Source organism: Arachis ipaensis, chromosome B1 (assembly GCF_059453495.1).
Source record: "Arachis ipaensis isolate K30076 ecotype BB chromosome B1, ASM5945349v1, whole genome shotgun sequence".
Lineage (NCBI taxonomy): Eukaryota > Viridiplantae > Streptophyta > Magnoliopsida > Fabales > Fabaceae > Arachis > Arachis ipaensis.
This window is the reverse complement of record NC_142436.1, coordinates 120191434-120263522: the sequence shown is the minus strand read 5'-3', so window position 1 is coordinate 120263522 and position 72089 is coordinate 120191434. Positions and strand designations below refer to the sequence as shown.

General features: G+C 34.6%; 3 protein-coding genes and 2 non-coding genes across 6 annotated transcripts; 3 read left to right on the top strand and 2 right to left on the bottom strand.

Annotated features, from left to right (window-relative positions):
• Nucleotides 1-24007: 24007 nt before the first annotated feature.
• Nucleotides 24008-38623, top strand: MOS14 (ARM repeat superfamily protein). Of its 2 annotated transcripts, XM_088501650.1 has the most exons (27): nt 24008-24394; nt 24779-24856; nt 24968-25030; nt 25195-25242; nt 25367-25513; nt 25784-25915; nt 26051-26091; nt 26620-26711; nt 27625-27752; nt 30324-30399; nt 30557-30677; nt 30763-30862; nt 31132-31213; nt 32017-32099; nt 32702-32821; nt 33639-33690; nt 33840-33995; nt 34693-34816; nt 34907-34988; nt 35067-35155; nt 35260-35334; nt 35472-35526; nt 35989-36108; nt 36563-36655; nt 36733-36878; nt 37671-37848; nt 37963-38623. In XM_088501650.1, exons 1-27 carry the CDS (start codon nt 24272-24274, stop codon nt 38239-38241), a joined length of 2883 nt encoding a protein of 960 aa, XP_088357776.1. In that variant the 5' UTR covers nt 24008-24271; the 3' UTR covers nt 38242-38623. The 2 variants fall into 2 exon arrangements, with proteins under 2 accessions (XP_088357776.1, XP_088357775.1); XM_088501649.1 differs by having other exon boundaries at nt 34907-35155.
• A 670-nt stretch (nt 38624-39293) lies between these two features.
• LOC107633858 (serine/threonine-protein kinase AtPK2/AtPK19) lies at nt 39294-42591 on the top strand. The gene is made up of 6 exons (XM_016337458.3): nt 39294-40035; nt 40471-40553; nt 40634-40754; nt 40960-41133; nt 41635-41742; nt 42099-42591. The coding sequence occupies exons 1-6, from the start codon at nt 39433-39435 to the stop codon at nt 42381-42383; spliced, it is 1374 nt and encodes a 457-aa protein (XP_016192944.1). The 5' UTR covers nt 39294-39432; the 3' UTR covers nt 42384-42591.
• A 1987-nt stretch (nt 42592-44578) lies between these two features.
• LOC107633850 (Pentatricopeptide repeat (PPR) superfamily protein) lies at nt 44579-46431 on the top strand. The gene has a single exon (XM_088501651.1). The coding sequence runs from the start codon at nt 44749-44751 to the stop codon at nt 46285-46287; it is 1539 nt and encodes a 512-aa protein (XP_088357777.1). The 5' UTR covers nt 44579-44748; the 3' UTR covers nt 46288-46431.
• A 13965-nt stretch (nt 46432-60396) lies between these two features.
• On the bottom strand, nt 60397-60504 carry LOC148578137 (small nucleolar RNA R71). The gene has a single exon (XR_015902968.1). It is a non-coding gene; the product is annotated as a small nucleolar RNA R71 (small nucleolar RNA).
• Nucleotides 60505-71409: 10905 nt separating this feature from the next.
• On the bottom strand, nt 71410-71513 carry LOC148578136 (small nucleolar RNA R71). The gene has a single exon (XR_015903729.1). It is a non-coding gene; the product is annotated as a small nucleolar RNA R71 (small nucleolar RNA).
• Between the last annotated feature and the right edge of the window lie 576 nt (nt 71514-72089).

Genomic DNA, 72089 nt, shown 5'->3' with positions numbered 1-72089 from the left:
AAGTAGAGGACGTATTAGTAAAGGTTGAAGGCCTTTACATCCCTGCTGATTTCATAGTCTTGGATACTGGAAAGGAAGAGGATGAATCCATCATCCTAGGAAGACCTTTCCTAGCCACAGCAAGAGCTGTGATTGATGTGGATAGAGGAGAATTGATCCTTCAATTGAATGAGGACAACCTTGTGTTTACAACTCAAGGATCTCTCTCTGCATCCATGGAGAGGAAGCAGAAGAAGCTTCTCTCAAAGCAGAGTCAAACAAAGCCCCCACAGTCAAACTCTAAGTTTGGTGTTGGGAGGCCACAACCAAACTCTAAGTTTGGTGTTGAACTCCTATATCCAAACCCTAAGTTTGGTGTTGGAGAGTCTCAACAATACTCTGAACATCTGTGAGGCTCCATGAGAGCCCACTGTCAAGCTATTGACATTAAAGAAGCACTTGTTGGGAGGCAACCCAATTTTTATTTATCTAACTATATTTTTCTTAGTTATATGTCTTTGTAGGTTCATGATCATGAGGAGTCACAAAATAAATATAAAAATTAAAAACGGAATAAAAAAAAAAGCAGAAGAAAAATCACACCCTGGAGGAAGCATCTGCCTGGCGTTCAACGCCAGAACAGAGCATGGTTCTGGTGCTGAACGCCCAGAACAAGCATGGTTCTGGCGTTCAACGCCAAAAATGGCAACAAATGGGCGTTGAACGCCCAAAATGGGCACCAACCTGGCGCTGAACGCCCAGAGTTGTGTGCAAAGGCATTTTACATGCCTAATTGGTGCAGGGATGCAAATCCTTGACACCTCAGGATCTGTGGATCCCACAGGATCACCTCAGGATCTGTGGACCCCACAGGATTCCCACCTACCTCCACTCACTTCTTCTCACCACTCTCTTTCACACAACCCCATAAACACTCTTCCCCAAAAACCCTTCACCAATCACCTCAATCTCTCTTCCCCATCACCTCTTCACCACTCACATCCATCCACTCTCCCCCATAAACCTACCTTATAAACTCCACCTACCTTCAAAATTCAAAACCAATTTCCCACCCAAACCCACCAATATGGCCGAAACCTTCCCCCCTCTCTTCCCTATATAAAGCCCTCCATTCTTCATCAAATTCACACAACACACCCCTCTACACCCTTCTTGGCCGAAACACTTCCCACCCTCCCTCTCCTATATTTCTTCTTCTTCATCTTCTATTCTTTCTTTTATTGCTCGAGGGCGAGCAAAATTCTAAGTTTGGTGTGGTAAAAGCATAAGCTTTTTGTTTTTCCATTACCATTGATGGCACCTAAGACCGGAGAATCTTCTAGAAAGGGGAAAGGGAAGATAAAAGCTTCCACATCCGAGTCATGGGAGATGGAAAGATTCATCTCCAAAGCCCATCAAGACCACTTCTAAGATGTTGTGGCCAAGAAGAAGGTGATCCCTGAGGTCCCTTTCAAACTCAAAAGAAATGAGTATCCGGAGATCCGACATGAAATTCAAAGAAAAGGTTGGGAAGTTCTAACAAATCCCATCCAACAAGTCGGCATCCTAATGGTTCAAGAGTTCTATGCTAATGCATGGATCACCAAGAACCATGATCAAAGTAAGAACCCGGATCCAAAGAACTATGTTACAATGGTTCAGGGGAAATACTTGGATTTTAGTCCGGAAAATGTGAGGTTGGCGTTCAACTTGCCAAACATGGAAGAGAACGCACGCCCCTACACAAGGAGAGTCAACTTTGATCAAAGGTTGGACCAAGTCCTTATGGACATATGTGTAGAAGGAGCTCAATGGAAGATTGACTCCAAAGGCAAGCCGGTTCAACTAAGAAGATTGGACCTCAAGCCTGTAGCTAAAGGATGGTTGGAGTTCATTCAATGCTCAATCATTCCCACTAGCAACCGGTCTGAAGTCACTATAGACCGGGCCATCATGATCCATAGCATCATGATTGGAGAAGAGGTGGAAGTTCATGAGATTATACCTCAAGAACTCTACAAGGTGGCTGACAAGTCCTCCACTATGGCAAGGTTAGCCTTTCCTCACCTCATTTGCCACCTATGCAATTCGGCTGGGATTGACATAGAGGGAGATATCCTCATTAAAGAGGACAAGCCCATCACTAAGAAGAAGATGGAGCAAGCAAGAGAGCCCATTCATGGAGCTCAAGAGGCGCAAGAAGCTCATTACCATGAGATCCCGGAGATACCTCAAATGCACTTTCTTCCACAAAATTATTGGGAGCAAATCAACACCTCCCTAGGAGAATTGAGTTCCAATATGGGACAACTAAGGGTGGAACATCAAGAGCACTCCATCATGCTTCATGAAGTAAGAGAAGATCAAAAAGCAATGAGGGAGGAGCAACAAAGACAAGGAAGAGACATAGAAGAGCTCAAGGACATCATTGGTTCCTCAAGAAGGAAACGCCACCATCACTAAGGTGGATTCATTCCTTGTTCTTAATTCTTCTGTTTTTTCGTTTTCTATGTTATGTGCCTATCTATGTTTGTGTCTTCATTACATGATCATTAGTAGTTAGTAACTTTGTCTTAAAGTTATGAATGTCCTATGAATCCATCACCTCTCTTAAATAAAAACTGTTTTAATTCAAAAGAACAAGAAGTACATGAGTTTTGAATTTATCCTTGAACTTAGTTTAATTATATTGATGTGGTGACAATGCTTCTTGTTTTCTGAATGTATGCTTGAACAGTGCATATGTCTTTTGAAGTTGTTGTTTAAGAATGTTAAATATGTTGGCTCTTGAAAGAATGATGACTAGGAGACATGTTATTTGATAATCTGAAAAATTATAAAAATGATTCTTGAAGCAAGAAAAAGCAGCAAAAAAAAAAGCTTGCAGAAAAAAAATAGGCGAAAAAAAAAGAAAAAAAATTAAGAAAAAGAAAAAGCAAGCAGAAAAAGCCAATAACCCTTAAAACCAAAAGGCAAGGGCAAATAAAAAGGATCCCAAGGCTTTGAGCATCAGTGGATAGGAGGGCCTAAAGGAATAAAATCCTGGTCTAAGCGGCTAAACCAGGCTGTCCCTAACCATGTGCTTGTGGCGTGTAGGTGTCAAGTGAAAACTTGAGACTGAGCGGTTAAAGTCAAGGTCCAAAGCAAAAAAAAAGAGTGTGCTTAAGAACCCTGGACACCTCTAATTGGGGACTTTAGCAAAGCTGAGTCACAATCTGAAAAGGTTCACCCAATTATGTGTCTGTGGCATTTATGTATCCGGTGGTAATATTGGAAAACAAAGTGCTTAGGGCCACGGCCAAGACTCATAAAATAGCTATGTTCAAGAATCATCGTACTGAACTAGGAGAGTCAATAACACTATCTGAACTCTGAGTTCCTATAGATGCCAATCATTCTGAACCTCAATGGATAGAGTGAGATGCCAAAACTATTCAAGAGGCAAAAAGCTATAAGTCCCGCTCATTTGATTGGAGCTATGTTTCATTGATAGTTTGGAATTTATAGTATATTCTCTTCTTTTTATCCTATTCGATTTTCAGTTGCTTGGGGACAAGCAACAATTTAAGTTTGGTGTTGTGATGAGCGGATAATTTATACGCTTTTTGGCATTGTTTTTAGTATGTTTTTAGTAGGATCTAGTTACTTTTAGGGATGTTTTCATTAGTTTTTATGCTAAATTCACATTTCTAGACTTTACTATGAGTTTGTGTGTTTTTCTGTGATTTTAGGTATTTTCTGGCTGAAATTGAGGGACTTGAGCAGAAATCAGATTCAGAGGTTGAAGAAGGACTGCTGATGCTGTTGGATTCTGACCTCCCTGCATTCAAAGTGGATTTTCTGGAGCTACAGAACTCGAAATGGCGCGCTTCCAATTGCGTTGGAAAGTATACGTCCAGGGCTTTCCAGAAATATATAATAGTCCATACTTTGGCCAAGAATAGATGACGTAAACTGGTGTTCAACGCCAGCTTTCTGCCTAAATCTGGCGTCCAGCGCCAAAAAAGGAGCCAAAACCAGAGTTGAACGCCCAAACTGGCACAAAAACTGGCGTTCAACTCCAAGAAGGACCTCTACACGTGCAACACTCAAGCTCAGCCCAAGCACACACCAAGTGAGCCCCGGAAGTGGATTTATGCATCAATTACTTACTTCTGTAAACCCTAGTAGCTAGTTTATTATAAATAGGACCTTTTACTATTGTATTAGGCATCTTTGATCAGTTGTATGCTATCTTAGATCACGTTTGAGGGCTGGCCTCTCGGCCATGCCTGGACTTTCACTTATATATTTTTAACGGTAGAGTTTCTGCACTCCATAGATTAAGGTGTGGAGCTCTGCTGTTCCTCAAAGATTAATGCAAAGTACTTCTGTCTTCTATTCAATTCATCTTGTTTCGCTTCTAAGATATTCATTCGTACTTCAATCTGAATGTGATGAACGTGACAATCATCATCATTCCCTATGAACGCGTGCCTGACAACCACTTCCGTTCTACCTTCGACTGAATGAGTATCTCTTAGATCTCTTAATCGGAATCTTCGTGGCATAAGCTAGAATGATGGCGGCATTCAAGAGAATCCGGAAGGTCTAAACCTTGTCTGTGGTATTCCGAGTAGGATTCAATGACTGAATGACTGTGACGAGCTCCAAACTCGCGATTGTCGGGCGTAGTGACAGACGCAAAAGGATAGTAAATCCTATTCCAGCATGATCGAGAACCGACAGATGAATAGCCGTGCCGTGACAGGGTGCGTTGACCATTTTCACTGAGAGGATAAGATGAAGCCATTGACAAGGGTGATGCCTCCAGACGATTAGCCGTGCCGTGACAGGGCATTTGGATCATTTTCCCGAGAGAAGACCGAAAGTAGCCATTGACAATGGTGATGTATCACATAAAGCCAGCCATGGAAAGGAGTAAGACTGACTGGATGAAGATAGCAGGAAAGCAGAGGTTCAGAGGAACGAAAGCATCTCCATTCGCTTATCTGAAATTCTCACCAATGAATTACATAAGTATTTCTATCCCTATTTTATTAATTAATTTCGAAAACTCCATAACCATTTGATATCCACCTGACTGAGATTTACAAGGTGACCATAGCTTGCTTCATACCGACAATCTCCGTGGGATTCGACCCTTACTCACGTAAGGTATTACTTGGACGACCCAGTGCACTTGCTGGTTAGTTGTGCGAAGTTGTGAACCATGGTATTGGCATCATGTTTTTGGCGCCATTACCAGGGAAAGAAAGAGCGATGAATTTTACATAATTAAAGTGTAATCACAATTTCTGCGCACCAATCACCAAGGGAATGGATTGCTAGAGCTTCACCCCGTTTAGATTGGATGACCGCTGGCCCGGCGTTTGATCTGAAGTAGAGGAGATTAATGAGACCCGGTGTTAATCATTTACAGCCTGCCATGGAATGAATTAATCAGAAGTTGGAGTAGATGGTGAGAAAATTTGATCCATAAGGAAGAAGCATCTCTGAAACCTCAACCGTTTTCTCATCACTGATTTCACATCTATCTAGTAACGTTCTATTTATTTATTCTGTTTTATGTGTTTTTTGTGACAACTATATTTTCTATCCGCCTGACTAAAATCTACAAGGTAGCCATTGCTTGTTCAAACCAATAATATCTGTGGGATCGACCCTCACTCATCTGAGGTATTACTTGGACAACCCGGTGCACTTGTCAGTCTATCTGTGCGAATATTGCGGAGTCAATTTTGTGCACCAATTTCTCATAGGGGTAATTTTGTCCCCTTTTTCATTATTTCTTTTCCTTTTCTTTTCTTTTCTTTTTTTTTAAATATAAAATATATAACAAAATATCAATACGTATGGTTTCTATAATATTACATGAGTATACACCTAAATTTCCAAGATTTCCCAACAAGAATTAAAACACACATTTTCATGTTCCCAAATCTTCCCCACACTTAGTTGACATACACACTCACTATCCTAAGCTAACCAAAGATTCAAATAGGAAGATTAATTATTTTCCGCTTAAGGTTAGTGATGTGGCAATATAAAGAACAAAAGGAGACTATAAAGGCTCAAAGTGGCAAACAAAGATAAATGAAATGGTAGGCTATTTGGGTTAAGTGAGCTATAAAGAAGTGAAGATCTCAATCACAAATATATATTAAACAATGGATATATAGAAATAAACAAACCGAAGATTACAATCATAGAGAAGAGCAACACACAAGAATGAAATAAGTGGTCAAATGATGTAACCACACAATAAAGCCCAAAAACTCACAAATTGTATATTCTTTAACTCAAAAACCATATTCCACAATGTATAAATCATGCAAGTTTCAACGAAAATTTTTAACTCAATTTAATTTGAATTTCAATGCCCTAAATAAAAAGTAAGTTTTTTGAAAATTTTATTAAATTGACTAGCATTTATTTTATATATATGTATATATAATGTGATTGGATGGAAAAAGTCAAAAATCCTAAGTTTAATTCCTAATTTCAATCAAACCAAAATAGCAAGTGTATAAGAAATTAACTTAGCGCAATCATCACATCATCCAAATCACAATCATAACTAAAAGCTAAAAACATATGTGAAAGCCAAAATTAAAAGATGTAAAAATATGCATCACTACAATATAATACTAGGTTATGTACAAGCAAAATTGAAAGATGCAATAAACTAAGTAAGTAAAAAAAGTAATAAACTAAGTAAAAAAGTTTTCAAAAGGATAAAATATGTACAAAGCAACTAAAAAGCTAAGCTAAAAGTGTTCAAAAATGAGATTTTTCACCCAAAATGCACTGCTAAAGTTGGACGACCTCCCCACACTTAAAATGTAGCACCGTCCTTGGTGCTCAAGATCATGTGGAGTGGAAGAAGTCATCACTGTCGTCACCTCCACCGTCATCTGGTGGGTCAGGTGATAGAGTGGCTGCAAGAACGATGGTGGTGCTGAAAAAGAGAGAACTAATCCACAAAATAGCATATATATGAAATGAACAGATAATGTAAATTTGAATGGAAGTATACATGAGATTCAAGCCAAAAGTAAACAGAAGCAACTTCCAATCAAATTAAGTAATCTAAGATAACTAACTTGCTTGTTTATCAAAGGTAAAGAGAAGAAAGAAGCATTGTTGCTATACACAAAGAAAAAGAAAACAGTTAAAAATTAATGTTAGTTGAAAAGAAAAAAGGAAAGTCAAAAGTTAAATGAAGAAAAAGGAAAAATGGTTAGTTAAAAAGGAAAAGGAAAGTTAATAGTTAAGTGAAGAAAAAAAAGAAAAAGTTAGTCAAAAAAGGAAAGAAAGGTCAAGAGTTATGTGAAGAAAAAGAAAGAGTTAGTTGAAAACAAAAAGAAAGGCAAAAGTTATATGCATAGCAAAAATGTTCCTTAATTTCAGAGAGTTTCCAAAGTTCCAAAACAAGCAAGTTCATGTTCAACTTCGCAAAATAAAATATGCATTATACTTAAGTGAGTAATGCAATTAGATGTGTAAAGCACATAATCAAAGAATAATTGGGCACATTCACTTAGCACAAGGTAGGACATTTTGGTGTTAACAAAGGTGAAACCTTGATGAACAAGGTAAACAAGGAGAATTCAAACAATTATAATGAAGCATAAAAGTCACAAGTTGAAACAAGAATTGAAAACCGCATGATCTATGTGACTTAATGGAAGTTAGGTAAAAAATAAAATGAATCAATTCAGTCACATAGATTAAAAACCTTCAATCTTGTGAGTTTATACAAAAGAGGCTCTAATTTTCAAAAGAATTCAAATTCTGGTCAATTTGAAAATCCACTTGAACTATTTAATGCATAGAAGTAAATTAGCATTACAAACAAGCAAAGAATGTTAGAAGCATGACCAAAACTTACAAAGAAGTTCTTGAGGAAATTTCCAAAACCGTGTAGCAAACAAGATTCTATTGACACAGAAATCCATCAAATAGAATCTTGTTGCGCCAAATAATGCAATGTCACTTGATAAAATAAGGTTAGGAAAAATTCGGTAGCATTTCAGCAGTAAATTGGCCTATTTCCCAATTTCAATCAATCAATTCAGATTCCATATGAATTCATTAACAATTAAACTCATAAAAACAACAAAAAGCAGCAAGGAGCAAGTAATGGCCTAAGATACGGCACCCAAAATAGCATAAAAAGAATTGATTCAGTCAGCATTCCTTCATTGAATTCAACAATCAATTACAAGTAAGGAATATGGATTCAAACAATTAAGCATCACTGAATGAAACAATGAAGTTCAAATTGAAATAAGAACTCAGCATCAATCAGCAAGGATAAAGCAGCAGTAACAATTAACAGTGTGATGAACATGAAAAAGAATACAGTAACAGTACACAGTCCAGTTCCAAGAAGCAAATACACGGGCAATCCATTCCAAAACACCAGCAGTAACAAGAAGAGACCTAAATCAACTATCCAGTCCAGATTCTCTAACCGCCTAATTCAACTAAACTAAACTAAACTAACTGATTTAACTAAACAAACTCAATAAGTTAAATCAGTTACTGCTCTATTGAAGGAGAGGAGTGAACGGCCAGAGTGGGAGCGGCGGCGGTGTGGGCGCAAGGCTGGGCAAGCCAGAAGGAGGGATGGAGTCGGGTTGAGAAACAGGGGCGGCCCTGTTCTGCCCTTCGAAGGAAATGGGGGAAAATGAAAATGGAGCAACGTTTGGTGTGGAGCTTGTGGATGGAGGGAAAGGGATGGTGATGAGCTGTGGCGCTAGTGCAGTGGTGGCGTTGGTGACTGGTGCACGAAATTGTAATCACACTTTTCACAACTCCGCACAACTAACCAACAAGTGCACTGGGTCGTCCAAGTAATACCTTACGTGAGTAAAGGTCGATCCCACGGAGATTGCCGGCTTGAAACAAGCTATGGTTATCTTGTAAATCTTAGTCAGGAGATTAATGATAAATATGATTTTGTTTATGAAAAATAATTAACATGAAATAAAAGGTACTTGTGATTCAGTAATGAGGAACAGGTTGAGGTTCCAGAGATGCTCTGTCGTCTGAATCTCTGCTTTCCTACTGTCTTCTTCTCCAAACACACATGGCTTCCTTCAATGGCAAGCTGTATGATCCTCTCGGATGAAAAATACCAGGTACAATCTCTGCACGGCTAATCAACTGTCGGATTTCTCGTCTCAGATGAAAAATACCATGTACAGCTACCGCACGGCTAATCATCTGTCGGTTCTCACTAGCGTCGGAATAGGATCTCTCTATCCTTTTGCACACTGTCACTGCGCCCAACATTCGTGAGTTTGAAGCTCGTCACAGTCATCCCTTCTCAGATCCTACTCGAAATACCACAGACAAGGTTTAGACATTCCGGATCCCAAGAATTCTGCCAATTGGTTCTAGCCTATACCACGAAGGTTCTGATCTCACAGACTCGGTCCGTGGATCAGAGACCCAAGAGATACGCACTCAAGCTGTCGCCCAATGACTACGTTGAGCTCAGGTATAACGGGAGTGGTTGTCAGGCACGCGTTCATAGATGTGAGAATGATGATGAGTGTCACGGATCATCATCTTCTTCGGATTAAAGTACGAGTGAGTAATTTAGAATAGAATCATGCGTGATTGAATAGAAAACAGTAGTAATTGCATTAATCCATTGAGACACAGTAGAGCTCCTCACTCCCACCTATGGGGTTTAGAGACTCATGCCATAGAAGATACAATATCAAATGTAAAAATGTCATGAGTTGCTAATTGAATCTCTAAAAGTAATTTTTATACTAGACTAGTAACTTAGGTTTATAGAAAATGAGTAACTAAGTGCAAATAGTGCAGAAATCTACTTCTGGGACCCACTTGGTGAGTGTTTGGGCTGAGCTTTCAAGCTTTCATGTGCATATACCTCAAGTTGGAGTTAAACGCCACCCTGGGTGCCAAAATGGGCGTTTAACACCAAGAAGTATGCCAGTTCTGGCGTTTTACGCCAGAAAGTTTTTGGCTGGCATTTAATGCAAGTTTGGGCCATCAAATCTCTGGCAAAGTATGGACTATTATATATTTCTGGAAAGCCCAAGATGTCTACTTTCCAACGCAGTTAAGAGCGCACCAATTGGGCTTCTGTAGGTCCCGAAAATCTACTTCGAGTGCAGGAGGGTCAGAATCCAACAGCATCTGCAGTCCTTTCTCAGCCTCGGGATCAGGTTTTTGCTCAGGTCCCTCAATTTCAACCAGAAAATACCTGAAATTACAGAAAAATACACAAACTCATAGTAAAGTCCAAAAATATGATTTTTACATAAAAACTAATAAAAATGTAATAAAAAGTAACTAAAATATACTAAAAACCCCATAAAAATTACCAAAAAGGGTATAAATTATCCGCTCATCAGCGACGTTGATGGTGGACGACAGTGAGGAGGAGCTGATGGCTCTGGGCTTGCGGAGAAAGGAGAAGAGGGTTGGCTCGTCGTGGCTCGTCGATGGTGGAGGCTACGGTGGCTAGGCTGGTCCGCGAAGGTTCGATGGTTCTGGGCGGCGCTAGGGTTCGGGCAGGGGGAGAAGAGCTCGCCGGAAGTTGTGGGTGAAGGAAAAAGGGAAGAAAGGGAGAAAGAAGAGAGATGGGGGGCTCGACGGTGGTCGCCGGCGGTTGAAGGGAGGGGCTGTGGTGTGGAGGTTGGTGGTCTGAGACAGTGATGGATGATGATGATGGTGAAGAAGATGAAGCTTATTGATGGTGAATGGTTGGCTCAAAGAAGAGGAAAAGAGAAAATAAGGGAAGAGTAGGGGGATGCGGACGCACAAAGTTGTGCGGGCGCTCCCAACAGAGGGGGTTGTATTGGGGGTGCGTACGTGGGACTGGTGAAAAATTGGAAGTGACGCGTACGCATTTGATAGGCGTACACGTGGGTAGGAAAAATGAAAGTTCACGCGTACGCGTGGGTCACCCGTACTCGTGACATACATACTTGAAAGGAAGTGTGCACACGCACTCAGGTGTACGCATGCTCTGGGTAGGGGGCTGGTATGAAAGTGTGCGTACACACAAAACGCGATTTTTTTTTCAAAACTGAATTATGCCCAACATTCCAAAATGCATATAAATAAGAAATAACAAAAATATGCAACTATTCACATTAACTTTAAAATTGTCCAAGAATTTATTTTCCAAATCAAAATCATTGGACTATTTAAAGCACTTGTAATATACACAAACAAAAATTTACCAAAACTATTTCAACCATCCAAAAGCTAATTGAAAATTTTTCAACACGCAATTCAAGTCAAAAAGGCAATTTAAAACAAAATTATTAACTATTCAAATATGCATTTCAAAACAAAAATCTATTAAAGTAAGCTAATCAACCAAGAGACATATTTACAAGAATGAAATAAAGGAGAGAAGTTGGAAAGTTTTACCATGGTGGGATGTCTCCCACCTAGCACTTCTCTTTAGAGTCCTTAAGTTGGACTTTTGAGAAGCTTTCATTAAGGAGGCTTGTGCTTCTATTGTTCCTGGAATTTTCACCCATGTTTGCAATTTCCATGGCTTTTGAGATTCCAAAACTTTTGCACCCAATCTTCTTGTGTATTCTCTTCATTCCATCTAGGTGACAAAACTTGAAATTCTCAATCCCTATAACACAATAGCAACCAAACTTATAATTCAATTAATGAGAATTCATAGGAGAAAAAGAAAATAAAAACAAAAGACAATAAGAACAAGCAAAATAAACTCCTAAAACTAGCAAAAATAAGCAACAAATCAAAAACAAACTATTCACATATTCACATATTAACAATAGCCAACAATGTAACACCATTGTAATTCCCCAGCAACGGCGCCAAAAACTTGATGAGAGAATCTATGCCGGTCTAGAATTGCTTAATAAAAAGAATCTCTTCATTGCAAGTATAGTCTAAACCAATAATTAACTCTCAATCAAAGTTTAAATCAAAGATGTCACAATCAACACAAAATAATCGGGAGTTTTAAATCCCCTGGGTCGTTCTCTCTAGGAATTGCAATGAATTGCTCAATTATTGGCTATGAGAGAATTCAGGGTTGTGATTGCAAGTGACAAGAAAATTAAAAGGCAAGAAAGTAAATAAGCATGCAAGGGAATTAAAACTCAAAGCAAGTAAAGCAACAAAAATGGAATTTAAGTGGCAAAAAGGACTCTTGGCAAGGATTAGGAAATTGAGGATTCCTATCCTAGTTATGGACTACAAACATGGTAATTGCATAGAATTAATCTCAATTAGTCTATCCTAACATCGAGGATAAGTCAAAAGAGCATAATTGATCTCAATCCATAAGTCCTAGTCAACTCACTAATTACTTAGTGAAAGACTATCGTCAATGAAAACCAAACCAACTAACAATCCTAACACAATGTAGAATGGACATCCATAACTCAAGTTTACCTAATTACCCAATTCCTAACCAAGAGTGTGAAAAATTATACAAAAACTATATGAGACATTTTATCAAACACCTAACATGCATAAAAGGAAAAATATCATAAATTACAATAAAAATAAATTCTATACTACCAATTGCATGAGAATAATAATAGAAACTCAACAAGCATTAAAGAATAATAAAATATCAAATTTGCATTAATGAACCAAAATTAACAAGTGTTCATAAACTAAAAGTGGCAAAGTTGAGAAAATAACAAAAGAAATGAAGATGATCAAGACAAAAAAGTATGAAAACATAAATGAAACTATACTAAAACAAGAGTTAAAGACTAAAATTAAAGAGAAATTAAGCTAGAAACCCTAAATTCTAGAGAGAAGTGAGAGCTTCTCTCTCTAGAAAAACTAAACTAAAACATGTAAAAACCTAAACCTAATTGCTCTCCCCTTCATCCTTCTTCAATTTGGCTTGAAATAGTTTCAGAAGTGAGTTGGATTGGCTTTTGGAGGCCCAGAATTCGCTCCCAGTGTATTACAATTAATGAGCTCACGTGAGAAGGGTCACACATACGCATGGGTCATGCGTAAATTCACCCTCATATGTACGCATGGGTCACTCGTACGCGTCGCCATGAGCTCACAATTATGCGAACGCACGCATCACTGTGCGTATGCACGGATCCTGAAACTTCCAAATTCCATTTCTTCATGGCTTCTTCTCTTTTGCATGCTCTTTTCTCACTTCTTCAACCCATACTTGCCTTGGAAATCTGAAATCACTTAGCAAACACATCACGACATCAAATGGGATTAAAGTGAATAAAATTTAGTAATTAAAAAGCCTAAAAAGTATGTTTTTACTTTCAAGCACAATTTAGGAAGAAATCATAAAACTATGCTATTTCAATAGATAAATGCAAGAAAAGTTGATGAAATCTACCCAAATAGAGCAAATAAATATTATGAAATGCGGATTCATTATTTACCAGTAGATTTACCATCGGATAAATTTGCCGGTAATTATTAATTTAATTATTAGTAATAACATATTACCGTCGCATTTACCGGGGGATAAATCCGATGGTAAAAGTTATCAGCAAAAAATTTTCGACGGTAATTAGCAGCAGATAAGAAATCTATTGGCAAACAATTACCGAGAGGTTTATACTGTCAGATTTATTCTGGCAGTAAATTCAACGATAAATAGATTATTGTCAAATTTTTTTAGTAACTCTACCAGTAAATTTGATGATATTTGACAATTTTCTTATAGTGATGAAAGTTTCTATTTCATTTGCATATCTTATGATGAGATATATGTATGACATCATTAAAATAATATAAATTTTTCTCTTCCATATGGCATGTTCTTGACTCAAATATTTAAATACTTTGGTATTGATTTGAATAAAGAATCCTATGAGAATAAAACTCTTATATTAAAGTCGGGGGTGTAGTAAAGCAAATTGTGAAAAGGAATCCTAGATTCGAGAGAAAACCATTAGAAGAAGAAAAGAAAAACATGGACATTCCTTCTCTATTAGCTCTGGGAACATCCAAAACATCCTCACAAGTTGGACATCTCACTAGAATAGTTAAAAATGTACTCAATGATTCATAAATCTGTCCAAACATCTTATCAACACTAGCAAACAAGAGAGGATATATTCAACATGAGAATACCTTGAGAAAATCCAAGAAAATGGTTAAGTCCTTCTCAAGTATGTAAATAAGATATATGGTGAGCATGTCCAATCTGATCAAGAAGAAGAGAAACCTCTGGAGATAGAGGATGAAGGCTCAGATGCTAGTATAGTCTGATGTTACTACTTCTGATCTAATTTTGTTTCTGCTATCTTCGATTTTATGAGACTTTTTAATTTTATCTCTTGTTTTTATTTGACTATTTCAATTTGGATGACTATAATTAAGTATTTATACGCTCTGATATTTAGAATTGTTTTTATGCCTCTAACATTTTTTGTGCATGTTTTGAATCATTTTCACACCCTCTTTGATACCAAAAAGGAAGTAAAAATGATATATATGAGGACATGAGGTTTAGGATTATTAAGTTTGATTAGATTTTTCTTTTAGTTGAACTTTTTTCAGTTTTTTTATGATTAGTTTTTAAGTAGTTTGGATTACATAGCTGCTGTCATATAAGTACATTGAACTTAAATTTTAGCTTGTATGTTTGTATGGTTGGCTATGTTGATTGTGTTCCCAAATTATGTGAAAAAGCTCATGTTAAGGAGGATTATCCCTTATGGAAAAAAGGGGAGCACATCGCAAATTAAAGTGATATCATCAAAGGTAAGTCTCTAAACTCTATTTTCTTTCAATTTCTTTCGATTCTTACCTTATATATATTATGTTTGTCATCAAATCAAAGGGAAGATCGTTGAACTTAAGAAACAATAACATTTTTTATGATGATAAACATATAATTAATTGGGTTTAAAAGTCCAAATGTTATTTGATGAATATTTTATTTGTGCAAGCCCATATTAGTGTTGTTATTGACAAAAAGACCAAGCATTTCAGCAATTCATATTGGACAAAATAATGAAGAAAGAGCTATAGCAATTTGAACAAAAAATAGACAAATAATATGGCTTATTGTTGTTGCAACCTTGTTCAATACCAATTTGGGTAAAAGCATTTGCAAAGAAAGAACAAATATTTTTTCATCAAATTGATGGAGGAAAAAGGATGAAACTTAGAGTCAAAATTAAAAATTAAGGGTAAAAGTTAAATAAGCACAACAAAGACAAGTGTGGCTACCAAAAGAAAGAAAAAGAACCGCAAGAACAACACACACCCACACCCATAATCTTCTGCAATATGCAACTTTATTCCTCTGCTATTTTGCATATCCACTACCTCTACTGCTACACTCATTTCTGGAGAAGAATGAAATCTCATTGTAGTCTTATGTGCTCAGAATTTGTTGCTAAAAAAAAGTTTCAAGTTTCGAATGCAATGCATTTATGGAAAAGAGGCATTCAGCCAAGAGTTAAGTGCAAGGAATAAAGGTATAAATTTGATTTTCTTAGAGCATTCCAACTTTCTATTTTCTCTTTTATTTTATTCATTGAATATGTTGACTTTTTTAGTTTATCTTTTTCTATTTTTTATAGAAAAAGATAAATACGTGAAATATTAGTATAAGTCAATGAAAAAAAGTAAAGATAAATATACTTAAAGAAAAAGAGACTAAATATGTTAAATTATTTTGATATATTTTTTATTTTGTGTCATAAGTTTGAGGGATTCTCTTTACTAAGTTGAAAGAGCACTTAGTGGAAAAATCTAAACTAGGTTAGCTTAATGGTGACAAGCTTGTGTGTTCCTTAATAGGATTATGAAGAATTTTAGAAAATTGGTGTATGTAATTTCTCTAAAATTGTAGTAAAAATTCTACCATTGTTGTGGTGGAGATAGAATGTAGGTTACATTGCATTAAGTGGCTAAACCAAGATATATAGTGATAATAATTTTCTATTTTGTGTCATAAGTATGAGAGGTTCTCTTTGCTAAGTTGGAAGAGCACTTAATAGAGAAACCTAAGCTAGGTTAGCTTGGTGGTAACAAGCTTGGTTAGAAGGTTGTGTGTTTCTTAGTAGGATTAGAAAGAATTCTAAGGAATTAGTGTATATAATTTCTCTAAAATTATAGTAAAAATTCTACTATTATTGTGATGAAGATTGAATATAGGTCATATTGCATTAAATGGCTGAACCAAGATATATATATAAGCTTCTCTTCTCTGCTCTGTCTTTTATACAATTTTATGAGACAAAATTAAAATACATCCTACATAATTGTTTTCACAGACATAACTATAATCAAGTTTCAAATATGTTTTGGCGACTCAAATAAAAAACGACCCTAGATTCAACTATCTTCTGTAAAACCCAGTCAAACCGTAATTAATTAAATAATAAATTAAATAAGAGTGAATATGGTTAGAAAATTTAGCAATCGGAATTTGATAATTTAAATATGATATTTGGATTCAGTGAATTTTTTTGAGTCAGAAATGCGTAAAAACGCGCACTGGAAATTTGACCAGCAGTACCAGCTACGATCTGTCTGGTGCTGTGGCTGAGAAAATTAATTAGAAGTGAATAATTTTAAGAAATAAGAATTTATAATTTGGGAAGATAGAAATATTTAAAATGCGATTTAAAACTCTAATATTAAAGGTTTTGGCCCAAAATTGGACCAACAGACTAAAATAAGTGAACCGGGCCCAAGTGGGCCCAAAACCCAACATATATAAACATTATTCATGAGCATTTCAGCTCATTTAACCTAGGAAATGAGAGAGGGGCGCAGCTATGGAGAAGGGAGGAAGAAGAGAGAAAATCATATCTCCATCAAACTTGAAATCACCATAACTTTTGATCCGGAACTCCGATTGACGAGCTGTTTGTGACCACGTGTTGCTCTTTTCATCCTCTATAATTTTATCTAAGTTTTGTGGTGAGTATTCCATTCATCTCTGCCCAATTTTTGAAATGCCCCACTATTACGCGTTTTTGTGTAGTTAGTGTTAAAATCTTGTGATTTTGGTTGTTTAGGGATACTCTAACATGGATTCTAAGTGGGTTCTATCCTTATTTCATATGGGATGAGGTAAGAAGTACTCAAAACCTTGTGATTTATCAATTTCATGAACTCGAGGTTGATTATAAGTGTGAAAATTGATTATGTTAGAGTATTGGGTGATTTTGGTGCACAATTGGAAGATTGATATTGCTTGAGGAGCTTTGGTGAGGCTTGGAGCTAAGAATTGGTGGAGACTCTCAGGAAGAAATTCAATTACTTTGGCTACAAGAGGTACGGTTTAAGTTTCATTTAAGTACCGTGTGGTGTGATGAGAATTTCTAGGCTAGATGCCCTTAGGATTAAGTTTGGATTGTGTGAATGGTTGGTACTAATATGTATAGTTGATATGTAATGTAAATTAATAACTGGGTTGAGAATTTTGTGAATTTGTATGTATGGTGTGTTGAGAATTTGATGAATTGGATAATGAATACTGGTTTGTGGAATATGCAATTAAATTGTGAATTTAGGCCGGAGGCCGTGAATCCTAGGCCGGAGGCCGAAAAGAGGTAAGGAAGGTAAGTTGATGTGTGTATTGTGTGATGATATAAGAGATTGGATGAATTTTAGATATTGAATGTGTGAATAATTGGTGTGATTATTGAATAATAAGGTTTGAGGAATTGAGGTGTGGAATTTGATAGTTTTGGGTGAAATTATATAGATGAGGTAGGTTTAGTTTTAGTTGAGTGTAATTATGTGAATGTGGTTGGGTTGTGGCCATTTGGATGAGTGAAAATGAAATTGCCTTGTGAACATTGGAAAATTTGGTGATTTCTATTTTTGGGTAAAAACTGATTTTTGACCAACTTTGGCGGTCCGTAACTCGATCCACGAAGTTTGGAATTCTTCAAAATTGGATTTTTATGAAAGTTTATTGAACGATCTTTCCAACGGTTTAGAAATAGTTGAAAAAGGAATTTTGTAGAAGAAGTTATGATTGTTGGAAGTTTGGAGTTTGAAAATGTAATTCTGCAGCTTTTTAACTTAGTAAAATTTTTAGTAAAACGTACTCCGACGCGCACGCATGGCTGACGTACGCGTCGATGTATTGATGCAAGTGCCCAGTAAAAATTTCAGAGAGTTGCGCTGGTATTGTGCTGGTTTTGTGCGAGGAGCACAGAACGCACCCACGCGTACGCGTCACTGACGCACATGCGTCGCGCTACCTTTCTGCTTCCCATGCGTGCGCATGGACGACACGCATGCGTCACTTTAACTTTTCTGCTTTCCACGCGTGTGCATGGGCGACGCGCATGCATGACCCCGTTTTCACCCCAAAGCTGATTTTGAGTTTTCAAGCTAAATATTTCAGACTTCTAAATCTCCATTTTCACCTTTTATGTCCTAAATACTTATAGTATGCCTAGCGATGAGAAGAGGCTAGGAGATATGGTAACTTGTGGATGAAGTAAGGGGAGAATTAATGATGAATTATGATTAATGATAACTGTATGAGTTGCTGAGGGTGATGATGGAAGTGCAGTGTATACCGTGAGCCAAAGGGCTGTATTTGATAATGATTATTGGCTGGTTATGGGTTATGTCATGAGCCGGATGGCCATGATAAATATTGATTTATGGCTGAAAATGAAAATATGGCTTTGAATGATTGTTTTATCTTGAGCTCTCTTTCTCGGAAGTGCGACCCCAAAGAGATGAAGGAAGGTGAGGATCCCATTCCTTGTTCCTCCTGGTATTGTAAAATTGCCCCCAGCGAGATGGTGGGAGGTTAGGATCTCCTCCTTGGTTTCTTCTGGGCATATGAGAACGTACCTCCTGGGTAGATACAAGGGTTGTGGTTGCGCCCCACTTGCTCCAGGTTGGTTAGTATAGAGGCTCCCCGGGTGGACGCAAGGGTTGTGATTTCACCCCACTTGCCCCGGGTTATGATGAGTGATGTATAAAATATGCAATCATGTGATGTATGAATGACGATATGGTCATGATGAATGATTATGGAATGTTATGAATGAATGTGAAATGATTATCTGAGATACGAGTTTCCCTGGATGAAAGCAGTGACTAGCCACCACGTGCTCCAAGTTGAGACTCGATACTCTGCTGATCCTATGTCGTAAGTGTGGCCGGACACTGTAAAAGTTCCGGATGAGCTTGCCCCCGTGGATAAATACCAGTGTGGGTGTTGTATGATTATGATTATGATCATGTTTATGATTGAGAATAACTCGAGTTGGGGATGCGCGACAGAGGGACAGTCCAATGGTTAGCTACCAGAACTTGTCGGGTTGGCTTATAACCGACAAATGAGACTCATCAGTCATAGGGCAGGCATACATCATTTGCATATGTTTGAATTATTTGGGTTTGCTTATTTGTTTTAGATTACTATATCATATATGCTATGTTACCTGATTATGTGCTACTTGTTCTACTTGTACCTTAATTGTGTATTACTTGTCTGTATTGCCTGTGTTTGTACAATTGAGAGGTCTTTCATGTTGGTGTCGGTGGACGCTGAGGGTTGTGTTTGATGAGATGAGTTGATGATGTAATTGAATAATGACGATGACTATTCAATGAGATAATTTGAGTTACCTGGGTAGACGCAGTGAAGTGATTTCACTTGCTCCAGGTAGATAATGAGAGAATTTGAGCTCCCTGGGTAGACGCAGTGAAGTGATTTCACTTGCTCCAGGTGAGGATATGATGTATTGATATAGAATTGTTGAGATAAAATAACTGGTGATGGTTTTGTTTATGACTCTGATTCTGATTTGTTGGAGAGTTAGAGAGAGTTAAGAAGCATGAAGAATAAGAATTAGACTTAGCATTCCCTTATGACAGTTGCCTATTTATGGATTAGCGAGAACGTAGGATGAATGTTTGGTGAAAGGAAGTTTAGGATGCTTAGCGAGTTTTTATTACAATGCATTGTATTTATTTGGCACTTTTACCGTACTAGGAACCCATGGGTCCGGGGTTCTCATTCCGTATATATCTCTTGTTTTTCAGATACAGGTCCAGGTGCTCAGAAGTGAGCTGTGGTTCATCTGAAAGACGGCAAAGATCTTTATATTCTCTACTTTACATTTTGCTTAGAGTCTCTCCACCTTTATTTGAAAAGCTTATATTATGTATTGAATTCTTTTGAACTTGCCTATAGAGGCTCTTATGTTTCTTTTGGGAGAGATTAGGAGATACTGTTGTCAACTACTTTCATACTGTATCCTAGTCAGCCTTGACTTCGCGGGTCGCGACTAGTGGCTATTTACTTATGTTATATATCTATATACTGTCCTTGTCTTATCCTCCTAGATGTCTTTATCTGTATATCGCTTTCGACTTCACGCTTTATCTTCTAGTTGTCGATGCGTGAGTGATACGACTTCGCAATTCTATTTTTTACTCTTTTCAAGCTTCTCGATTAATACTCTTTTCAATTATACTTATAATTATGTATTAAAAATCCACCTGAGAGTCGTACCACCGTAATATCATTGACTTATAACTCGAGTATAAGGATTTAAATATTAGTGTATTACATCTTCTCTAAGTCATTGGTAATCTTCAGTTAGATAATCGAAGTAAGTATGACAATAATAATCTTTTTGTTTTGAGTAAAGTGATAAATAAACTCTTGAAAATTTACATTTCGGATAGATTAATCTCTGAAAAAAAATACTAATGAAAATTTTTATGATAATAAACATGGACAAGTTAAGTTCAAATTAATATCTTTTACCCTTATTATAAGAATTAATTTGGAGATAATGTGTTCACATCTGTTATGCTATCGTAAAGAATTTTATTGATATTTTTTTAGGAATTAATTATCTAAAAATTTAAATTCTTATAGGCTTGTTTGTCACTTTACTTTTTTATTTTAATATAATTTTTGTATCATATTTTGTTTTTGACTATGGTCCAATTTGGGTAAACAACTTAATTAAACTCCTTTTGAAAAAATAATTTAAACAATAAATGGTTATATTAAAAGTAACTTATAAATAAGTTATTTTGTGTTTAGATTTTTAGTTCTAAAAGTGCTTATTTTATAGAAATATGATAAAAAGTAGTAGTATTATGAGAGAAGTCGTTTTTTTAACTTCAATATAAATTCCTAAATAGCTTTTTAGAAGGCTGCAATTTGGTTTTGAAAATTGCACCAAACATTAAGGTCCAGTTTGGGTAAACAACTTAATTAAGCTCCTTTTGAAAAAATGCTTATATTAAAAGTAACTTATAAATAAGTTATTTTGTATTTGATTTTCTAGTTCTAAAAGTGCTTGTTTTAAAATAAATGTGATAAAAAGCTTTTTATTATGAGAGAAGTCATTTTTTTTAACTTTTCCATAAACACTTAGGGCCCGTTTGGATAGGTTCATAAGTGACTTTTTTTAATTTTTAACTTATGAAAAGGTGTAGTATTAATGTCTGGTACAAATTTTCAAAACAAAATTGCAATTTTCTAAAAAGCTATTTTGGTGCTTAAGGAGAAGTTAAAAAAAAATGAATTCTCTCATAATAAAAAGCTTGAGTTAAGTACTGAAATCGTCCCTAAGGTTTGGGGTGAAAATCAAAATCGTCTCCGACCTTTTTTTGTTATTAAAATCATCCTCAACGTTACAAAACGTTATAAAATCGTCCTTTTCTACTTTAATTTTATTTTTTTTACCATATTACCCTTCATTATTAATAAAAATAATTAAAATTTAAAAATATTAAAAAATTAAAACAAAACCCACCCCTCGCGTAACTCTCCCACCCCACTCCCTCACTCACCCTCTCGTAACCCCCTCACCGCCACTCCCTCACCCCCCCTCTTCCCCTTCCTCTTTCACTCTTCCCCAATCTCTTTCCTCTTCTCACTCTTCTTTTCTTCACCACCATCACCACTGTCACCATAGCCATTCATTACTCATAACAAAACAAAATAAATCAACAAAAAAATCAGAGGCAGAAGAACCATAACAATTTCAATAATCACAACAATTTCAATAAACAATAATTCAATAATCATCAATTACAATTTCAGTTTTTAGATCCAAAAACAGCAAAATAACAGAAGCAGTCACAGATGACCACAGAAGTTCAAGTAGAAGCAGGGCAGAAGCAAAAGTTCAAGCAGTCACAGAAGAAGAAGCAGGACAGTCACAGAAGAAGAAGCAGTGCCGGCGAGATCCCCCTCCCGATGACCACGCGGCGACGGCGGCGAACCCTAGAAACGAATAAGTAGAGCGGCGGCGGTGGTGAGAAGAAAAATTGAAGTTGAAATTGGGGTTGGGATATTGAAGAGAGCGGCATAAGGAAGGGGATGGGAGTTACGGGAGTGGGGTGACGGGGTGAGGGAGTGGGGTAAGGGGGTAAGAGAGGTACGGAAGTCGGGAGTCAGGAGTCAGGAATGGGGTGTGGGGTGAGGGGTGAGGGGTGAGGGGAGGAGAGGGGAGGGGAAAGGGGGGTTTAATATTATTTTTAATTTTAATTATTTTTATTAATAATGAAGGGTAATATGGTAAAAAAATAAAATTAAAGTAGAAAATGACGATTTTATAACGTTTTATAACGTTGAGGATGATTTTAATAACAAAAAATAGTCAGAGACGATTTTGATTTTTACCCCAGACCTTAGGGACGATTTCAGTACTTAACCCTAAAAAGCTTTTTATCACTTTTCTCTTAAAATAAGTACTTTTAGAACTAAAAAAACTAAACATAAAATAACTTATTTATAAGGTACTTTTAATATAAGCATTTATTGTTTAAGCTATTTCTTCAAAAGTAACTTAATTAAGTTGTTTATTCAAACTGGGCCTTAAATAACTTCTTAGAAAGCTATAATTTAATTTTAAAATTTGCACCCGACATTAATACTACTATTTTTCATAAGTTAAAAATTCAAAAAAAGTAACTTTTGAAACTTCTCAAATGGATCCTAATACTACTACTTTTCATAAGTTAAAATCTTAAAAAGATTACTTTTGAAACTTCCTAAACGGACCTATAAGTAATTTATATAAACAATATTTTTACAAAGATAAAAATAAGTAATTTTTAAAATCACCACTTAAAAAAATTATTTAAACACCTAAATCTAATTAAATAATCGTGCAAAATTCTGTTGATAAGCTTTTCATATATCTATTATCCCATCTTTTTAGGTGAATACTAATGCATTTAGAAAAAATAAGAAGTTTATTACTCGTTAAAAATTAACTTGTTTTATTGAAAATAAAATAAGAAGAACCAAAAAACAGAATATAATAAATTTTAAATTTAAAAGAAAAAATATAGGGAGTCATCACTTTTATTAAAATTTGGTCAGTATTTAACTAACAAAAAAAAGTGAGTAATTCTACATTATTAGATATAATTTTACACCATTAAAAATATTAATGATAACTATTTAATGATTATAAATCACAAAATCTCCTGATTTCTAGCACTCTTCAATTTAAAATATTAAAACCTAAATTTAAATATCAACCTAAAGTATGATGGAGAAAGAATTAAAATTTATTTAATTAAAAAATACAACCTTTCTTATTAACAAAACATCGTTTAAGGATAAACTATTTTTGATCGAATCCTCAACTTTTTCATTCCCAAATAGCAACAAAAAAAAAAAAGGTGGTTCGGTCAACCCTAAACCCCAGACCAAGTATACTTACGAGTTATGAACATGTACTTCTGTATGACTGTATTTCTCTTCTATATTATGTTTCAAAATCTGTCCCACTATTGTCTAATTATAATCTAACCCTCTTTTTTTCTTTCTTTTTTTTTTTTTTTAAATAATAATAAAACTGCAGGTCGGGCGTCATCGTCCAACGGGGAATCACGCATTGACGGTCTGTAATAGGGACCCACTATTCCAACCATCTCAATCGTCTACCACGTGTCCATATCCAACGGCACCCTATTGCCTACAACTCTTCCTCTAATAGAGCAGGTACACACCGTAAGCGCTACGCAGCCAAAGTTAATAAATCGTCAAAGAATCCAACGGCCGAGAATCGCTCTCTCATAAGAGTCGCTGATCCAAAGTTTTATCAAACCCTTCCCCCTCACCGGGCGCCAAAAACCCCTTTCGTCGCTTTATCAACAAACAACACACAGAACAAAACACACTTCATTTCAAAAACCCGCAGTGTGCCCCTAAAGACGAAAGAAGAAGAAGAAGCGGAAAATTGATAAATCCACAGCGAGATTGAGCTTCGGTTTCGTCTTTCCCTAATCGGTGCTACGATTCGGTTCGATACGATTCGGATTGAATTGGAGCATGGACCTTCAGAACACTGTGAAGGAAGCCCTAAATGCACTGTACCATCACCCCGATGATGCGGTTCGCATGCAAGCCGATCGCTACCTTCAGGATTTCCAGCGAACTCTCGATGCGTGGCAGGTCCTCTGTTGAATCCCTTTCTCCGCTATCTCGATTCGTTTCTCTTTGGTTTCTTAAATGTATTATTATTATTATTATTATTATTATTATTATTATTATTATATGTTGGCGTTCATTTTCCGATTTGATCTTGGAGTGAGTGATAGGGAGGTTTCTTCATTATCGGTTATGAGCTGTATCGTGTTTGATTTGATGCTTTTTGTTGATTCTGGAGCTCGAGCTGAGCTGGAAGTTATGTGCAACGTTTCTATTTGTGAACCTCTTGTGTTTTGAGTGGATTTAAGGTTTTTCGGTTGTGAATTCTGAGCCCAGTAGTTACTTCAGTGCCGAAATGAAATTTTGGTACTGTGTTTGATAATTTGTCGATGATTTTGAATTCTGCAGGTGGCTGATAATTTGCTACATGATTCCAGTAGCAATCTGGAAACCTTGATATTTTGTTCTCAGACCTTGAGAAGCAAGGTAAGCACTGTTATTGTACTTATTGTTTTATGTAGTCACGCACAACTACAAAATGCTTGCCCTTAAGCTTTTTTCTTGTTGATTTTGAGTGTTTAATTTTGTATGATCAAGGTGCAACGAGACTTTGAGGAGCTACCTTCCACAGCTTTCCGGCCATTGCGTGATTCATTAAATGTGAGTGACTATCCATCTTGTAATATTTTGAGGTGATCCGAGAGTGTCTGCTGGCTTGTTGGGAATTATTGATGTCTGTCAGCTATGACCATTCAGATGCGGTAGTATGTACAATAAGTAATGAATTTGCTAAGGCTTTATTTTCATTGTTGTTTTGAACACAGAACTTGCTAAAAAAGTTCCACAAGGGTCATCCAAAAGTCAGAACTCAGGTTCATCTAGAAGTCCTTTGCACCGTTCTATCTTTTCTTACAGTTATTTTTATTATCATTTGAATATGTTTAAATGGAAGTTTAGGGTAACCAAATGTATTCTTCAAATCTTTTTAATGTGTAGATTAGCATTGCTGTGGCTGCATTGGCTGTGCATGTGCCTGCTGAAGATTGGGGAGATGGTGGTATAGTGAAATGGCTTAGGGACGAGATGGATTCTCATCCGGAATATATACCAGGATTCTTGGAGTTACTAACAGTTTTGCCAGAGGTCATAATATGATATGTGTGATTATGTGTCATCTCTTCATTTTATTAATGAGACAAATGCCTAAGGTTTGAGTTACTAAGTGACAAGTTGTTATAATTTTCAAAGTTGCTGCCTTGTCGGATAGTATTTTATTCGACAAGTAATGTCATGCAGCTCGTAGATTCTTATATAAATGGTTGTGATAAAGTCTTTTAATTATTGCAAGTTGATTAACAGTTTCTTTGGTTGTTCTGCATGCATACCTTTAATGTATTTTGTCTTTATAAACAGGAAGTATTAAACTATAAGATAGCAGCTCGGCCTGAAAGGCGTCGTCAATTTGAAAAAGAGCTTACTTCTCAAATGGAGATTGCTCTAAATATTTTGACAGCTTGTTTGGCTATTTCTGAGCTTAAAGAGCAGGTGGGCAATGAGTTCCTGTATTCTCTGTGTGTGTGTGTGTGTGGCCCTAAGTGGTTGGCATGACTGAGGTATTTTAAACTCAGTTTTATTGATGAATTCTCCAATGGTGATTTTTTTTTCTTGGTTATCATTCAGGTTCTTGAAGCGTTTGCTTCGTGGCTTCGCCTAAAGCATGGGTACTAATTTTTTCCTACCTCTTTGCATATTGGAGTGTTCGGCTAAGTTGTTTTTATTGAATGTATTAATATATTATTCTGATCAAGATTAATTATTCAAGAACTGTTTTGTATAAATGAATCATCTGAATTGTGTAGCATATTGGAGGAAGCTTGTCAGATGAGTGTGCTTTACTGTCAAGTATTTAGTTAAATTTTTTTTGGGTGATCTATAGTGCTCTCAACTATATGTATATATTTGGGTATTTTAAAATCACACATATATAATTGACAGTTGGCTTTTAAACAAAAGAATGTTGAATGGAATGAGTATCTCAACTTATAGGAAACAGACTTGTCAAGTGAAACTGATGGAAAGCATAGATGCATTCCACAAATGCTGTATAATTTCAGGAAGGGTTTATAAAGTTAATGAAGAATATGGGGAGATATGTATTTAATTTGAATATTACAACTTTATTATCTTGGTTTATTTGTTTCTTTTTCCATTGGCTTTACTATTTCTCTTTAAATTTTTGTTCGTTTCAGGATTCCCGGATCTGTTCTCAGTACTCATCCATTAGTTCTTACAGCATTATCAAGCTTGAATTCTGAGTTTCTTTCTGAGGCATCTGTAAATGGTATGTATGATAGCATGGGAAAATACTAATAATTTTCTATTTTTTGTAAATATTCATATGCTTTTTGTTGGTTGAGCAATGAAATGTAGGAAGGAAGATATGATAAAATAAGCTAATGAATAGTATGAAGTTTGATATTCATTTTATTTGATATATTTTGTCACAGAAGAAAAAGCATCAAGTCCTAGATTCTTGAATAACAACTAAATCATGAAATATAAGGAAGTATAGAAATCACTCGTAAGATATCATTTAAGGTACTCTCTAAGATACAATTAGTATAAAATAATTGAACTTTATAATTAATACTCAATGCATTTTAGTTACCCAAAAAATGTAATGCATTTGACTTAGAGGCTGCTAGCTTTGCCTTCTCATTCAGCCTTTATGTTCTTTAAGGTTGAGGTCTAGGTTTATTGGTAGTTTGGAGTTTTTCTTTGTGGGACCTATAGTCTTGATAGTTAAGCTTTGAAATAGCTCATGTTTGTGTTGGAAATATGAAAAATATTGACCTTTTGCTCCTGCCAGATCTATTGTTATTTTTTGATGTTTTACTCCATTCTCCTCCTTAAATTAAGCGTCCCCCCCCCTCCCCTTTTAACTTTCGAAAATTATTTGTTTATTTTTTTTTTATTTTAAGAAAGATTTAATCACTTGAGAAAATCTGTACACAAGTAGCCAAATTGCTGTTGCTATTGTCAACTTCCCCCCTACCCCCCCCCCCCCCCAAACACACACACACACCAAAATATCTATATTTATAAATCACAATTATGTTTTTTATCATAACGTATCTAAGTGACTGTTGAATTGGATTCTCTGTTTGCGAAAGTCATGTTAGTTTGACATATTTCATTCTTTACTTTTACCCAGTAACTTCAGTTTAATAATATTCACTTTTTACTTATTACAGTGATTTCTGAGTTAATACACTACACAGCAGCAGGAGGTGTTGATGGCGTTTCTGCAAATATGCCCTTAATTCAAGTAATTGTACCTAAAGTAATGAATCTTAAAACACAGCTTAGTGATTCAACAAAGGTAAACAATTCTGAGTTCTCAATTTTGTTTGCTTTGGGCCATAACCGATTCTTTGTTTGTTTATAATCATATTCCTAAGTATCTCATTATGTTTTTCATCTTTTATTGGTGATCTAGTTCAATCTATTTGCTTATAGTTGTATTCTTCTACACCTGGTGGCGCTTATTCTGTTTATTTAGTTTAGTAGCTACAGTTTTTAGACCTACTAGAATACTAAGGGTGTATTTGGTTTGGTGTTTGAAATATAAAAAATATGTTCAAGTTCCTTGAGCGCTTCAATTTCTTGTTTGTCCACTGTTTTTTTTCCTTCTGAACGCATGTTTTTCTGTACTCTAACCCGCATTTACGTGAAGCAAAAAGCTTTATAGCTTCTGTGTTCACTTGATAGCGTTGTACCATTAATTGGGAGAATTTATTTCCTTTCTACCAACCCTACCTTTCATGCATGTTATTTTTTTTTATAGAGTTCTTATTGTTTCTGTTCATATGAGTCCTCTTTTTTTTATTATTTACCGTTTATTAGCTTTTTTATTATGTTTATTATTGTTATCTTTTTTAACAAATTAAACAAAAACTAATAAGTAATAATAAAATCATTAGTGAAAAATTATAGCACACTAAAAAAGCACTGAGAGTACTAGAAAAAGAATAGTGTGTGAAAATAAAATACTAAAAAAGAGTACTGAAAAAATGCAACACGCTTGGACAGTTAATATATTTGATGAAATATTCTTATTTATGTATCTAAATTTTATATTTTTTTGTAATAGAAATAATAGTGTCCTTATGTACTGATTTTGTATAATGTATTATATTATCTTTTATGTACTTTATTAGTGTTTTATAATTTAATTTAATAATCATTTACATTAACATCTTAAACTATTGATTTATTTGTATATTATTTTCTATTTTTTAATATACAGTATATTTTTGTAATTTTTTATGTTATTTTTAATTTAATAATTAAATATTACTTTTTCTAATAAAATTGATTAATAAAAATTATTTATTCAAATATATAAAATAAAATGATAAGATAATATATAAAGGTTATTCAAATTTATGTCCTTTTCAGTAATTCTTCATCTAAAAGTGATTTTTAATAATGTAATTCAAACAATATTTATTTTATTATAATTCATTTTCGTATAAAAGTTACTAAACATAAATCATGTTAATACTTAATACTAACTTATTTTCATCCAATTCAAGTTTGAAAAATCAATTTGATGTAACCTTCCGTTTGTAAATTTTAATCCAAACACATTAAGTAGTGAATGCAACATGCTCTTGGGTCCTTTCTTCTCTGTTAAATATTTTTCCATTATCTTGTATTGATATTTGATAATGTCAATCCGAATTTAATCTGATACATTATATTACAAGCACTTGCTCACATGTTTGAATTCCAATGTCACTAAATCTCACTGGTGCAAATATTAATATTTAGAAGTTAGCTTAATTGTTTGAATTCCAATGTCCAATCTCTCTCTCTCTCTCTCTCTCTCTCTCTCTCCTGGTTTAGGCTTAAGGGTTTCAAAGGAAGTGGTCAAACAAAAATGAATTTTGCATGCCCTATCATTTTTGCTGATAGGTGAATAGGCATATTATTTCTTTCTCTTTTTCATTTCTTTTATTTTTTAAAACAATTTACACAAAAACTATGTTGAAGAAAAGGGAATGTACAAAGGAAGATGGGTAATAATTATACAGAAGATATGGTGAAGACCTAAGTAGATTGTGTAATAGCACATGCCAATTCTTTTGAATATCTGCTATAGGAATACGATTAAGCAGACCATCAGCTGAGGCGCTGAGCAGCATAGGGATGCCAAATATGTGATCCTTCTCCAAACAAAATCAATGTTGGAAAATGAATCATTAAACCCTAGAACTTTTTCCTACAAAATGCACCAAATCACTGTAAATGATTGCTATAGAGTATAGAATCTCTGCATTTTGACATGAGTCCAAACATTCAAACTTAGTGAGTGGCAACTGACGCAACTCGATGGTACACCCAAGATTCCCCGAAGATACCAAAAAGACCGATCCGATGAGATCTTGCTATCGGATAATGCATAAGATACGAGTCCCAGATTGGGAATTTAAACTGCACATTATACGTGTATTAGGGGGACAAAGCAAATAAGGGGCCTTCACTTCTGGAGCATGTTGTTGGTATCAATTCCCCAAACAATCAAAGAGATCTTGTTATTTCTTTGTTTGTACATCGCTGGGGTTAGTATGACTATGAACACTTGTGATGTACAACTTGATGAGTTGTTTAGTCGCAGAAAAGTTTGATTGTCTTGCAAGTTTTTCTTAAAGAAATTACCATCATATTAGTATTCATTTAGATAACTTTCATCCAAAACTCCTGTGAGTAATTCAGTTACAAAGTGAATGGCCATAGGAATAGAAAATGGTTAGTATTCTTTCCCATTGTAAGTGGTCGTAAATATGTTTAATCCATTATATGTTACCAACACTAATAGTTAAAAGGCAACTGCTTGCTTTCCTATATTACTTTTGGTCTACTTCATGATCCTTTTATCTGCCTTTAGGATGAGGAAGATGTAAAGGCAATTGCTAGGTTATTTGCAGATATGGGTGATTCATATGTGGAACTGATTGCAACTGGTATGTTTACAAGATAATTTTTTATTGGTTTCTGTCTGAGAATCATTTGTGCTTTCTCGTGTAGCTTGAATCTCTCTGGACCATTGACAAGTTACTCGTGGAGTCGTGGTTCTTGGTGATGTTAAGTGATCTAAGTTGTGATGAATTAATTTTCCAGGGCCAAATGAATCAATGTTGATAGTGCATGCATTGTTAGAAGTTGCATCACATCCAGAATATGATATAGCTTCAATGACTTTTAACTTTTGGCACAGTCTTCAGTTGAATTTGACTAGAAGGTGCTTTTCTCCCTTGAAAATATACTTAGTATACTTGCTCTTTTCCTTGATCACACTTAAATAAAATCAACACATTGTCTGGCAGGGAGTCCAACATTCAATACGTTAATGAAGCATCAATTGAAGCTGAGAGAAATAGGAGGCTACTGGTTTTCCGTCCTGCATATGAGTCACTTGTATCCCTGGTAAGTCTTCCAGGCTAGAAACTAGGCTTCAAAATCTTACGCACAGCATCAAGAAATTATGTGTGGTACCTTGAAATTATTTTTTGTATATCTGGTAAATATATATACAACCTGTATTGTAGTAATATTAAGTTGTTCTCAGTGTTGTAGCATTATATACATAATATTATGTTTGATTAAATGAGACATTGCACTTCTTATTTCTAGATAATAGTTTCTGTAGTTCTTAAATGTTTCATGTTACTACCTTTTTCATGGATGTTTTACAGGTTAGCTTTCGAGTTCAGTATCCTGAAGATTATCAAGACCTATCATATGAGGACCTTAAGGAATTTAAGCAGACAAAATATGGTAATATGGTATTGTTGTCTTGCATTTGTTTGTCATCCTCTTTTATGTCTCATGTATTATTTCATTGAATTCCTTCTAATAAGAGTACTGAATACTAATATTATTTCATCATGATTACTAGTATCCTCACTATTACTGCTAATAATGTGTATGCACTTAGTGCCTGCCTTAACTTCCTGAAAGTTATTAAAGAAAAAGCTTTGTATCAAAAATGTCCATAATTGACACAATTTTGGAACCTAAGAATTGGACACCAAATGGGGGAATTCTCAATTCCCCATTATATTTGTAATAGATAATAGATAATTGATAATTCAGTGTACTAAAGGCAAGTTATGGAATTTCTTGTTCTTGTAGACTTAAGTTATAGAGCCATAGTTTTTCATTAGTATTGCTGAATTGTTTCACGTTGTAGGCGTCAATAGTTTGTGGTTTCGAATTGCATATTCTATAAATATGACAGTGCAGTAGTAGCCTCTGGTGCTCTGTTATATATGGATTTTTCATTCTTTCTTTTGGAAAGAGAAAATTAGTGCACACTCGGGCATTGAACTGCTGGTTGATAAGTGACAGTCCAATATGGTATGTAATAATAGATAGTATTTTGACCATATATTAGCAGATGGAAGTTATGTTTTCATGGATATGTACCAGGTGCTCACTGCAAATGTTTGTCAAATTTATTCAATAAAAAAATTACCACTAATGCTTAAATTTGTTGCTTACATTGTGTGTGGAGGCTTTAAGGCCTTAACCAGAAATACATGGTATCTATAAAGGCTAACTATAAATTGTTGTTTCAGCTGTTGCGGATGTATTAACGGATGCGGCATCAGTTCTTGGTGGTGATGCTACTCTAAGAATTCTATATATGAAACTCCTTGAGGTGTGTATTGTATATGTGGATGAATTGAAGATGCGTTGTCTATATTGATTAGTGGAACTTCTTATTGTGAGAGATTGAGCTCATAGGTAGCGTTTGTTGAGGTACTAAGACAGAGACTGGGAGACTGAGACTCAGTATCATGTTTGTTGGTTTAGAGACTAGTACTAAAATTTTTGTCTCTGTCCCCAAAATTTCAGTATTTCAGTATTTCCAAAAAGTAGGGACACATGGGACTAAAATTTTTAAAGATGGATACTGAAACTTTAATAACATTTTATACCTAAAATACCTTCATTTCAATTAATTTATTCCAATTTTTGTCTCCCACTTTGCACCAAACAGAATACTAAGATTTATTTCAATCTCTGTCTCTTAGTCTCTGTCTCTCCACCAAAACACTACCATAATTTCTATGTAATACATAAATTTCATTATTCGCTTGATCTTGACTTCTCTTTTCCTTTTCCTTTGCCTTTGGTTAAATATTATCCTTTAAATTGTAGATCCTGTCTGTATTCCTCTTCATTATATAAATTGCTTTTGCCTAAACAATGTGAATGACTTCCTAACCCCTTTTTCTGCACCCAATCTCAAAAATTTAGGCTGTATCTGGCCATGGTAATAATGAACACAAGGATTGGCGTCCAGCAGAGGCTGCCTTATTTTGTATTCGGGCTATATCAAATTATGTGTCAGTTGTTGAAGCAGAAGTAATGCCTCAGGTATTGTTACTCCTTAAAAATTTGTAATGGTGGTTATATTAATCTTGCCCAAATATGGCTACATGATTTAACATCTTAGTTTTAATTATTTCAATTGATACTTGATATTTAACATCAGTCACAAAATCCTTCATTTTCATTACATCTCTGAACTGATGTGGATGAAATTCTGAGCATGTCTTATTTTATTTTTGCTCTCTTTTGGATATGGAGATTGATAGTAAGATGTGATACAACTTATTGTGCTTTAAAATGAATCCCCTTAAGCTGTGATTGGTTCATTTCCCTGCAACAGAAGTACAATTACAAATATGCTAAAACTTTTTGTACCAGGTTCCTGTGTTTACTGTGCTACCCAAAATAAGGGGACAGTGGAGATAGAACTTAGTCCCCCCACCCCCCACCCCCTCCTCCCTCCTTTCCCCCCCCCCCCCCCCCTCTTTTGCCTTGTCTTTTGTTACTACCAACAAACAACAGTGACATTTTCTGTGTCTTTGACTCCATTGTCTCTGTCTAATACACAATCCAAATACTACCTTAAGCAATAAGTTTATATAATATGACAACGAACAGTAATGGAGAAAATTTAAACATTAATCATCAACAGATCATTAATTTAAACATTAATGATTTGTAAATAACTTTTAATTTTGACAATCCATGTAAGGTTTAGCAGCCAAAACTTCTACTCAAAACACCAACTCTCTAGCATGTTACATAGTTTTACATGCACTATGTTAACTGCACGCTGTCTCTCTCTAAACTTGTTCTATTGCTAGCTTATGGATTCTATTATTTATATTCACATTTCATGCAGATCATGGCTCTGCTTCCGAAACTTCCGCTTCAACCCCAGTTACTACAGACTGGTAATGTGCCTATTATCCTCTCTCAAAGTTTATTTAGTTCCTGGCCCATTGCCCTGTATGTGTAATTAATAATGTAGCTTTTCCTTTTAAATTTCAATACCAAATTTACTAATTAAATTGCTGTTTATCTGCTTGTTCCATAATTTTAGTGTGCTTAACAATTGGAGCTTATTCAAAATGGCTTGATTCTGCATCATGTGGAGTGTCCATACTGCCTTCAGTTTTGGATATCTTAATGAAGGGAATGGGTACATCCGAGGAATGTGCAGCTGCTGCTGCTTTGGCATTCAGGCACATCTGTGATGGTAAAGTTTACTGTTTGAGTATATTCATTCACTTTTTGTATGCTTGTTGGAAAGTTAAAGAATTGATTTTGTGAGTTGCAACAGTTGGTGCCAACATGATGAAGAGTGAAGACTATTACAGATATCAATTCAATTTTTGTGCTCCTAACTAAGTTTAGCACTAGCATTTTGTCTGGAGTGTTTGATTCTATCATTTTCATACGTCGTCAAAACTTTCTGGTGCTTTTATTAGGGAATACAACTTATTTATGCTTAGATTGTGTTTGAAGAAAGCATTACAGGGATCTACTTTTCCTTTTATAAAAAAAAAGATGCAAAAATAGCTTATGGAGAATTTTTAAAAGAGGATATTGATTGAGGATAATAGCTAATCAAGGATATATTTATTCAAATATTACTTGATTCTGGATTAGATTTGAGTGTTAGGATATATTTGGTCCACAGCTTGTAATCTGCAAGTGATTGAATAAGTTTTGTTATTAATATCTTTTTTTTATTGTATCTGCAAAAGTTAATTTCCATTACTTTTTCTGGAACCTATTAATTGAGATTGAAGAGTATTAAAATTAAGATGAAGACAATAATTATTATTATTTTTTTACTTCAGATTTCACGTTAGTATTTAGAGTTTGTGATTGAAATTTTTTTCATTATTCGGTATGTTAAGCACGAGTCAAATGATTTGGTTATGTTTTAGACTGCCGGAAAAAGCTTTGTGGATGCTTAGAGGGTCTGTTCCATATCTACAATAGGACTGTGAATGGGGAAGATAGTTTCAAAGTCCCTGCTGAGGACTCGTTGCATCTAGTTGAGGCCTTAAGGTATCCAGGATCCTTGAAATATATAGGGATAGTATTTTTGGTGATTGATTCTATCTCGACTGATGTGGTTTGATCTTAATTCCCATGCAGTGTGGTTGTTACTGAACTTCCTCCAGATGATGCGAAGAGAGCTCTTGAGGCATTATGCATACCAATTATATCTCCTTTACAGGTTGGTATTGGTGTACAGGGATGTTTTTGTCATACATTTTTCCTTAATAATTACACTTTCTACATTTTGCTATATCAGGAAGCCATCAATCAAGGTCCAGAGATCTTAAGCAAAAGACCTTCTCGGCAGTTAACAATTCACATTGATAGATTTGCTTACATCTTCAGGTGTGTTCCAAATTTATATTATGCCTACACGCCCCCATGTCAGGCCCAGCCTTGTGTTGTCTTAAACAATTTTTTTCACAGTTGTGAACACTTTCTGCTTGTAGGTATGTAAACCATCCTGAAGTTGTGGCAGATGCTATTCAACGGCTCTGGCCTATTTTCAAAGCTATTTTTGATCTGTAAGTAACCCAAATTTCTTCTGATTTCCATATTTTTCTTAAGTTTGTTTGTTTGTTTGTTTGTTTATTCATTCATCTGTTATTTTACTTTTTGATGCTTGCTTTGTCTGAGACAATTTTTATGACAATATTGCCAGTCGTGCATGGGACATGAGAACAATGGAATCTCTATGCAGAGCATGTAAATATGCAGTGAGTAAGCTAAACCATTAGCTTTGCTATATTCCTTAAATGTAAAATAACAACCAACCATCACCATAATAAGCTGGTGTGAATTTTACCATCGAATTGTGCAATTGAATTAGGCAATTAATTTTAACACTCTTATTAATGTTAGTCTTGTGTGCCTGAATCAACCCTCTCTCCAATTTTGATTCTGTGATCTGTCAAGTTTATGCATGGAATTTTTCATCATGTTTGCAACACAATGTGATGTGCTGTTTTTCTTCTGTGTAGTAAGCTATGTTTTAGTTGGCTGTTTGTCAGCCATGTCAATGATACAAATTTAAAATTTAATGCCAGTTCCCAGGTGGTTTCTTCCTCCTAAAGAGCCTGTACAAATGCTCAACTCTGGTTCTATGCATTGTCAACGTTGAAAAAGATTAGTTTGTAATATTGAATGCTCTGTGGCAATATTCTATCACATGTTTCTAGGTGAGAACATCTGGAAGGTTCATGGGTGTTACCATTGGTGCCATGCTGGAAGAGATTCAGAGTCTATATAGGCAGCATCACCAACCATGCTTTCTTTATCTTTCCAGTGAAGTTATAAAGGTATTTTTATCTTATCCTGCCATTTTTATCACCGTTTCTAGTAACAATATGTTGCGTAAGTTATACACGATTTTAGCTCTAGTGGTACCTTTGGTTTTAGAAGTGGTTCTCGATTTTAGAGGAGCATCTCTGGTATGCGAAGGCAAAGGGATATCTGGTATGCGAAGGCAAAGGGGATTGCCTTAGTTTCATTGAATTTTTGTTGGCTACTTTGAGTATTTTGAAGTATGGCAACATTCTATGCCTGTTTAAATTTGTTGTGTGTGTGTTTCAGTATTGCAAATTTGTAATATTTTATTGCCTGTTCTCATTTCTTAACTGAATTTCGTATATTCTATAAACAAAAGTTGACTGTTATGCATCTCGCAATTCTATTGTTGACTATAGATTGTACACAATTGATGTTAAGTGGTAATTAATTCGCTATAATTTTGATTGTTTATTGGTTTTTCAGATTTTTGGTTCAGATCCATCTTGTGCTGACTACTTGAAGAATTTGATTGAGGCTCTCTTCCAGCACACCACCCGGCTTCTCACAAATATTCAGGTATGATCCATGTCACACATTCTTTGCAACATATGAATTGGTAGTGTGGCAAGCTGGATCATTATTTCTTGCTGCAGGAGTTCACAGCTCGGCCTGATATAGCAGATGATTGCTTTTTGTTGGCTTCAAGGTGTATTCGCTACTGTCCTCAACTATTTATTCCATCGTCTGTTCTTCCTTCATTAGTTGACTGTTCTATGATTGGGATCACGGTACAACACAGGTATTGGCGCTCTCTCTCTCTCTCTCTCTCTCTCTCTCTCTCTCTCTCTCTCTCTCTCTCAAAACAACCTTGAAAGCTAAACCAATGTTCTTCTGAATGGTATTTATGTCTGTATAAATTCATCAATAATACTCGAAAAAAAAAAACCCCAATTAAGGATGGCATCTTGATGTCTGCGCATATTTGAAACTGCAAATGGGAGAAGACCATTGTATGAGAACCAGATACAAGCCTAGAACCATATTTTATCACACTTCTGAACTGACGTACCTTGAAAAAAAGTTGAGCATTCCTCTACAACTAAGATGGCACACAATTTCAACAAGTCCACAGTTTGACAAAATTAAGATCCCTTTACTTCCATCAAATCCTTTAATACCGTATTGAAAAAGTCTATAATAATATAGGTAGACCAACCCAATCTACTCTATGAACTATGAAACAAAAGATTCCGCAATGAATTAGCAACTGGATAAACACAAGAAAACCTGTCTCACTTCTTACTTGCCTACTTAAGTGCAGGTGTGGACATTTTTTACTCGTAATAAAGACAATGTATTGAATCTCTGATGTAATGCATTTGTTTTGCTTACTTTTTATGAAGTTAAGACGAGGGATAACTATTGACATAAGTATCTCTTTCTGCATATCATAAAATATAGAATTACCAAAGGAATACGATGGTATGTATAAGCGGAGTAAAGAATACCATCAATTATTTCATTTCAGACCATGCACCGATTTTCTAGTGCTTATTGCATCATTCTTTATGCTTTGGCATCATCTTTGTAGGGAGGCTTCCAAGTCAATATTGCATTTCTTAGCCGACATTTTTGATCTTGCAAACTCTGCATTGGGGGAGCAATTTATCCCAATCCGAGATGGTGTAATTATTCCTCGAGGCGCCAGCATCACCAGAATTTTGGTTGCCTCATTAACAGGAGCACTTCCTAAATCTCGAGTTGATGTGGTAATTTCTCAAGTCATTGTTGACATAACTTCCTAATTTTCATATATTATATACTAACCCAAAAGAAATTGATGGAAGGATGACTTGCAAACTATTTTTCTCTGAATGTCTCAGGTATCTTATACATTACTGGCATTAATGCGAGCATATGGGTCACGAGCACTGCAATGGGCAAAAGAGTGTGTGTTGTTGATTCCATCAACAGCTATCACTGACGTGGAGCGATCAAGATTCTTATCCGCCCTTTCTGATGCAGCATCTGGAGGTGATACTAATGGGTTGATTGTTCCTGTTGAAGAATTCTCAGATGTTTGCCGACGAAATAGAGCAGTTCAGGAAATAGTTCAAGAAGCTTTGAGACCCCTTGAGTTGAATTTGGGGATTGTATCATAGATTATTGGTAAATGCCTGTGATAGAGGGGGCCATTTTGGTTAGGCCTTGTCTGTTGGTTAGGCTAGCTTGTTGTGTATTATGTTATATTCATTTTTTTTCTCTCTTTTAATCAATTATCATTCTCCAGTTTTTTAGGAGAATTCCTGCCCCTGCATATTCTGTTGTGTTGGCTGGAAGAAATTATGTTAGGTGGTGTGTCTTATATGCTGGAGATGTGGGATTGGTGAGTGATGTCATTGTCCTGGGTTTCATTTTTGGGGGCTGAGTTACTTGCCATACAATTGTAAGTTAAATGTAAACAGGGAAAAAAAGGTGGGGAAATATAGTGGACAATGAAAGTTGTTGCAATTTTAAATGAATGTTGATGTTGCAAACTTTAGGGCTCTTAAAACTGGAAAATGGCCGCATGTGTTTGACATGTTAATATGCCAGCTGCTTTAATCATAACAGTCTTATGCTTGCTTGGACTTGGATATATACTGTTCACTATTGTGATTAGAAATGTTAAGCTCAAGAGCTTAAGGAAAGACAAAAAGTATGAGTAATAAATAGTTTTAGAATTGAGCTTGTTTGTGGTATATCATTAGTTCAATTATATTTGGCTACAGTGATTGCCAAGAATATATGTATTGCGCTACATTCTATCGAAATGCAGAAAGAACAAAGATATAGTGTGGGACTCTGATTACTGCAACTTTGACTGGTGGCCTCTAGGTCCTGAAAGTTCTCTACACATTATCCTTTATGAAAAAAGACTTGTTGAATGTGACCTGAATCAGTTCTCACTTCTCCGGAGTGAATGACTTTGATTGCAAATAAGCTTAAATATGCTTTTAATCTTTGGATGTATATACCAACATTACGTAATAATTCAGAATGAAATAAACTAAAGAAAATCCGACCGGCTCTAGCATTCAACGGTGGTCAGTGTAACAAAATCCTTTTGTCATCAATTATGGGTGACCCGTGCCCAAGGGCAATTGATTCTCACACACATGAAAAGCGCGTCATGATGATGAACATAATAAAAGAACACGAGTCCCTCCGGTTCCCCGTCCATTCTTCCCCACTTCCCATAATTCATTCATGCATCAAAAAATAATTGCCAGCTCTCTCTTTGTTTTTCCTTTCCCCATAAAATGAAGCCCCAATGAATCAACCACCACAAGAATAACAAGGAAACTAACAGAATGGTGTCGACATCTCAGAAGAAAAGCCTGCACTCTCTAATGGCAGCTAACCTGAGCAAGCTCACCATACCTTGTTCTTCATCATCACCACCTCCCAACAATGAACAGGATTTCGACTTTAACCATGTATTCGGGCACCACCACGACGAACCCTCAGCTGCAATGAGTCCGCACGTGATTCACAGCAGGTCCCACTCCTTTGTGGGCCCCTCCCCTCGCGTGGCCCCACCCTCCAACCCCATCCTCTCCTTCGTCAACGAACTCTCCTCTCAGAGCGAGGGAGAAGAATCCGAACAAGTGCCTCTCAATGTCATCGAAGAAGAGAAAGTGAGCCCTCGAATTGGGCCTGCGGATTTCGAGATTTTGAGGGTTGTTGGTCAGGGTTCGTTTGGGAAAGTGTTTCTTGTACGGAAGAAGAAGAAGCAGCAGCATCAAAAGAAAGAGAGCGAAGAAGAGTGCTGTGAAGATGGTGTGTTTGCGATGAAGGTGATGAGGAAGGAGACCATCATCAAGAAGAACCATGTGGATTACATGAAAGCTGAGAGGGATATTCTCACTAAAGTTGTTCATCCTTTCATTGTTCAACTTCGCTACTCTTTCCAGGTTCTTATTTATTTTGCTAAACTATCAGCGTCTGAAATTTAATGAATTTCTAGTGGACTTAAAACTAATTATGAAATTGATAATGGATTTGTATATACAGATGAATTCACTTTTGATTCAGTGTAAACAAGTGTTTTAACACTGGTTTCTAATCAAATCCTTTCTTTTGGAAACACCCAAGTTGTTGTTCTTGGATTATGGTGTCATTTATGGAAAATTAAAATTAAAGGAGTTTATAATATCTTGTGTGAAGAAATCATCCAGTCTTTCTTTTCTGCTTATAATCCTTGGACACGTAGAATACTGTGGAACAATTTTTGGATTCTGTTTTTATTTTCTTTTTCTCCTTTTCTTATCTGATCCTATCTTCTAGATCAAATACTTTATTGATCAGTTTTAACCTTAATGCTATGTTTGATTGAAATTTATGTGCAGACTAAATCTAAGTTGTATTTGATTTTGGACTTCATAAATGGAGGGCATCTCTTCTTTCATCTCTATCGACAGGGCATCTTCAGGTATAATGTTCTCCATCACTGTGAAAATCCTGCACCTTTTATTTTTATTTTTTAATTGTGGCTTTGATATGTTTGAGTAGTGAGGATCAGGCAAGGATTTACACTGCTGAGATAGTATCTGCTGTTTCACATCTTCACAAGAATGGCATCGTGCACCGGGATCTTAAACCTGAGAACATACTTATGGATGGTGATGGGCATGTAATGATCATGGCTCTTAAACTTACTGTTGTTAGGGATTTGTTTAAAAAATTGTTAAATTTCCTTGATTTAAAATTTCCTAGTTGACCTTGTATGGTATTGTCTGAATTTGTATTGATGACAAGTCAAATTTGATTTTGCTATGATATTATTTTGAATGCGTGACGTACAATATGTTCTTGAACTTTGACATTTGTCCGTATAGGTGATGCTAACTGATTTCGGATTGTCGAAAGAGATTGACGAATCAGGAAGATCCAACTCTATGTGTGGGACCATGGAATATATGGCTCCGGAAATCATACTGGCCAAAGGCCATAATAAGGATGCAGATTGGTGGAGCATTGGTATTTTGTTGTATGAGATGCTAACAGGGAAGGTAATGTCATCTTTCTCATCTTGCATCGTTATCAGTACTTATGCATAGGTTGTGTGTGCTTGAGTCATAGTTGAATAATTCAATTACATGATGGTATGCAATAATATGCACATTTGGTACCTTTTGTGGAAACAATTAAATGATTGATGCATGTGATCTACAAAAGGGATTTACTACCTTTTATAATCAAGTATGGTTCAACAGTATTTAGTAATGCAAAGTTTGAAGCTCTTCTTTTTTGGGGGGTTTATTTGTTGTCAATCTCCAATTAGTTTTCTATTGAGTGTGTCAATAACAAAAGCATAGCTCTTGACTGCATTATCTCAAGATGGCCCTTATTGTGGATGAATATTGTTTTTTTTTTTTTTTTCTTGAACGTTCTCTTAGACTTCCCCTTTTCGTAGCTCATACAGCCAAATCACAGCACTCTACAGAATGCTTTTGCTGTGCTACAAAGTGTTTTCATTCATTTTTCCTGATTTTTAGCTTTTCATTTGGCAGGCACCATTCACACACACGAACAAAAAGAAGCTTCAGGAGAAGATTATTAAAGAGAAAGTTAAACTTCCACCAACGGTTTCCACAGAAGCTCATTCTTTGCTCAAAGGGGTAAGTAGACAATAGTAGAATGTGTTCATTCCTTAAACTATTTGATAAAGGTTTTTGAATTTACTGCCTTGATGTTTAGTTAGTGTTCTTACAGAACTAAGGTCTTTTAAGTTCCCAACTGTCCTTGCAATATGTAAATCTATTTTGAAACAGGCACCCTAAGAAATGTGGTTTCTAATTCAAGGTACTAAAAACATTATTTGACATAAAAAATTATTATGTATCTTTAAAATTTTAAAAGAACACAAGGAACCTGGAAAGCTTGGTTCTCTGAGATATTATGTTATTTATTAGAGATATAGTGAGAGAGATATCTTGGATGCTTAAAAAACTGCATATGTTTTTACTCGTTACAGTTGCTGCAAAAGGATCCATCAACAAGGTTAGGCAACGGGCCAAATGGAGATGAACAGATCAAAAGTCACAAATGGTTTCGACCAATCAATTGGAAGAAATTGGAGGCGAGAGAACTCAAACCTAAGTTCAAACCAGATGTCTCCGGTAAAGAGTGTACAGCTAACTTTGACCAATGCTGGACGGCAATGCCTCCAGATGACTCACCAGCTTCCACTCCCACGGCCGGTGACCATTTCCATGGCTACACGTATGTCGCACCAAACCCTTGGCTTTCATCCAAATAGACTGAACTGCCGAAGGCGGTCATACCGGAGAGCATGTGTATTATATGGAATGGATGTATAAAAAATAAAGCAGGAAAGCGTTAGTGACTATAACCCAATTCTTCCCCTGATTCTTAGTTGAGGCTGTATCATTGTAAACAAGGGTTCTCTGTGAATGCAAAGACAAATAGCATACATATAGAGAATAATTACTGGATGAGATGGCACAGTAGTCTTCTTCCTTACCTCCCTATAAAACAACAAATTGAATTGACCCCTTTTCCGAGTCTGGGACTGGTACGGAGCATACATCAGGATATCCATTTCTAATACAAAACATGTTTATTGCGTAGTTAGGCGCCGCTGGAGAATGGATTTTCCCAATTTTCTTTCTCCGATAAATCTGATATTTTATTTTACACTTTTTAAAAGTTGACAAAAAAAAAAAAAAAGTGAGAGAAGATGTAAATGGTAAATACTAAATAATTACACTTAACTAAACAATTGAGGAAAAAAACATTCATTCTCCGAAGGACTGCCTTTTCTATCGCTGCATGTTTTACAAGACAATGGGATGCTAATCATTATTTAAACAACAAAGTCAAGCATCAAGAAACACACGTTTTGAGACAACTTTCTCACAAATAAGAGATTAGCAGTATGAAAGAGGGGTTTTTTTTTTAACAGAAAAGAATCTTGTTGCTTGCCGAAATAGTTGGTGTTATGGTGTAGTGGATAAAGAATATACTTGTCTTCTAAAAGGACTGAGTTTTATTTTTTTTTTTTGTCACTACTGATATAAATTATGAAAGCTAAAAGTATTTCTTTATGTATGTGTTCAAAAAATGTAGTATTTTTAACTCAGGTAGAATTACACATATTTAAAAAACTTTTTTAAAAAAAAGACCAACATTGACGCTAAGGAGTAAGGATCCATTTTACAAGCCTTATATTTGGGATAATAGAAACTCTTGGGACCAATAACTTTTAGTATTTTTAATTATTATTTGGTCACTATAAATATTAAATTATCTTTAATAAATATATTTTATTAATAAAAAAGTATATGGAATCAAAAAGTTTCTAGCCAAAAACTAAACAAAATCACATTAATTTATATTAATAATTAATTTTAAATTTTTTTAAAATTCAAAATTGATTAACTAAACCTATAAAAACATTCCTCTTCTCTCTCACATTAATCTACCCACCTCTAATAATCACACACACAAACTTCTCTCTCACCGTCAGACCCTTTCCGCCTCCCCACCGCGACCCACTCCTTCGATCGCTTCCGCTTCCAGTCGGAACTGTCTTTACCAGATCGGAAGCTCGTAAACCTTATGTTCGGACTCGGGTTCGGGTCTCGGAGCTTTCACGCATCAGCGCACGTGACTTCCCCCTCGGAGCCGGCGTCAACAGCGACAGGAACAGGGAAGACTCCGCCGTGGTTACGGATGAAAGACATGAAGCATGCGGCGCCGCGGGTGGTCAGCAAAGGAAGGCCATTAACAGTTGAAAAGTTGGGGTTTGTGAGCTGAGGCCAATCAAACGGTGTGCAGTCGTACAGAGAATTGAGCAGAGGGTTGGAGAACTTTCTTGGGTTTATTTTTTGGTGCATTTTATTTTTTTGGGTACTTTCTTGGGTTTTGCTTGGCTGCTTGCATTCTTCCTTCCATTCTCATTGTTTTCCATTTATTATTTTTAATAAAATATTTTTATCTTCAATAAAATTTTATTATTTTAAAAAAATTATTTATCATCATGATGTTGCTCTCTGCGTTTTGGGATATTACTTATTAGGTGCCATTTTGATGATTAAAGAGACTGCAAATTACATAATTACAGAAATATAAAAAAACATTCATTTAATATGAAAAAAAACATCCTAATACTTAACAAAAGAAACATCTAATTATATTTTAGTAAAAATAATTAAATATCTATAAAATTTTAAAAAAATATGAAATTTTTAAAGAAATAGAGACATTCACCTTTGCAATACAAAAAAATTCGAAAAATATATAAAAGAACATCTATTTAGTATGAAAAAGAAACATTCTGATATTTATTAACTTATAGAAATTTTGGATTCACCAAAAGTATTTTGGCTGATTTTTGGCTAATACCCTTTTGGTTCCTACCATTACTCTTTATTAATTCATGTGTACAAATTTTTTAAAATATAGATTCTTGTGTTTTACCATCCTACTTTTCTGCTTCCGAATGTTGTTCTTCTCCTATTGCTGGCGTTGGTTCTGTTCTGCTTCTCCTGTGTGTTGCAGGGAAGATATATAGATTCTTGCCTTGTGGCTTGTGAGAATCGAGAGGAGTGATAACAAATGTCGACGTTGATCACATTGCATGTCATTGTGTCATACATACTATGATACACCTAAAGTTGAGGCACCCTCTTTCAGCTTATTTCCCATTCATTCCGATCACTACTACCATCTCTCACCAAATTCACCATTCTTTCCCATACTCCAAAACCAGTTCATATTCATCCCAACCCAAGCACCCACAACACTTGCTCTCCATTCTTCTCAAACAACCACCATCCCATCGCCACCACAACAAAACCACCCAACAAGTTCACTCTTACACCATCACCTCTGGCCTCTTCCACTTCCCTCTTTTTTACACCCACCTCACTTCTTTGCTACTCTTCAATAACATTATTCGTTCTTATTCTCTTGTCTCATTACCCCAACAAGCCCTTTACTTCTTTGCATGCACCCAAAAGTCCCTTACTTTCTTGACATATCCTTTACTTGACACCTTCACTTTTGCATTCCTATGCCATGCTTGTGCCAACTCAACCTGTACCCACTTTGGGATTCAGCTCCATTCCCTTATTTTCAAGGTGGGGTTTCAGTTTCATGTCTATGTGCAAACTGGGCTCCTTCAGATGTACTCAAATTTTGGCCGTTTGGTTGAGTCCTTCAAGGTGTTCGAGGAAATGCCTGAGAGAAACACTGTCACTTGGAATGTTTTGATCACCGGTTTGGTCATGTGGGGTGAGGTTGAACTTGCTTGTTCAGTGTTTAATCAAATGCCAGACCGGAGTGTGGTCTCGTGGACCCTTGTTATGGATGGCTACACTCGCTCGAATCAGCCTGCGAAGGCTTTGTCTTTGTTTAGGGAAATGGTTGTTGTTCATGGTATAGAACCTAATGAAGCTACTTTCTTGACTATTTTTCCCGCAGTTGCAAATTTAGGGTATGTTAAGATTTGTCAATTAGTTCATGGCTATGTAGAAAAGAAAGGGTTCAATGAATTTGATACACGCATTTGTAATGCATTGATTGATCTGTATGCAAAGTGTGGATGCATAGATACTGCAATTAGATTCTTCAATGAGATACCAGAGCATAGGAAGAATTTGGTATCATGGACTTCAGCTATCTCTAGTTTTGCTATGAATGGGATGGGGAGGGAAGCTGTGGAGTGTTTCGAAATGATGGAGAAAGCCGGGCTGAGGCCGAACCGTGTGACATTCTTGTGTGTCTTGAATGCTTGTAGCCATGGTGGATTGGTGGAGGAGGGGCTCAAGTTTTTCAATAAAATGGTGAATGATATTCAGCTTGTGCCTGATATCAAGCACTATGGATGTCTGATAGATATGTTAGGGAGGGCTGGGAGGTTAGAGGAAGCAGAAAATGTTGCCTTGCAAGTGCCTCTTGATATAGCCAATGTTGTGATTTGGAGAACACTTTTGGGTGCTTGTAGTGTTCATAATAATGTTGAAATTGGTCAGAGGGTAACAAGAAAAATATTAGAGATGGAGAGAAGACATGGTGGGGATTATGTTCTTATGTCCAATATCTTTGTTTGTGTTGGGAGATTTAATGATGCTGAGAGGTTAAGGGAAATGATAGACAAGAGAATTGCATTTAAAATTCCTGGTTATAGTTTCGTCTAAATCATATATAGTAATAACATAGGTGTCTACCTTTATTTGTAAAAGAGATGTGGTAATTAACCTTTGAACATTGGGGGAAAATTGTCTCCAAGCATGGCAACTAGTACAACTCATGAAATAAATTACTGCAGACTTGGTGCCAAATTATTTGTCCTATTTTGGATCTCCCCGTCAAACCGATCATGCAAGGAAAATGTGTTCGTCCTGACGTCCTGTATATATACTCCCTATACTTGTACACTCGTTTAGAACACTCATTTTTAAACGATCACTAACATAAAGAATAACAATTTCTTCAGTTTAGAACAAATTGATCCATTAAAGGTTGGTCATGATTCATCCTTGTACTGACCAAAGCCAAGAAATATGGGCTAGTACCGTAGTAGTTATAAGTAATTGTCATAAGTTGATGTTTTAATATACATGTTCGTAAAGGTCAATGCTAATGAATCTACAGTACTTATTTAAATAGACGAATTAGCTAATACTTATTTAAATAGACGAATTAGTTAATTAGAGAAAGTTTAGAGAGTCAGTACTTTTATTAAAATTTGACCGGCACTTAACTCGCAAAAAAAAAATGAATAATTTTACATTATTAGATGAAATCTTATACCATTAAAAACACCAATAATAATTAATTAATGACTATAAATCACAAAATTTACTGCCGCTCACCTCCTCAGCTAATTATTTGACTAATCCAAATGGATTGTTCCATCTATAATTCAATAAAGCCAATAACCAAAGGTTTTACTTTTACATACAGGGACCAATACCATACAAAACCAATTACCAATGGCATGTGTGACTACCACATGTTTTCACTTGTCAAAGAGATATAAGTTAAGGCAATAATAAGATTCTGTTGTTACGTGGGCTATACTCTTTTGCAAAAAGAAAAAAAAAAAAAAAGAACTTCCATTTAACTGAATGAGCAAGGGATCCACCCCACTCAAGGCACTTAAGTTAGTATATTATCCTTTTAGGGTTTGTCTACGATGAACGTGGTTCATAATACACCGACGCATCTAACGGTCAAAATCTGATGTCTATCGAGTTACAAATAGATCTAGCTCCATCGAACCGTTCATTCTACTCGGGGTGCATCAAAAACCAAAATCAACTTGGTTCATCCTAGGATTCTCCAAATTTTAATTAGATTTACAAGAAACTAGAAGAACCCCACCAAAAATACCAATTCACCCCATCTAACATATCATGCCTATAAATAAATCAAGCATGCCTCTTATGTTGCAACCACATATCTTAAGATACTAAGAAACTACTTGTTGAGAGAGTAAGAAGCCCAAAAAAAGAAAAAGCCATGGATAGCACTAGCAGAGTCATGAAGTCCAAGACTAGTGAGAAATCTCTTTGTGAAAAATCTATGATGGTAGTAGCAAATGTTATTAGGTTATCATCTTTCTCTATTGCACAAAAGACTCTTGGAGTCAACACAAATGGGAAAAATGGCAAGGACCTTTCTTCAGTGTCTGACTCTGATCTTGAGTCTCTTCATGAAAAGGAGTCAATGGTGCCTCTTCGTGATCATCAATTCCCGGCTGCCATGAGCCGAAGGTCGCAGGAGCCGCTTACCCGCGCCAACCGGACATATGTGATCAAGCCAAGTGGAAGCCATGGATCATCAACTGGTTCTGTTGTATACAAAGAACAGAGAATCTCTGAGGCTAATAATGGTAATAATATTAATAACAATCATAGTAATAAGCCAAAGAAAGAAGAGTGTGTTGATGGATTGGCCTCTGATTATATCACTAAGATTCGAAGCAAGCTTGGATGTGGTCTATAAGAAGCATCAAAAGTTACTTAAATCCATATGTTATTGTGTGTAATCATCTCATTTTATGCACTCTTATTGGTTATGTATGAATTATTACTAGTGCTAGTTACTAAAATTACTAACTTTTGGTTTTCATGAACCATTTGTAATAAACTTAGTTGATGTGGTTTATTTTGCTTGCTAGATTCTAGAATAAAACTAAAACTAAAATTAATCTATATTGTTGCTTCTGATTAAACTCAACCTAACTTCTTTTTTTATTTTTTATTTTGTTTTATGCTTGCTTTGATATTCTTTGCTGGATGGACAAGTATAGTGTGAAAATTTGTCTACTGAAAATAGATTATGCTTTCTTTGACATGTGGTTTATACGAATTAAGCAAAAGTATTTATTGGGTGTAAAATCAATATGTTTAACACATGTCAAAAGATATTATAAAAAATAGTTAACCCAATGAATTTTAAAAAAAAATTCTCAAAATTCGCTACACAGTTCAATTCTCATATTGATTATTTGAAGTGTAGATAAAATAAATATCCCTCTTAAAGCTTAGAAAACCTAGAAACATATCATAACTTTAATATTAATTAATTCTTTTGGCTCATAGAATAGATAACAAAATTAGCCAATGAGTAATAGCTCAAATGGCATAGTCTCCCCATACTCAATTAAGAGGTTGCGGGTTCGAGTCTCTTATTTTTGGTAAAAAAAAAAAAAATAGATAACAAAATTAACAGCAGCGAGTATCTTGGGGGTGTTGCGGTAGTGGTGGTCCAACATAGCAATGTGGATACGATAAATGAAGTACCAGAAGTCTTGAACAAATGGTTCAAGAATATTTTTGCGCTGCTGAACCAAGCTAAGGACCTAAGGTACCCCAAACGTAGAAGCATCTCACATTAATTCACTGGTTTTCTTTTTCGTTTAGAAAATATGATGTTTGCTGTGCTGCTTAAAAATTGATATTTAATTATTACAAAAAGTAAATAATTAATATTTAATTAAAAATATAAAAATTAATAAATTTTAAATATTTAAATTTTATTATAAAAGATAAATTAGATAAAAATTAAACATCAATTAAAACTATATAATTGAGTAGAAAATATTCAGAGATCCAACTTTTAGATTACATTGGCCAACTTTTTAATCTTCATGCTTCAGAAGGTTCAGGTTTAGGGTTTAATACTTAAGTGATCGAAAATAATAGCGTCAAAAGATAGATGACAGAATAAAATTATGGTAATGTTAAAAATGGTATAAAAAATTAATTCTCTAATTGAGCTTGTTTGTTTAACAGTACATTATATCTCTAAATAATATTCAAATTATGAGTATCTGAAAATTAATAATTTCTTGACTTGATATTATTTACCCAATATTATTATGACGAATTAAGAATTAATAATTTTTATGACTTCAAAAGATTTTTTTAATCAAATTCGTCCTTCAAACATTTTAAGTTGGTCAAATTATTCTTTTTGTCACTTCTGTTGCTCATATCATTATAGTTTGTTCATATAGAATGTTATTAAGTGACACCAAAACACACATACTTAGCCGTTTTAATTAATTGTTAATATGATAAGTTTATAAAATTAGATTAAATTAGCTTTAAATTGAGGGATTTTAATACCTTAAAATTTTCTTTCAATTTGTGATTGATTTGATCTAATTGTATAAACTTATCATGTTGACAGCCAAATAGAATTGTCAAGCGTGTGTTTTGGTTAGTATTGTATCATCAGCTAATGTGCCAAATTAGTAAATTTTGATATCGTCAGCAACTAAAGTAATGGAAGAACTAATTTGACTAATTTAAAATTTTTGAAGAACAAATTTGATTAAAAAAATTTTCAATGACTAATTTAAAAAAAAATTTAGTAACTAATTTAACCATTTACTCATATTAAAAAGAAAAAGTATAGGTAGACAATGAAAATATTAAACAATGTGAATAATGGATATATCAGATGTTTAATTTACTAGGTGTGCGGATGGTTATTCTAATATTAAGATTTAGGTGAGTATTTTGGAGTGTAATATATTTTACTTAAATTGGATCAATTTTAGGATTCATTATTTATGTTGTTCAAAAAAGTCATTGATTATCTAACATAACCCTGTTAAAAATAACATTACTCAAAATTTTTGTAAGTATTACCTACACAATATATTACCTTGTGTATTGCATTAAAAAAAAAAAATCTAAATCTAAAAACGTTATCTATTAGTTTGCAAGAGTGTTCAAACTTCTACTATCCTAAGTTAAGTGATTTTATATTTAGGTAAATTCTATGATATAGAAAGAAAGATTCTTCTATATGTGCATATTTGTGTTGTTAAAAGAATAGTGTGGCAAGTGTTTAGAAAGAGAGTAATTGAAGAGACAAGATTTGACATGTTGCAAGTAAAATATAGTGTATTTTGTCTTATGTAACATGTAAATGATGTATTGATTAAATAGGCTAATTATATTTATATTAATTAATTATTAAAGATAATATTGGATCTTGTATGATTTTCTTATTTTTAGACTTTTTGAATGTACGCTCTCTCTCTCCAAAAATATTAACTTTACACACAAAAATTTATTAATATTTATTTATTTTAATATATTTCTTTTTTCTTTTTTGATAACTTAGATATATTTAGTTTCACAAATATAAAAATGTATTTATTTACATATTTTAACCAACAAAAAAATATATAACTTTACGTATTTACGTACATTTAAATTAACAGTAGTATTTATATATATTTAATTTAAATATTATATCAATATATCTGTCAATGTTACTCTGGGTACATATAGATATTTATAAAAAAATATTATTCAAACACCACATATTCTTGACATCTTATAAAAATAGTTTGTTATTAATTATTTTTATATTTAAATTTTTTTAATTAATAAAACAAAAAAGATTATATTTAATTGTTTAAAAATTATTGATGTCAAAATAGCATTTGTAATACTGCCATTTTTTGGTGCAGAAAGAGAGAATATATATTTTAGGAGAATTGATTTTTTTTTAAATGAAAATTGTAATAAGAAATTTTGCTTTTTGTTATAAAGAAAAATTAAAAATAAATTTAATTTTAATGTAGTGTTAGTATAAAATAATTTTATATTTACATCTAATGACGTAATACTATATTAACAAAAATAATTACTTTTTATAGACGGTGTAAATTGTCATCCAAAAGATCAAATATAATTACACGACTATGTAAAATACATTTTACACTGTTAATACATCAAAATTAAACTCACTAAAAATATGTGTACCCAAAATTTATATAACACCTGACATATAAAAAAACATGGTAGATACCAAGAAAAATATAGTTATTTTTTAGTATTATGTAGACGATATCTTGTTATTTTGTTTGCATTAAAATATCTATTTACAGTTGTTTATAAAAAATAATCAAAAGAAAATTTTAAATACTAAAAAAAGAAAAATCTTTTAAATATTTCAGAAAAAAAATTGTCTAAAAAAAATTAAATACTTCAAGTTATTATTGGAATATTTTAGTTGTAACCTATTATTTATAATTAAATTATTAATTTTTTACAATGAATAAACTATGTTATTGAGTGAATATTTAATATTTATTATTTTATTAAACGAAAAAAGTATGTCTGAACAGATTTAACAAAATTATACGATTAATTTCTCTTTGAAGGCATAAAAGTGTGTTGAAAAAAGATAATAAATTTTCTAATATATTATACATTCATTAATTTAATTTAAAATAAATTTTAATAAATTTTTGTGTGTAAAAATTAATTTTTCAAATGATATTTATTATGTAAATAAAAATAATTAATTGAATTTTTTTTCAAGTAACATGAGTTGGAAGAAAAATTATTAACTTAGATGAAAAATTAATGAAAAAGAAAAATTCAATTAATTATTTTTCTTCCTCATGTTACTTGAAAAAGAAAATTCAATTAATTATTTTTATTTACATAATAAATATCATCTGAATAATTATGTTTATAAGATGTCAAGAATATGTGGTAGTTGAATAATATTTTTTTATAAATATCTATATATACCCAGAGTAATATTGACAGATATATTGATATAATATTTAAATTAAATATATATAAATATTATCGTTAATTTAAGTGTATGTAAATACGTAAAGTTATATTTTTTTTGTTGGTTAAAATATGTAAATAAATACATTTTTATATTTGTGAAACTGAATATATTTAAGTCATCAAAAAAGAAAAAAGAATATATTAAAATAAATAAATATTAATAAATTTTTGTGTGTAAAGTTAATATTTTTGGAGAAAGAGAGCGTACATTCAAAAAGTTCAAAAATAAGAAAATCATACAAGATTCAATATTATCTTTAATAATTAATTAACATAAATATAATTAGCCTATTTAATCAATACATCATTACATGTTACATAAGACAAAATACACTACATTTTACTTGCAATATGTCAAATCTTGTCTCTTCAATTACTCTCTTTCTAAACACTTGTCACACTATTCTTTTAACAACACAAACATACACATGTAGAAGAATCTTTCTTTCTACATCATAAATTCACCTTATGTTTATCTAAATAAGAGTGATCTATCAACCGATTTTTGTCATTTTTTACAAAAGATAACGTGATTTTTTATTTAAAAAAAACTACTTTATCTCTTTTTCCTCATTTTTGTGAGATAATGTGGTCTTTTTATGAATTTTGTCGTAAAATACTAACGAAAGTTGCTAATCTGACACGTTAAACTAGTGAGTTGAGCATGAATGATTAGAAAAGAACAGAGCGATTGGTCCCAAAACTTAAATTGATCACGAGTCTATTTGTTCCTATTTATTCAGACAAAAATGATGTCATTTTAACGTTAAATTGGTCAGGGCCTATTTGTCAGCACCTATTTATTCTAAAAAATTTTGATATAATATTTTTTATTATATTAATATTTTTACAATAAATTCTTAAATATATGATATAATAAGTACAAATTAATTAATAAATTATTTAAATTTAAAAATATTATTTATTACAGAGCCAAATAAATAAATTTTAATAAAAATTTTAAATATATAAATAATAAAATTAAAATATAATTTATAAATTATTAATAATAATAATTCTCTAATATGTTATTAGTTTTATAATTTAGATAATTAAATAATAAAATAAAAATTAATAAACACATTATTTATTGGTGACCAAATACACATTTTATATATATATATATATATATATATATATATATATATATATATATATATATAACCACTAATGAATTCAAAGAAATCTATTATTATATATTGTCAAAAGGTCAGAGATTAATAAAATTTAATAATATAAAAAATAATATAGATTAATTAAAATTTTTTGTACATTGAATTTAAGAATGTCATAATAATTAAAGAGTGATGACTCATGATAAACTTTAAGAGTTACATTGTTTGTATATATATAGCCATATATAAAGTGATCACCTCTTATATATAACCAAAAAAATCAAACGAATGAAAACTAAATAACAAATAAAACCACAAATCTAGTGCACCAATTAATTTGCTAGAAGCAAAATTATGTAAAAATAAAAATGTTCATTTCCATAGTTGATTGTGACACATAAAATAATTTTTAATTTTCTGGGTTTAGAAAATACTTAGCATGGTTTTGAAAATTGGACCGATCCGACCATGAATCGAATGTCTCTATAACTCAATCTTAAGGAGAAAATTATAATTCTAAAAACCATTTTGTGGATTATTGAACCAATCGGTTAAACCGAATCAGAATTCGGCCAGTTTACAAGAAACAACATCATTTTGAACTTAAAAAAAAAATAGAGCATCAGAATCACGTGTGACTGTTTCCCTTCTCTTAAGTTCAAAATTCACCAAAGCAAAAAGAAATCTCAAAGTTGAAACCCTTAAAACCTACCTTCTCCACCACCTCCACAAGGACTGTCGCTGTCTATCACGCTCAGGCGCCATCGTCGTTGTTTGATCGTTCGCTCTTCTTCGTCATTTAACAATCACACCTTCTTCCTTGAGCTTGGAGTCAGTCCTGGTCTTTGTTTATTCTGTCACGCTCCTGCCGCCATTTGTCGTGCTCAGGCACCACCCTCTAGCCATGGTGCTCGAAGTTTCCAACCTACCAATCGTAGCTTCTTCCTTGAGCTCGGCATCTTGGAGTCTATCCTTTGTTAGATTAGCCGCAACTTCTTCCAACCCACCACCGTCTTCGAGTCGTGCTCGTCATCTGGCTTCCGTCTCTGTCACGCTTCTGCCCTTTTGCTTAGACTGCTCAGAAGTCAAAACGAACATTTAGGATTTTACTAGTGCTACTTAGATTGGTTTCTTTAATTTTCTTGAATTTTTTATTCTTGGTTCTTTGTTCTTTGGTTTAATTAGGATTCTGCTATTGTTAGTTCTATTTCAATTGAATTTTTGAATGATTAGCTCTGTTCACTATTGCTATGTTATACTCTATTTTGTTATTTTTTTTGTATTGTGCTAAAAAAGTTATACTAAAATTGTGCTAAAAGCTTGAAACCTTGATAATTTTTGTTAATCTTTGAAAAAATTTGTTGCTGCTATGTAACTTTTTGTGTTATTGTGATAATCAATTTTTCTTGTTTGTGTGTTGCTTTGGTTTAAATTTTAATTGGTATTATTGTTGTCTTATGATTTTCTATAATTTGTTAATAATGTAATTTTTCTATCATCATACTGATCTTTATTTTAAATGTTTAGTTATTCTTTGTTTATTGATTTAACTGTTATGATGAATTTGTTAATTTGCTAATTGTAATTTTAGAAAGTTTAGAAAGATATAGAGAGAATATGACAGAATAAAAAAATATAAAACCAAATAAGTGGGTAAAAACAAGAATAAAAAATTGATAATTAAGAGAGAGAAATATTTATTCATAAGATATAAAAAAAATTAACAAATGTCAATTTTATAGAGTTAAGAGAAAAATTTGGTTTACTATTTAATCCTCCCAATCACTTCTCATTTATTTAATATCTATAATAATGTAACGAGTATTATTAATTAGTTTATATTTATTATACTATACAATTAAGAATTTATTGAGAAAAACTAATATGATATGACCGTTATACATCGGTTACAAGTTATAACTCGGTCATAAACGTTATAAATTAGCTGTCAATAACTGCACCAAAACGTCAGATATGCTATTACTCTCCACTTAAAATATCATACTTGGAGAAATAACCGTTACTTTTCATTTTTAGATATAAAGAAAATGGTAAGAAGATTATTCTATTCATTGAATTCTACAAAATCTATTACTCATTTACTGACTTGAGTGTCGGAGTGCCTTTTGCAGGTACCCACCCCATTGTTCTCTCATTGCTGACGTATACCTCATCCCGACGAAAAGCATACAAGTACTCACTGGTAGACGAGCTATACACCAGCCAACCTCCACAAGAACAATTGGCACCCACCGTGGGGCCTCAAAATAAAACCCTTTGTCCTTTCTTTCTATAGGTCCCAAAACTCCCCTACCTGCTCATGGTTGACCTGCCTCCCCCCACACCATTTGAGCTTCTTCGAATGGTAACAGAGTTACAACAGGCTAATCAGCGCATGACAGAAGAAAATTAACAAATGGCAAATCAAATAGCCGAGTAACCAATGCTCGAATTGAAAATAATGACACTGAGCAGCCAGAAGATGATGAAGAACATTCTGATCTAACACACATCTCGAAAACTCAACAACCAAAGAGAAACCAACAAAATGATGACGATGACGAATTGGAGAACGCTGTTGGTCCATTCACGGCTAACGTTATGAGTTTCAAACTGCCTAGGAACTTTACCTTACCACTCAAATTGACTCCCTATGATGGCATGAGAGACCCCAAAAAAACACAACAAGAATCTATGATGATAGTAAACTATGCTTCTGATCCTATTTTATGTCAATGTTTTCTTATCTTTTTAGATGGTCCTGCACTTGATTGGTTTTCATCTTTGTTTGCAAATTCAATTTCACGCTTTCAGGAGCTCGCCAAGCAATTCGAAGATCAGTTCACTGCATCTTCCATCTATTTACATGACTCTGACTATTTGAACACTATCAAGCAAGGACAACATGATAGTTTAAAATACTATATCACCCGCTTCACCAAAGTGGCAATGAGTATCCCAAACCTCCACCCTGAGGTGCACCTACATGCTATAAAGAGTGGACTTCGCCTAGGAAAGTTCCAAGAAGCCATCACAGTGGCCAAACCAAAAACCTTGGCCAAGTTTCAAGAAAAGGATAAAGGTCAAATGAAAATCGAAGAGCTACGCTAAGCTCGGAAATCCGAGAAGAATCAAAACAGTAAGGATGATGATAAAGCTCGGGACAACAAGAAACCCTTTTGGTTGGCACCGCGCTATAATTCTTATACCCAATTCAACACCAAAAGGGAGGAAATCATCGAGGAAATATTAAATTCAAAACTAATCAAACCTCCTCGGAAGGCCGGAACCTACCAGGATACGAAGAATGTGGATAAAACAAAGTACTATGCTTTTCATTAGAAATACGGACACACTACTGATGAGCGGATAATTTATACGCTTTTTGGCATTGTTTTTACATAGTTTTTAGTATGATTTAGTTAGTTTTTAGTATATTTTTATTAGTTTTTAAATAAAATTCACATTTCTGGACTTTACTATGAGTTTGTGTGTTTTTCTGTGATTTCAGGTATTTTCTGGCTGAAATTGAGGGACTTGAGCAAAAATCAGATTCAGAGGTTGAAGAAGGACAGCAGATGCTGTTGGATTCTGACCTCCCTGCACTCAAAGTGGATTTTCTGGAGCTACAGAACTCCAAATGGTGCGCTCTCAATTGCGTTGGAACGTAGACATCCAGGGCTTTCCAGAAATATATAATAGAATATACTTTGCCCGAGTTTAGATGACGAAAACTGGCGTTCAACGCCAGTTCTATGATGCATTCTAGAGTTAAACCCCAGAAACAGGTTGCAAAGTGGAGTTAAATGCCAGAAACAGGTTACAAACTGGCGTTCAACTCCAAGAGAAGTCTCTACACGTGTAAACTCAATGCTCAGCCCAAGTACACACCAAGTGGGCCCCAAAAGTGGATTTCTGCATCATTTACTCATTTCTGTAAACCCTAGTAACTAGTTTAGTATAAATAAGACGTTTTACTATTGTATTTACATCTTTAGTTCTATCTTTAGATCACGTTTGGGGGCTGGCCTCTCGGCCATGCCTGGACCTTCATCACTTATGTATTTTCAATGGTAGAGTTTCTACACACCATAGATTAAGGTGTGGAGCTCTGCTGTTCCTCATGAATTAATGCAAAGTACTACTATTTTTCTATTCAATACAAACTTATTCCGCTTCTAAGATATTCATTCGCACTTCAATGTGAATGTGATGATCGTGACAATCATCATCATTCCCAACTTATGAACGCGTGCCTGACAACCACTTCCGTTCTACCTTAGATTGAATGGGTATCTTTTGGATATCTAATACAGGGGACCGAGTCCGAGATATTAGAATCTTCGTGGTATAAGTTAGAACCCATGGATGGCCATTCCTGAGATCTAGAAAGTCTAAACCTTGTCTGTGGTATTCCGAGTAGGATCTGGAAAGGGATGGCTGTGACGAGCTTCAAACTCGCGAGTGCTGGGCGTAGTGACAGACACAAAAGGATCAATGGATCCTATTCCAGTATGATCGAGAACCGACAGATGAATAGCCGTGCTGTGACAGAGCATCTTGGACCATTTTCACTGAGAGGACGGGAAGTAGCCATTGACAACGGTGATGCCCTACATAAAGCTTGCCATGGAAAGGAGTAGGAATGATTGGATGAAGACAGCAGGAAAGCAGAGGTTCAGAGGAACGAAAGCATCTCTATGCGCTTATCTGAAATTCTCACCAATGAATTACATAAGTATCTCTATCCCAGTTTATATTTTATTTATGTTTTTATTATCAATTCACCATAACCATTTGAATCCGCCTGACTGAGATTTACAAGGTGACCATAGCTTGCTTCAGGCCGACAATCTCCGTGGGATCGACCCTTACTCACGTAAGGTTTATTACTTGGACGACTAGTGCACTTGCTGGTTAGTTGTGCGAAGTTGTGATAAAGAGTTGAGATTACAATTGTGCGTACCAAGTTGTTGGCGCCATTGATGATCACAATTTCGTGCACCAAGTTTTTGGCGCCGTTGCCGGGGATTGTTCGAGTTTGGACAACTGACGGTTCATCTTGTTGCTCAGATTAGGTAATTTTATTTTAATTTTAAACTTTTTATTTCTTATTTTCGAAAAATACAAAAAAAATTTTCTTTTTTTCGTTTTTCCAAAATAATTTTCGAAAAATCCAAAAAAGTTTTATAAAATCATAAAATCAAAAATATTTTTTGTGTTTCTTGTTTGAGTCTAGAGTCAAGTTTTAGGTTTGGTGTCAATTGCATCTTTTTAATTTTCTAGAAAAAAATTATTTTCGAAAATTTCATTCATTGCATTCTTCATGATCTTCAAGTTGTTCTTGGCCAGTCTTCTTGTTTGATCTTCATATTTTCTTGTTTTGTGTCTTTTCCTGTTTTTCATATGCATTCTTGAAACATTAATGCCTAAAGAATAACAATTTTTAAGTTTGGTGTCTTGCATGTTTTCTTTTCTTGAAAACTTTTCAAAAATAAGTTCTTGGTGTTCATTTTGACATTCAAAGTGTTCTTGGTGTTCATCTTGACATTCATAGTGTTCTTGCATGCATGACATGTTTTGATTCATAATTTTCATGTTTTGAATCTTTTTGATGTTTTTCTCTTTCATCATTAAAAATCCAAAAATTAAAAAAATATCTTTCCCTTTTTCTTCTCATCAAATTTGAAAATTTGAGTTGACTTTTTCAAAATTTTTAAAATCTAGTTGTTTTTTATAAGTCAAATCAAATTTTCAATTTAAAAATTCTATCTTTTTCAAATCTTTTTCAAAAATAAAATCTTTCTCATTTTTCTTTCATAATTTTCGAAAATCTTATTAGCATTTAATGTGATTGATTCTTAAATTTTAAGTTTGTTACTTGCCTAGTAAGAAAGGTTCAATCTTTAAAATTTTAAATCATATCTTTTAGTTTCTTGTTAGTCAAGTAATCAACTTTAATTTCAAAATCAAATCTTTTTAAATTTCTTTTTCAAAATCTTTTTCAAAATAAGTTTCAATCACATCTTTTCAAAATCAATTTCAAAATCCTTTCTAACTTCTTTTCTAACCTCTTATCTTTTCAAAAATTGATTTTCAAATCTTTTTCAAACTAATCCTATCTTTTTGTTTGATTCTTATCTTTTTTCAAAACTACCTAACTAATTCTATCTCTAATTTTCGAAAATCACATCCCTCTTTTTCAAAATTCAATTTTAATTAACTAATTGTTTTAAATTTCAATTTAAATTAATTTCATTTTTCTTTCTAATTTTCGAATTCTAACTTTGATTTTAAATTAAAAACAAAAATACTTTCATTTTAATTTATTTAATTTTCAAAATTCTCTCCCCCTCATCTCTTTCTAATTATTTTATTTATTTACTAACACTTCTCTTCATCTCAAAATTCGAACCCTCTCTTCCCCTTGGTGTTCGAATTTTTCTTCTTCTAATCTTTTCTTCTTCTACTCACAAAAGGGAATCTCTATACTGTGACATAGAGGATTCCATATTTTCTTTTCTATTTTCTTCTTTTTCATATGAGCAGGAACAAGGATAAGAATATTCTTGTTGAAGCTGATCCTGAACCTGAAAGGACTCTGAAGAGGAAGTTAAGGGAAGCTAAAGCACAACTCTCTGGAGAAAATCTGACAGAAATTTTTGAAAAAGAAGGAGACATGGCCGAAAATAATAACAATGCAAGGAAGATGCTTGGTGACTTTACTGCACCTAATTCCAATTTACATGGAAGAAGCATCTCAATCCCTGCCATTGGAGCAAACAATTTTGAGCTGAAACCTCAACTAGTTTCTCTGATGCAATAGAATTGCAAGTTTTATGGACTTCCATCTGAAGATCCCTTTCAGTTCTTAACTGAATTCTTGCAGATCTGTGATACTGTTAAGACCAATGGGGTTGATCCCGAGGTCTACAGGCTTATTCTTTTCCCGTTTGCTGTAAGAGACAGAGCTAGAATATGGTTGAATTCTCAATCTAAGGATAGCCCGAACTCTTGGGATAAGCTGGTCACGGCTTTCTTAGCCAAGTTCTTTCCTCCTCAAAAGTTTAGTAAGCTAAGAGTGGATGTTCAAACCTTCAGACACAAGGAAGGTGAATCCCTCTATGAAGCTTGGGAGAGATACAAGGAACTGACCAAAAAGTGTCCTTCTGACATGCTTTCAGAATGGACCATCCTGGACATATTCTATGATGGTCTGTCTGAATTATCAAAGATGTCGTTGGACCATTCTGCAGGTGGATCCATTCACCTAAAGAAAACATCTGCAAAAGCTCAAGAACTCATTGACATGGTTGCAAATAACCAGTTCATGTACACTTCTGAAAGGAATCCTGTGAGTAATGGGACGCCTCAGAGGAAGGGAGTTCTTGAAATTGTTACTCTGAATGCCATATTGGCTCAGAATAAAATATTAACTCAGCAAGTAAATATGATCTCTCAGAGTCTGAATGGATTGAAGGAATCATCCAACAGTACTAAAGAGGCATCTTTTGAAGAAGAAGCTTATGATCCTGAGAACCCTGCAATAGCAGAGGTGAATTACATGGGTGAAACCTATGGAAACACCTATAATCCCTCATGGAGAAATCCTCCAAATTTCTCATGGAAGGATCAACAAAAGCCTCAACAAGGCTTTAATAATGGTGGAAGAAACAAGTTTAGCAATAGCAAGCCTTTTCCATCATCCACTCAGCAACAGACATAGAATTCTGAGCAGAATCCATCTATCTTAGCAAATATAGTCTCTGATCTATCTAAGGCCACTGTAAGTTTCATGAATGAAACAAGGTCCTCCATTAGAAATTTGGAGGCACAAGTGGGCCAGCTGAGTAAAAGAGTCACCGAAACTCCTCCTAGTACTCTCCCAAGCAATATAGAAGAAAATCCAAAGAAAGAGTGCAAGGCCATTGATTTAACCATCATGGCCGAACCTACAAGGGAGGGGAAGGACGTGAATCCTAGCGAGGAAGACCTCCTGGGACGTCCAGTGACCAATAAGGAGTTTCCCTTTGAGGAACCAAAGGAATCTAAGGCTCAATTAGAGACCATAGAGATTCTATTGAACCTCCTTCTGCCCTTCATGAGCTATGATGAGTATTCTTCCTCTGAAGAGGATAAAGAAATTACTGAAGAGCAAGTTGCTAAGTACCTTGGTGCAATCATGAAGCTGAATGCCAAATTATTTGGTAATGAGACTTGGGAAGATGAACCTCCCTTGCTCACCAATGAACTAAATGCATTGGATAGGCAGAAATTACCTCAAAAGAAAAAGGATCCTGGCAAATTCTTAATACCCTGTACCATAGGCACCATGACCTTTGAGAAGGCTCTGTGTGACATGGGGTCAGGAATAAACTTAATGCCACTCTCTGTAATGGAGAAACTTGGGATCTTTGAGGTGCAGGCTGCCAGAATCTCATTAGAGATGGCAGACAACTCAAGAAAATAGGCTTATGGACAAGTAGAGGACGTGTTAGTCAAGGTTGAAGGCCTTTACATCCTTGCTGATTTCATAATCCTAGACACTAGGAAGGAAGAGGATGAATCCATCATCCTTGGAAGACCCTTCCTAGCCACAGTAAGAGCTGTGATTGATGTGGACAGAGGAGATTTAGTCCTTCAACTGAATGAGGACAACCTTGTGTTTCAAACTCAAGGATCTCCTTCTGTAACAATGAAGAGGAAGCATGAAAAGCTTCTCTCACTACAGAGTCAACCAAAGCCCCCACAGTCAAACTCTAAGTTTGGTGTTGAACCCCCACATTCAAACTCTAAGTTTGGTGTTGGGAGGTCCCAACAATGCTCTGAACATCTGTGAGGCTCCATGAGAGCTCACTGTCAAGCTATTGACGTTAAAGAAGCGCTTATTGGGAGGCAACCCAATGTTATTTGATTATATCTATTTTATTTTCCTTTTGTTATTTCTTGTTTTATTAGGTTGATGATCATGTGAATTCACAAAAACTACTGAAAAATAAAAAACAGAATGAAAAACAGCATTGAAAACAGCACACCCTGGAGGAGAGCAGTTTGGCGTTTAACGCCAGAAACAAGCATCTGCCTGGCGTTAAATGCCAGAAACAAGCTACATTTGGGCGTTTAACGCCAGAAACAGGCAGTAGTCTGGCGTTAAACGCCAGGATTGAACAGCAAGGGCGTTTTACACGCCTAATTGGAGCAGGGATATTAAGTCCTTGGCCCCACTGGATCTGTGGACCCCACAGGATCCCCACCACTTCTTCTCTCCTCTTCACTCCTTTTCATAACTCTCTTCCACAAATATCCTTCACCAATCACCTCTATTACTCCTCCAAAACCATCATACAACCCAACTACACCCACCCACTCAAATTCAAACCATCACTCTTTCCTTTTCACACATCATTACCACCTAAACCCCCCTGGCCGAACCATTCACACACCTCCATCTTCTCCATCTCTTCTTCTTCTCATCCTTTCTTTCTTCTTTTGCTCGAGGACGAGCAAACATTTTAAGTTTGGTGTGGAAAAAGCATTGCTTTTTTTTTTGTTTTTCCATAACCACTAATGCCTCAAGGGATGCACTTCCCTCCACAAAACTATTGGGAGCAAATCAACACTTCCCTAGGAGAATTAAGTTCCAATATGGGACAACTAAGGGTGGAGCACCAAGAGCACTCCATCATCCTTCATGAGATTAGAGAAGATCAAAGAGCTATGGGGGAGGAGCAACAAAGGCAAGGAAGAGACATAGAAGAGCTCAAAAGCACCATTGGTTCTTCAAGAAGAGGAAGACACCATCCTCACTAAGGTGGACTCATTCTTTAATCTCCTTGTCTATTTATTTTACTTTTTTTCGATTTTTTGAGCTTTATGTTTTATTTATGTTTGTGTCTTTGCTATATGATCACTAGTGTCTAAGTGTCTATGCCTTAAAGTTATGAATATGAATCCATCACCTCTCTTAAATGAAAACTGTTCTAAAAACAAAAGAACAAGAAGTACATGGTTTCGAATTCATCCATGAAACTAGTTTAATTATTTTGATGTGGTGGCAATACTTTTTGTTTTCTGAATGTATGCTTGAACAGTGCATATGTCTTTTGAATTTGATGTTTATGAATGTTAAATATGTTGGCTCTTGAAGAATAAGGAAAAAGGAGAAATGTTATTTGATAATCTGAAAAATCATAAAAATGATTCTTGAAGCAAGAAAAAGCAGTGAATACAAAAGCTTGCAGGAAAAAAAAAATAAGCGAAAAAGAAAAGAAAGAAAAAGAAAAAGCAAGCAGAAAAAGCCAAAAGCTCTTTAAACCAAAAGGCAAGAGCAAAAAGCCAATAGCCCTTAAAACCAAAAGGCAAGGGTAATACAAAGGATCCAAGACTTTGAGCATCAGTGGATAGGAGGGCCTAAAGGAATAAAATCCTGGCCTAAGCGGCTAAACCAAGCTGTCCCTAACCATGTGCTTGTGGCGTGAAGGTGTCAAGTGAAAACTTGAGACTGAGCGGTTAAAGTCAAGGTCCAAAGCAAAAAAAAGAGTGTGCTTAAGAACCTTGGACACCTCTAATTGGGGACTTTAGCAAAGCTGAGTCACAATCTGAAAGGGTTCACCCAGTTATGTGTCTGTGACATTTATGTATCCAGTGGTAATACTGGAAAACAAAGTGCTTAGGGCCACGGCCAAGACTCATAAAGTAGCTGTGTTCAAGAATCAACATATTGAACTAGGAGAATCAATAACACTATCTGAACTCTGAGTTCCTATAGATGCCAATCATTCTGAACTTCAATGGATAAAGTGAGATGCCAAAACTATTCAAGAGGCAAAAAGCTACAAGTCCCGCTCATCTAATTGGAGCTAAGTTTCATTGATATTTTGGAATTTATAGTATATTCTCTTCTTTTTATCCCATTTGGATTTCAGTTGCTTGGGGACAAGCAACAATTTAAGTTTGGTGTTGTGATGAGCGGATAATTTATACGCTTTTTAGCATTGTTTTTACATAGTTTTTAGTGTGATTTAGTTAGTTTTTAGTATATTTTTATTAGTTTTTAAATAAAATTCACATTTCTAGACTTTACTATGAGTTTGTGTGTTTTTCTATGATTTCAGGTATTTTCTGGCTGAAATTGAGGGACTTGAGCAAAAATCAGATTCAGAGGTTGAAGAAGGACTGCAGATGCTGTTGGATTCTGACCTCCCTGCACTCAAAGTGGATTTTCTGGAGCTACAGAACTCCAAATGGCACGCTCTTAATTGCGTTGGAAAGTAGACATCCAGGGCTTTTCAGTAATATATAATAGTCCCTACTTTGCCTGAGTTTAGATGACGCAAACTGGCGCTCAACGCCAGTTCCATGTTGTATTCTGGAGTTAAACGCCAGAAACAGGTTACAAACTGGCGTTCAACTCCAAGAGAAGCCTCTACACGTGTAAAGCTCAATGCTCAGCCCAAGCACACACCAAGTGGGCCCCAGAAGTAGATTTCTGCATCATTTACTCATTTCTGTAAACCCTAGTAACTAGTTTAGTATAAATAGGACGTTTTACTATTGTAGTTACATCTTTAGTTTTATCTTTAGATCACGTTTGGGGGCTGGCCTCTCGGCCATGCCTAGACCTTCATCACTTATGTATTTTCAATGGTAGAGTTTCTACACACCATAGATTAAGGTGTGGAGCTCTGCTGTTCCTCATGAATTAATGCAAAGTACTACTGTTTTTCTATTCAATACAAACTTATTCCGCTTCTAAGATATTCATTCGCACTTCAATGTGAATGTGATGATCATGACAATCATCATCATTCCCAATTTATGAACGCGTGCCTGACAACAACTTCCGTTCTACCTTAGATTGAATGGGTATCTCTTGGATATCTAATATAGGGGACCGAGTCCGAGATATTAGAATCTTCATGGTATAAGTTAGAACCCATGGATGGCCATTCCTGAGATCCGGAAAGTCTAAACCTTGTCTATGGTATTCCGAGTAGGATCTGGGAAGGGATGGCTGTGACGAGCTTCAAACTCGCGAGTGCTGGGCATAGTGACAGACGCAAAAGGATCAATGGATCCTATTCCAGTATGATCGAGAACCGACAGATGAATAGGACGGGAAGTAGCCATTGACAACAGTGATGCCCTACATAAAGCTTGCCATGGAAAGGAGTAGGAATGATTGGATGAAGACAGCAGGAAAGCAGAGGTTCAGAGGAACGAAAGCATCTCTATAAGCTTATCTGAAATTCTCACCAATGAATTACATAAGTTTGGTGTTGTGATGGGTGAGCATCTTTCCTATTTTTTCCTAGTAAATTTGCATTTAAATTGTTGAGTTTAATCAAGAATTAATTATCTTTTAGCCACTATGGATGCTACTTTGAATCTTGTGCAATGCTGTTTATTTTAGATAGCATTTGGATGGATTTGATGGAACTTTCGTAGAAAAAGGAAGAAGGCTATATAGGGCAGGAATGGCTTAGAGGATGGAGAGGAAGCTTGCAAAAATGGAATCAGCACAAGAATTAAAGGAGATGACATCGAGGAGCGACGCGTGCGCGTACCTGACGCGTGCGCGTGATTTGAAGATTTGCTTAGCGACACGTGCACGTGACTGATGCGTATGCGTGACACGCGAAGAAGACTATCGACGCGTACGCGTGACTGACGCGTACGTGTGACATGCGCCACATGCAGAAAACGCAAAAAATGCTGATTGATCTATTAATTCTAATTTAAACTCTATTTTATTTAAAAATAGGAAAAGATATTATTTTAGTTTTAAAAGATAGATTTTTTTATGAGGATTAGATATAAAAGAGAAAAAAACTTCTCTTTTGGGGATCCTAACATTAGTTCACTTTTCATTCCACCTCAGCCTAATTTACAATCCTTATTTTTCTCTCTGAACCATGAGCAACTAAACCTCCATTGTTAAGGTTAGGAGCTCTGTCTATTGTATGGATTGATACTATTATTTTTCTATTTTAATTCATGTATTAATTTATATTTCAAGAATTGTTTTCATTCTTTATTTTATGAATTTGGGTGGAACGGAAGTATGACCCTCTTTCTAATTGAGTTCTTGTATAACTTGGAAAAGCTCTTTACTTGAACAACAGCTTGAAAACATATTCTCCTAAGTTTCAAATTATCTGGACTTAAAGGGATACGCGATATATAATCCTCTTATATTTGGGTAATTAGGATTTCTGTGGCATATAAACTAGAATTGAACTTCACCTCTAATTGGAATTAAGTGACAAAGGAATTGGCGGTTGATAAATTTTAGAGGAGACTAGAAAGGTCTAAGGAATTAGGGTCTAGTCACATATAATTTGCCATGAATTAAATCTTGCATGATTAAAATAAAGGGATAAGTACTTTTTTCGTCCCCAAGGTCTGGGGTCAAAATCAAAATCGTCCCCGACTTTTTTTCTTATTAAAATCATCCTCAACGTTACAAAACATTATAAAATCGTCCTTTTCTACTTCAATTTTATTTTTTTACTAAATTACCCTTCATTATTAAAAAATTATAAAATAAAATAAATATAAAGTACATAGAAAAAAAAGAAGAAAAGGGGGTGGGGACTGGGGAGAACCAGAGAACCAGAGAACCACCATCGCTAGCCACCTCCGCGATCCTAGAACCCACCGCGCCAGCTCTTCCTCGCCATCGTCCACCATCACCTTCGCGTCAACCACCTCCACCACGCCAGCAACCCTAACCGCCAGCGAGCCTCTCTTTCTTTCCTTCTTTTCTCTTCCCCTGTCTCGCACACCCCTGCACCTCCTCGAACCAGAAACCACCATCATCAGCGAACCACCAAGCCTTCTTCTTTCCAGAACCCACATCGCCACCGGTTCTCCTTTGCTCTGTGCGAGACCCATCACCTCCAGCTCGCTCTCCTTTTCACTGAAACGGAACTTTCAGAGCAGCGGAACAGAGCCCCTCTCCTTCTCAAGCACAGAACCGAATCACAGACCACCATGGCAGTCCTTCTTCCCCCTTCCATCATGCCCAGACCGCCAGCGACCCATCAGCTGCAGCTGTCCCTGCGCCCTGCCGTCCTGCCGCACCGCACCACCGCACCACCGCTTCTTTAAACTGGATTTTTTGTGAAATTTCTGGATTTTTTGATGAAATTTGTTGTGGAATATTATTGTTGCTGAAATTTGAAATTGGAATATTGTTGTTGCTGAATTTGTTGATTATTATTCAAAGTGCATGTTGCTTGAATTTTCTGTTGATGATGATGATGATGACCATGAACAGTTTTTTTTTTTTTGGTTCTTAGGGTGGGATCAATAATTTTTCTGTGGCTTTAAGTCAGTTTTGATTGTTGGTTTGGATTCAATTGAGGAAAAGAACTTATGCCTAGGTTTTGAATTTTCATGAGGATCTGTTGTAAGTGATTACTTTTTTTTGTGATTTTTTTTCCCAAAGAGGGTTCTTTGATTTCAGTTGATCATGGTTAGCGGCAACATTTTTCTATGACAATTTTGTGTCTTGCAGCTTTTGATTTTTTCCAATAATTTTCGTTCCTGGTGAATTGGCATCTTAGTATTCTGATAATTTAGCATGAGTTTGCCTGAAAATTTGAATTCTGGTTACGGTGAGGGGGTGAGGGGTGGAGGGTTACGGTGAGGGGGTGAAGGGGTGAGGGGGTGAGGGAGTGGGGTGAGAGGTGGGTTTGGGGTGAGGGGAGACGAAGGGATGCTGGGTGTGGGTGGGGTGGGGTTTTATTTTTTTAATATTATTTTTATTAATAGTTAAGGATAATTTGGTCCAAAAAAATAGAAAAGGACGATTTTATAATGTTTTGTAATGTTAAGGATGATTTTAATAAGAAAAAAAGGTCGGGGACGATTTTGATTTCGACCCCAGACCTTGGGGACGAAAAAAGTACTTATCCCTAAAATAAATTAATAAGAAAAGTTAATCCAGAAAATAGATAACTCTGAAACCTTAATTGTTTCTCCATACATATTTCACAACCTGTTTACTGCTTGCTTTGTTAAATTTCTGAATTATTGTTTAATGCTTTTGAATACCAAAACACTCTTTTCTGTTTGTTTAACTAAGTAGATTAATCAACCATTGTTGCTTAGTCCATCAATCCTCGTGGGATCGACCCTCACTCACCTGAGGTATTACTTGGTATGACCCGGTGCACTTGCCGGTTAGTTTGTGGTTTATAAATTCCGCACCAATGCACTTGCCAATCTATCTGTACAAATATTGCGGAGCCAGTTTTGCACACCAACTTTTTGGTACCGTTGTCAGGGATTGTTCGGATTTGACAAACTACCGGATTATCTTGTTGCTTAGATTAGGAACTTTTTCTTCACTTTTGTTTGTGTCTTTTGTTTTCTTTTTCAAAAACTTTTTCAAAAATTCATCTTTTCTTTGTCTTCCGTTTGAGTCTAGTGTCAGTTCTTAAGTTTGATGTCTTTTGTGTGTTTTTTATTTTCTTTAAATTTTTGAAAATTGTTCTTAGTGTTCTTCTTGGTATTCAAGTTGTTCTTGTTTCTTTTCTTTGTTTGATCATAAAACTTTTAAGTTTGGTGTCCTTAGTTGTTTTTCTTTAAAAATTTCGAATAATAAGTGTCTTTGATCTAAAAATTTTAGAGAAAATTTCATTCCCCTCCCCTGCAAGATGCTAAAATGACACTCCCCTCCCCTATATTTATAAAATGTACATTCCCCTTCCTTATAACTTTTAAAAAACCTCCTCTTTAATCCATTTTAATTTTTTTGTGTTAACTAATTTCAATTTTATCCATTTTTCAAGAAAAAATAAATTATTTTTTTACAAAAATACCCTTTAGTATAAATTTTATTTTTTTGTCATTAATTTTGCTTACCAAAATACCCTTTAATAAATTATTTTTTTATTGATTAAATTGTATTTTTACCAAAATATTTTAAAAAAATTTAATAATTAAATTATTTTTTCTAAGATACCCTTCAATAATTTCTTAATTATTAAATAATGATTATACCAAAATTTTTGTTAACAATTTTTTTATATTTTACTATTAATTTTTCGATATTAATATATATATTATTTTAATATTAAAAAAAATCTTAGTAAGATTATTTTCAATATCAATATATATTAATTGTTATACATATTAACAATGGTAAGATTTTTTTATTTAATTTTAAAATAATATACATTGATATCGAAAAATTAATAGTAAAATATGAAAAATTATTAACCAAAATTTTGGTAAAATTATAATTTAATAATTAAAAAATTATTGAAGGGTATCTTAGAAAAAATAATTTAATTATTAAATTTTTAAAAAAATATTTTGGTAAAAATATAATTTAATAAATAAAAATAATTTATTAAATGGTATTTTGGTAAACAAAATTTAATGATAAAAAATAAAATTTTTGTTAAAAGGTATTTTTGTAAAAAGTAATTTTTTTTTGAAAAATAGATAAAGTTAACATTAGTTAACACAAAAAAATTTAAAATAGATTAAAGAAGAGGTTTATAAGGGAATGGAATGTACATTTTATAAATAGAGGGCAGAGAGCGTCATTTTAGTATCTCGCAGGTGAGGGGAGTAGAATTTTCTCAAAATTTTAAGTTTGGTGTCTTTTAGTTGTTTTTCTCTTTCTTCATTAATTCAAAAAATAAAAAATATATTTTCTATCTTTATTTAAAAATTTCGAAAATCTTGTTTCTCTCTTTTATTTTGATTTAGAAATTTTAATGTTCAGTGTTTTCTTGTTAGTAAAGTCAAATTTTAAATTTTAAATCTTATTTTTTCAAATTTTTTCTTTTAATTTGATTCTTTCCTATCTTATCTTTCTTTTAAATTTTAATATTCAAAACTTTTTCAAATCATTATCTTATCTTATATTAATTCTAAATTTCAAATTCAAATCTTTTCAAAATTCAAATCTTTTTTAAATCTTCACCATATCTTAACTTTTCAACTTATTTTCAAATCTTTATCTTATCTTCTTTCAATTTCAAAATTCAAAATCAAATCTTTTTCAAATCTTTTTAATTCTTATTTTATGTTGTTGACTTTTCTTTTCCAATCTTAAATTTAAAAATTTTAAAATCAAATCTTTTTCAATTCTTCTATATTATCTTATTTTCAGATCTTTCTTAATTAGTCACTTGTCTTCTCTTCTATCTTTTTCAAAACTTCCTAACTAATTCTTCTTTTCTATTTTCGAAAACTTCTCACTTCTTTCTCTCTCTTCTTTTTCGAAAATCACATATTTAATTTTCATATCTTTTTAATCAATTAGTTATCTTAGTCTTTAAATTTCTTCTTCTTTTCGAATTTAATTAGTAAATAAAATAAAAACAAAAATATTTTTATGCTAATTTTCCCATTTACTTCTTAATTTTCGAATTCTTCTACCCCTTTATTCGAATTCTTCATCTCATTCTTCTATCTTCATTCTTCTCTCTTATTCACATCTCACAGGGAGTTCTCTATCCTTTGACATAGAAACTCCCGTTCTTTCTTGTTCTTGTTTTTCTTTTTCTTGTTTATGAGCAGGAACAAAGATAAATAACCTCTCTTTGATCTTGATCCTGAACCTGAGAGGACTCTAAGGAAGCGTTTACAACAAGTTAAAGCACAACACTCCGGAAGAGACCTCATAGAACTTTTTGAACAAGAAGCTAAAAATACAAACATGGCAGCCGAACAGAATAATGAAGAAGATGCAAGGAAGGTTCTTGATGACTTAACTGCACCCACTTCTGACTTCTATAGAAGAAATATCTCCATACCTGCCATTAGAGCAAATAACTTTGAGTTTAAGCCTCAGTTAGTCTCTCTAATGCAACAGAATTGAAAATTTCATGGACTTCCACTAGCAGATCCACATCAATTCTTATCTGAATTCTTGCAAATCTGTGATACTGTTAAGACCAATAGAGTGGATCTTGAGGTCTACAAACTTATGCTTTTCCCTTTTGCTGTTAGAGACAGAGCTAGGATATGGTTGGATTTTCAACCTAAGGAAAGCCTAAACTCTTGGAAAAAGTTGGTCAATGCTTTCTTGGCCAAGTCCTTTCCACCTCAAAAGATGAGCAAGCTCAGGGTGGAAGTTCAAACCTTCAGACAAAAAGAGGGTGAATCCCTCTATGAAGCTTGGGAAAGATACAAGCAACTGATCAGGAGATGTCCTCCTGACATGCTTTCAGAATGGACTATCCTAGGTATTATCTATGATGGTGTCTTTGAGATGTCCAAGATGTCCTTGGACCATTCTCCTAGTGGATTATTCCACTTGAAGAAAACGCCTGAAGAGGCACAGGAACTCATTGAAATGGTTGCAAACAACCAATTTATGTACACTTCTGAGCGAAACCCTGTGAACAATGGGGTAGCTCAGAAGAAAGAAGTCCTAGAGGGTGACACTCTGAATGCCATATTAGCTCAGAACAAGATCTTGACCCAACATGTCAATATGATCTCTCAGCATTTGACTGAAATGTAAGCTGCAGCTGGCAGCACTCAAGACACCTACTATGATGGAGATGCTTATGATCCAGATCAACCCACCATGGAAGAGGTGAATTATATGGGAGAACCCTATAGAAATACCTACAACTCCTCATGGAGGAATCATCCTAACTTCTCATGGAAGGATCAACAGAAGCCTTAGCAAGGTTTCAACAATAATCAAGGTGGAAGAAACCAGAATAGGTTTAACAGTAATAAACCATTCCCATCTTCTCAGCAACATATGGAAACTTCTAAGCAGAGCCT

Coding starts and splice junctions, on each gene's coding strand:
- MOS14 (XM_088501649.1), top strand. CDS start 24,272: ATGGACCTTCAGAACACTGTGAAGGAAGCCCTAAATGCACTGTACCAT. Junction 24,395..24,778: donor GAACTCTCGATGCGTGGCAG/GTCCTCTGTTGA, acceptor TGAATTCTGCAG/GTGGCTGATAATTTGCTACA. Junction 33,691..33,839: donor ACCCCAGTTACTACAGACTG/GTAATGTGCCTA, acceptor CCATAATTTTAG/TGTGCTTAACAATTGGAGCT.
- LOC107633858 (XM_016337458.3), top strand. CDS start 39,433: ATGGTGTCGACATCTCAGAAGAAAAGCCTGCACTCTCTAATGGCAGCT. Junction 40,036..40,470: donor AACTTCGCTACTCTTTCCAG/GTTCTTATTTAT, acceptor ATTTATGTGCAG/ACTAAATCTAAGTTGTATTT. Junction 40,554..40,633: donor TATCGACAGGGCATCTTCAG/GTATAATGTTCT, acceptor ATGTTTGAGTAG/TGAGGATCAGGCAAGGATTT.
- LOC107633850 (XM_088501651.1), top strand. CDS start 44,749: ATGATACACCTAAAGTTGAGGCACCCTCTTTCAGCTTATTTCCCATTC.